The sequence below is a fragment of the Sorghum bicolor genome, chromosome 1, assembly GCF_000003195.3.
Source record: "Sorghum bicolor cultivar BTx623 chromosome 1, Sorghum_bicolor_NCBIv3, whole genome shotgun sequence".
Lineage (NCBI taxonomy): Eukaryota > Viridiplantae > Streptophyta > Magnoliopsida > Poales > Poaceae > Sorghum > Sorghum bicolor.
In genome coordinates this window covers 60,616,513-60,685,651 of record NC_012870.2, presented here as the reverse complement: position 1 = coordinate 60,685,651, position 69,139 = coordinate 60,616,513, and the positions used below count along the sequence as shown (strand labels likewise).

The following is a 69,139-nucleotide window of genomic DNA, read 5'->3' as shown; positions in this document are numbered from 1 at the left end:
AGTGAGATTGAGTGAGATTCAAGTGCATTGCTTTGAGAGTTGCATTTAGTGGCACTTGATTCTTGAGTTTGCTGTGGATTTCTTGTTACTCCTGGGTGTTTCCCTACGCCCTAGACAGCTTAGAGCAGTGGTGGTGTTGAGCTCGTGATTGGAGATTGTTTCGAGCCTCGCCAAGTGATTTGTGAGGGGTTCTTGAGCCTTCCCCGTGTGAGATCGCAATTGGCTACTCTAGTGGATTGCTCGTGGCTTGGAGGATCCCCATCTTGTGAGTGGATGTGCGGCACCCGCTGAGGGTTTGGCTTTGGATTGCCAATTAGCTTGTGATCCATCAAGTGGGTGTATCGCCACAACGAGGAGTAGCTTGCTGGGAAGCAAGTGAACCTCGGTAAAAAATCTTGTGTCATCTCTTGCCGAGGATTCTCTTGTGATTGTGAGTGATTGGTTGGTTATATCTCTACTCTACAACGTTGGTATAACAATCACTCTCCACTCCTTTACTTACTTGTATACCTTGCTAGTTGTTTAGCTTGTTTAGTTTAGTCTTCTTATTTAGGAGTGTAACTAGCCTTCTCTTGTTGTTGTGCTTTAGTGTTTAGCCTTGTACTAGTTTGTATAGGTGGCTTGCATAGCTTAGTTGAGCTAGTGCTAGATTTGCTTTGCCATTTGTTTTACTAACTCACTTGCTTAGTGAAGTTTGTAGAAATTTTAATTAGGCTATTCATCCCCCCTCTAGCCATTTGGACCTTTCAAGGGGGCTAGTAGACAATACTTTTGAGACTGTATCTTGAGGATTCCGCACTATATTATACAAAGATGGATATTTCATTTTGAGAGGCTTATCTCCTACCCATGTATCTTCCCAAAACCTAGTATTGGTTCCATCTTTAATATTAAAAGAACCAATACCTAGTACCTCATCCTTGATATGCATGAGTCCCCTCCAAAAATGAGAGTCATTGGGTTTGGCTGTCACTTGAGTTAGTGTTTTGGAATGTAGGTATTTATTCCTTAAGAGAGATTGCCACATACCATCTGTGTTAAGTAGGTTAACCAACCATTTGGCCAGAAGGTATTTATTTTGCAGTTGTAGATTTAGGATACCTAATCCCCCTTGGTCTTTAGGACGACAAAGTATGTCCCATTTGGCAAGTCGATATCTATGTTTGTCTGAAGAACCTTGCCAGAAGAACCTCGATCTATAGTAATCTAGGTTTCTAATGACCCCTTTAGGAATCTCAAAGAAGGACATCATGAACATGGGTAGGCTGCTTAAGACTGAATTAAGCAAAATTAAATTTCCCCCATATGACATGTATTTTTCTTTCCAACAAGAAAGCTTTTGTTCAAAGCGATATTCCACATTTCTCCACTCAGAATTCAATAATTGTCTATGGTGCATTGGGATCCCTAGGTATCTGAAGGGATATTCCCCTGCATTGCATCCAAAGAGGCTAGTATAAAAGGGTTCCATCTCTTTGGCTGCACCATAACAAAAGATTTCACTCTTGTGGAAGTTGATCTTGAGCCCAGATAATTGTTCAAAAGCGCGAAGTAGTAGTTTCAGATTCTGTGCCTGTTCTGGGTCGTGATCCATAAAGATAATAGTGTCATCTGCATACTGCAATATGGACAGACCATCATCTATAAGGTGGGGTAGTATACCTCTTATTTGACCATCGGCTTTTGCTCTATTGATTAGAAGAGCTAGCATATCTGCCATGATGTTAAATAAGATAGATGACATAGGATCTCCCTGTCTGAGTCCACATTTGGTTTGGAAATAAGGTCCTACGTCATCATTGACTTTGATTCCCACACTTCCTCCAGTGACCATAGTTTCAACCCACCTACACCATTTGGGAGAGAAACCTTTCATTCGTAGCATTTGTTGTAGGAAAGACCACTTAACCTTGTCGTATGCCTTTTCAAAGTTGATTTTGAAGATGACACCGTCTCTCTTCTTGGTGTGGAGTTCATGGATGGTTTCGTGTAAAATAACGACCCCTTCCATTATGTTCCTACCCGGCATAAAGGCAGTCTGTGTTGGTCTCACCACAGTTTTAGCTACCATATTAAGCCTGTTTGTGGCCACTTTAGTGAAAATTTTGAAGCTCACATTAAGGACACAAATTGGCCTATACTGCTGAATTTTTGTGGCATTATTAACTTTTGGAATTAAGGTAATAATACCAAAATTTAGGCTGTGAAGGTCAAGAGTCTCCCTATGAAGCTCAGCGAATACAGGAAGAAGATCATCCTTAATGACTTCCCAAAACACCTGATAGAATTCCGCCGGAAAACCATCAGGGCCCGGAGCTTTGTTATGCTCCATTTAGAAGACTGCCTCCCTCACTTCAGATTCAGTGAACGGGCTAACAAGGATATCGTTCTCCTCTGGCGATATCTGTGGGATATCCTGGTTTTGGTCTTCCCTAAGGGAGATATCGCAATTTTTTGGCTGGCCAAAGAGGTTTTTATAGTAAGTCGTAATGTGACTTTTAAGGTGTTCATCACCAATCACAACGCCTTGATTATCTTCTAGCTTATATATATGTTGCTTCCGATGTTTCCCGTTGGCCACCAAATGAAAGAACCTAGTGTTAGCATCCCCTTGTAATAGGGTCTTAACTTTGGATCTCTCTCATACCATTTCAGCTCCTCTTCCCTAAGAAGGTGAACTAATCGTTCTTTTAAATATTGCTTCAAATTAATCTCTTGATCAGATAAGGGGGAGGATTCAGCTTGTTTATCTAGATCATCTAACAAAGCTAGTAGGGTCTTTTTTTCTTTTCGATATGACCCTGCTGTGTGCTTCGCCCAACCCCTTAAATGTTGTCGGAGTCTGCGAATTTTGGACTGCCAACGTTCTAGAGGGGAGCCCTCAGCGCATGGGGATTGCCAGATGTTCAAAACCATTTCATAGAATCCATCTCGAATCAACCATCCCCTCTCAAATTTGAAAGGACGATCGTGGGCTTGATGGGTCGAAGCACCCGTATTGAGCACAAGGGGAGTGTGATCTGAAATGTTTCCATCCCTAGTGTCCACTGTAGATAATGGGAACATGTTTTCCCATTCCGTGCTAATGAGAACTCTATCCAACTTTTCGAAGGTTGGGTTTTCTCCTGGCCCTGCCCAAGTGTATTGGCGGCCTGTCATTGCGATCTCCTTAAGATCTAGAGATTCAATGACCGCAATAAAAAGATTAGGCCACCTAGGGTCGAAAGCTTCAGAGCTCTTATCATCTGGGCTTCGCATTATGTTGAAATCACCTCCTATTAAATAAGGTAGTGATTCTTTAGCACACGTGTTGGCAAGTTCCACTAAGAAAGCCCTCTTATTTTGTGGTTGTGCTGGTCCATATAGCGTGTATAGCACAAATTTGAAGTCTTTTGATTTGAGCTGTAGGGTGAATTTTACGTAAAAATCCCCTTCATCAATGGCTCCAATATCGAACATATTCAAGTCCACACCTAGGAGGATTCCTCCAGACCTACCGTGGGGTGCCATGGTGTGCCAAAGAAAATCTTGTCCCCCACAAAGATTTTTGAGGACGTGATCTGGGAAAAAATCCCGACCAGTCCCGGAGAGAGCAATGAAATTTATTTGCTCTTCCCTGACTAATTCTGCCAAATATTTGTGTTTAGCCAAGTCTGCTAGACCTCTGCTATTTCAAAAAACTCCCTTCATTTTAGAATAATTTTAGAGGGAGCCTTTGGTTTTTTGGGGAGTTTTCCCTTGCCAATATTTTTGGCGCTACTATATTTTTTCTTTCGATGGAGAGGAGAGAGATCTATGATTTGATCATTCTCCATATCCAGCAAATTCTCACTTTGATCTCCACAAGCGTGGCTGAGAACTGCCTCAAGACGGTCAAACTTTTCATCATTAATGTGCAAGCGAGAAAATTTAGATTTAGAAATATTCTTTCTCTGATTTGCACTTAGAGCTAACCTGTCGACCTCCATATTTTTTAATTTAAGTACATCCGAGGGTCCTAGGTTGATGCCTATCCTACCAAGGTTTGACAAAACTTTCGAATGTGGAAAGCTAATAAAAGAATTACCTGGGAATTCGAGGTTCTTCTTTGCCGCCAACCACTCAGCCTTATGTCGAGTGTGTACATCAGCTAACTCTGCGATCCTAGCACTCCGGCGCAGCTCCTTGATGGGTGCTGCAGGCTTCCCAATGGCTATGGGGATCGGAGAAGTATGTGGTGTAGAAGCTCCAGGCAGTGTTGCAGATGCGTCAACGGTGAGTGGTGTCGATGCAGTGACCTCTGTTGCAGCAGAAGGTAGCATAGCGTCGACCACAACCGGCTGTTGATCATCCAACATGTGGAAGGTGATCTCCGTTGGAGGCGGGCTGTTCACCAACGTGGTCGGTGCCGCTGCCATCATCTTCGTAGTGGTGATCGATGCGCCTTGGCTCTTGATCAGAGCAGGTGATGGGAGCACTGGATGCGCGCTCCCCTTCTCAGCAGGCGAGGGCCGTTGGGCGAGTTCCCCTCCTCCGACACCTTGGCGATTGTGGGCATCAGCACGCCCCCTTCCCCAGGCCCTGGCGCGGGGGCGGTGAGCATCAGTAGCTCAACGCTCTCGTCGGGCACCGGCGAGTGGACGATCCCCCCTCCGTCCTCTGCCACTGCCGGGGATGCGACGGCAGCCGAGGCTGCAACGCCTGGTTGGGGAGCAAGAGGAGAGCCGCCCAAACCAGGCAAGGAGCTCGCCGTCCAGGTACTGGCAGGAGAATAAATATTACAGATATTATGATTATTATTATAAGCTGATGATTCTTCCTCCGTTAAAGTAGAGTATTCCTTCATTATTGTCCCATCATCTGCCTCCAACATAACTTTGATGCTAATCTCGTTAATCAGCTCATCAACAGCCCTATCCAGTGCCTTATCCACTAAAGCTGCTTGTTTCTGAGGTGGCATCTGTTGGGAAGGTGTCTTGTCGGATTTGCCTGCATTAATATTTTCAGCATTAGGGGCAGGCTGTTCGGCATCTTCCATCTCCTTGTCACTCCCATCGACATTCTTGTCATCATCATCTAGCAGATCATCGTCCTCCATGTGAGTGTTCTCTGTCTGTAAAACTTCATCGGGAGTAAAGTACAACCGATAGACACTGCTATTAGCACAAACATCAGCCTTCTTAGGGATCTTCTTAGAGTCAAGCACTGCTACTAGGATGCGCACTTGACCAGTGGACCGGAGATGAGCCATGTCAACTTTCTGTGTAGCCCCAACAATAGAACCCACTGCCCACAAAGGAAGAAAGGAGCGAAGCACCCGAGGCACTCTAGACACTGTCACCCATATTTGCTCAAGGATCTTTATGGGCTGGACATCATCAACAAACTCCTCTATTATAATTGTGCCCTCCTTGTTCTTTGTAGTGATAGTACGGATCACAATCATCCGTTCAAGCTCTACTGTGCTAGGGAAAGGAACAACATAAGAATTCGGCCCCTGTTCTTGTACCTCCCAGTCCCAACGCACTGGAATGATCCTGGCTAGTTCTGAACAAAGTAGCTTAGGAGAAACCTCCCCTACTTCAACAGTAATTAGAGCTGCCACCGCTGACTGAGTGGGCATGACAATTTGACTATTCCTTGCAGCTTGAATCTGAAAGAAACCCAAACCGTCCTCAGCAGCCCCACAATATGCTACTGTAGGTTTCGGGCCACGTAGTACCATTCTTTCCTACATAAGAGAGTTATATCTGGCTAAAGTATCACTGTATCACGTCACGATCGTGTTCTCTCTCTTGTTAGTAAATGATTCCCGTAAAACAACTAAACTATCCCAGTTTATTTACACATATAACTCTTAGAAAACCTGGTGGGGAACAAAATAACTTCCCCAAAAAGTTGAATTTCCATTGAAAAAAAATACTTCTGTTCAGCTGGGGCTCTCTATCCATGTAATTTGTGTTACATAATACCCAGAGAACTACTTATATGGCCTGATTGGGACAGCTCACAGTGCTTCCAAAACAGCTAAGCTTGATAAAGTCATCTAGATGGTCAACGATCATCGATCAATACATATCACGTGGGAGTAGGAGACCGACATCAGAGATGGATTGCATTGCCAGACAAGCTATGACCAACTTTAATTAAATTAAATTGGTACTCGTGAAATATTCTATCATCGTCAAATGGATTGCTAGCATCACGGATGATGCATCCATGCATACTTACCTAACTGATGGCAGCACAATCATATCACATCGCAAGTATATAACTCTCTGGCTGAACCAAGAGCTAGCAGAGTGGAAACAGAAGCTAAAGAAATAGTTCAAACACAGAGCATCCAGACACAGTACAATGGCAGGAGGAGGTGATGAGCTGAAGCTGCTGGGCATGTGGGCGAGCCCGTTCGTCCTCCGTGTGAAGCTCGCGCTCAGTTTCAAGGGCCTGAGCTACGAGTATGTCGAGGAGGACCTCCGCAACAAGAGCGACCTCCTGCTTAGCTCAAACCCAGTGCACAAGAAGGTGCCCGTCCTTATCCACAACGGCAAGCCGGTCTGTGAGTCCCAGATCATCGTGCAGTACCTCGACGAAGTCTACAGCGCTGCAGGCCCTTCCTTCCTCCCCGTCGACCCTTACGAACGCGCCATGGCGCGCTTCTGGGCCTCCTTTATTGACGAAAAGGTCAGTACTCAGTACCGTGTACCCCCAAATCATCCAGCATATATATGCAGAGTTGCAGACTGCAATTGGCCTCGCATCGATGACTCGATGAGGACCTGCAGTATGCTGAATTGCTGATCGATGTGCATGTGTGTGCGCGTTTCAGTTCTTGGCGTCGTGGATAAAGGCAGGCAGGGGCAAGACAGACGAGGAGAAGGCAGAAGGGTTGAAACTGACGTTCGCGGCCATAGAAACCTTGGAAGGGGCGTTCAAGGAGTGCTCCAAGGGAAAGCCCTTCTTCGGAGGCGACAGCGTCGGCTACCTGGACATCGCGCTCGGCGCCCTGGTAGCGTGGATGCACACCGCCGAGGTGCGTCATGGTCTCAGGCTCTTCGATGCCTCCAGAAGCCCGCTGCTGGAGAAGTGGGTGGAGCGCTTCGGCAAGCTGGATGAGGTCGTGGCGGTCCTGCCGGACATTGACCGGCTAGTGGAGCACGCCAAGGTCAGGGAGGCTGAGGTTGCAGCAGCTGCTGCCGGAAACTGAACGGGACGCGTCTCTCGGTAGTGAGGCGGTCCATAGGGTGAAGAAATATTTTGATATCTGTGTGACAAGGGAAAATCAAATACTAGACCGTAGGAGTTTGTACTGCCTCTACGTACGTTTTGTTTACCACTTCCTAAGTAAGGGAAATTTTCACACACACAGCTTGGGCCAGGCCATGAGGGAGTGGTACGCTATCAGCCTGTACGTCAGTGAGGACAGGGACATGCATGAGACGTTTACTTTCCTAGGCTTCATCTCCCAAGAAGAGTTGAACGTCGACATTTCCAAAGTCCAACGTACGTTGTTTACATCTCCTATACTTGCAACGCTCCAAAAATCAACAAATAAACTAAGACACCGTATTGTCCAGCATTGTCACGTACGTTGGTTCAGATGAGCTTCGATGAACAGTTCAATACCCACCCAGGCACCAAAGCACACTGCTATATATCTATATACATATCCACTTTCTCTCTTGCTGCCCTTGAATCAAAACACCGCAGCACAAAAAGAACGAGCGAGCACAATGGCCGGAGGAGATGACGGCGAACATGAACTCAAGCTGCTGGGGGCGTGGGCGAGCCCGTTCGTGCTGCGGGTGAAGCTCGCGCTCAGCTTCAAGGGCCTGAGCTACGAGAACGTCGAGGAGGACCACACCGCCGGCAAGAGCGAGCTGCTCCTCAAGTCCAACCCGGTGCACAAGAAGGTGCCCGTGCTCCTCCGCAACGGTAAGCCTGTATGCGAATCGCAGATCATCGTGCAGTATATTGACGAGGCCTTCGCCGGCACTGGCCCGTCCTTCCTCCCAACCGACCCTTACCAGCGCGCCATGGCTCGCTTCTGGGGTGCCTACGTCGACGACAAGGTACTACTTCTCCCCCTAGTATACCACATGAGCTCATGCATGCTGCTGGCGACTTTTGGTGTGTTTGATCTGTGGAGGTACCCTATGCTTTTTGAGGTTATGTACCGTGGGTTCATCTCATGAATTTTGATAAAATCAACTTATTATCATACATAGAATAATTATTAGCTTACGAGAAATAAGGCAGTAGCGGATCTAGAATTTTAATCATGGGGATACGAACGAAAATGATATAGTTTATCAATATGGACATAACATAATTAGATCACTAAACGATGATAAAGTAGTTGTAAAAGTAGCGTGTTGAGGCTGGTGTATGAACTGAGCAGACTAGCAATTATATATAACAATGTATTATTATACATGTACATGTTATTAAAAGGTTTATATACTAGATGTTTTTCAAGAAATTTTAGGAGGACAACTGTACCTCCATGCTATTACTACTGTAGATCCGCCCCTAGAATGAGGTGATGATGGATCAACTTATTTGTCGATCACTTCATTCTTTAAACCAAACACAACCTTTGTCGATCATCTTGTATTTGCCTTCGAGTGTCGGTGATGCTCGATGCATGCATATTGATGGTTATGGATGTGATGTTGTTTCTTCTTTGCAGCTCCTAGCCTCGTGGTTGCAGTCGACAAGCGGGGCCAAGACACCAGAGGAAAAGGCCGAGGGGCTGAAGCAGACGCTCGTCGCGGTTGAGAACCTGGAGGCGGCGTTCAAGGAGATCTCAGAGGGCCGCAGCAAGCCCTTCTTCGGCGGTGACAGCGTTGGGTACTTGGACGTCACGCTGGGAGCCCTGGTCGCGTGGGTGCACGCCGCCGAGAAACTGGACGGGACGAGGCTCTTTGATGGCGCAAGGACCCCGCTACTGAATGCGTGGGTGGAGCGGTTCGGCGCGCTTGAAGCGGCCAAGGCGGTGCTGCCAGACGTCGACAGACTGGTCGAATTCGCTAAACAGATGTGGGCCCATGCTGCGGCAGCTGCCGCCTCAAACAAGTAAAATTGGATCTGCGATTTGAGGACAGACTTGATGTGCAGCGACTAGCTTTTGTGCTTTGTGAGTTGCTTTTCGTGTCGTGTTATGCTCTCCTATTGTGCTCGGAATAGTTTCTTCGTACTCAAGTCACCTACTGACTTAGGGGGAAAGAGACCGAAACTTGTTTCATCATAATTGAAGTGGAGAGCTCCGTTTTGTGTTTCGGTATTTTCCTTGACTTTTCGTCGTAGTGAGTATCAGTGAGTATCCCGCTGTGTTCGCAATTGGCTCAAGGGTATCACGCTTTGGAGCGTATGGTGTTTTCTGTGATTTTGGGATAACGACCATTTTAGAAAAAACTTAGGATGGGCTCCCTCTCATCCTCCACCTCTGCTAGAATTTCTTTGTCCTTAACTATCCAAAATAAACAGAATTGATAAACATCAACCTGTCAGCAGGGGACACCTGGACGGGGCTAAAGAGGTAGGGGCGCCGCTGCGCTGGGTCAGGAAGGAGTAGAGGCGCTGTTGGCGCTTGGTAGGGTCGTAGGGAAGGTGAGGCAAGAGCGCCGTTGTGTTAGGCCAGGAAGGAGAAAGGGCGCCGCAGCACGACTGCCGAGGCGAGGAAAGAGAGGGACGCCGCTGCGCCATGCTAGGAAGAGCAGGGCACCAGAGCTAGTAAGGCTGCTATGGCATCACTTCTTTTATTTTTCTTTGTGGCTCACAGAAGAAAAGGAAGGGAAGGGAAGGGAAGGGAAGGGATAAGATTGGGAAGATAGGTTCCACCATAATTTGGAATAATTTATATTTTTTTCTGAAATTTATGAATAATTTGTGAATATATATACATATATAATATTTGCGATCCATAGAAATAATTTATAAAATTTTCATAAAAAATGGCATATATTGGTTTTACCCCTCAAATTACACTCATGTCTTCAATAAATTACACCGAAGAAAAAATATATGGTTAGAAGACAGTGAAATATAGTTCGAAGACAGTGTAAGTATATGAGAAGAATTCAGTTGAAAGAAGCCATCAAATTAACAGAATGTTATGTAGAAAGATCAAAAATAAAATATTTTTTCTCTAATATGCAAAAGATTTGCATATCATTGCTATTAAGAAGAAAAAAGTTTATAGTATAGACAACATTCACATAGCACACTAGGTGGTCTAGCAACTAAACCAACCTAGCAGACTAAACCCTAATCCAATACTACAAAATGGGACAACCATCGTACGAGCACAACCGTGTCCTACGGGTCTTCCATGAAGAGCTCCCGCGTACGCCCGTGGAACGCTGGAAACAATGCGTCAAGGGCCTCTACCTGGCCCGAAGACAAGGTTCTGGAATGCAAGGTGTCGAGTAATCCCTTTGGCACAGATGAAATCGGAGCGGCCGGCGGCGCGATCCCCATCCGCTACATGAGGAGTACCTCGCCTCACCGGGAGGCCGGTATGTGTGCCAACGGTTGGACAGCGATCCGTCTGTTCCTGTGTCTGATTGGCAGGGGCCTCTTGGATCTCACCCTCTGTCGTGGTGAGGAGGAAACCAGTGGCGGCTCCCGTACGACCCATACCTCATCAAGAATCCGTGCGAGGCACCGAGCGGCTTCACGTGGCGTGGGCGTGTCGTCGCCGATATCGACGTCGGTCTGACCTACTCGAGGAGGCGTGAGCTGCACCAGCTCCTGCGCCGATGGCTGATGTGAGGAGACAGCCACCACCGGAGTTGGCTCCACAGACCTCGGGGAGGCAGCCGCCACAACCGAGCAACTCGCAACGAATGCGGCGGCTAGGAGCTCCTCCAGCATCGGGTCAAAGAAGACGACCAAAGCAAGAGGACCATCGCCCGCACACATCACCTCTACAATCGGGTCAGGCTTAGGGAGGCAAAGCATGGGTGCCCCCACCGAGGAGCCATGCGGCGCTTGGCCAGCCCTGGTGGCAACACCCGTTGCCATCACGATATCGTCGGCTGGGCGGTGCCCCCAAGCAGAGCTTCGGAAGCAATCGAGGTGGATGCCGGTGTTGTATGTGCAAACTCAGTCGCCCGCCCACGATGCCTACGACGCTTGCGTCGCCTCTGCCTTGGTCGGCACCAACCATCCATGGAGGGTGTCGTGGTGTCATCGTGGCTCCACCATGGCCGCATGAACCACCAAGGTTTGCCGGCCCAACGGAGTGAACCAAGGCATGATCGCTCGAAATACGATTGCCCGCGTGCCTTGGCCACCTGCAGTCACGCGCGACGTGTCGAAAGCCCTTGCACTGTAGGCAACGTTGGGTCAGCTTGCAGGTGGGCACTCGGTGTGAGGATGAGAGGCAATTGAGGCACTCGTCGTCCAGATCTGTCGGGATGTGCCTCGGTGGTCGATGACTTGTTGGCTGACCCCCGCGAGCAGGCTCGAGAGGCACAACCGAGGCGGTCGCTGGTCGCTTCACGTGCTGGTAGAGGATCTCCCGCCACCCATCGGTGTCAGGGGTGAAGACCTGTTGACGGCAGTCGAGGCGCTGGTGTGCCGAGATGCGGCCCTCCACTAGGCGAGGCGGCATGCTGTGGACTAGTTGTGGCTGCGGCCGATGATGATGCTTCCTCCTCCTTTGGCCAGCGCTCTGGAAGCCTGGCGTCGCATTGCCGCAGCCAAAAGGTTGAGGCCGGGCATGCAGCAGGGGTGGCGCCGCCCGCTTCGAAGGCCTCGATGGCTGCGGCCCCCGTCGAACAGCGTCCCGATAGGGCGACGTGGAGATTGGCGCCGAATCCGCATCGGAGGCGTTAGTGAGGTCCTCATCTGCCCAATGTTGGGCCCTGGTTTGTCCTGCTGTGCTATCTCGCGGGAGGAAAGGGGCGGCCTTGGGGGACAAGGTGGACGGCGGGCTTGGAGCAAGGGCAGACGGGTGGGGAAGGCGTCGAGGTCGGCACATGCGCTGGTCGGGAATGGAACGGACGCCCACGCAGCTCCACTGGCATCGTCACCGTCAACCACGTTGACAGTGTCTTCCTCGTCCTCACTGCCCGTAGCATCCTCGATGAGGACCAACGGCCCGAACAACTCGGCCACCTTGCCGTAGGGAGCAGGGTCCCGGACTCACGGCCGGGGAGGGGACGGTGGGTAGCGCGTTCCTAGATAGGGCCGCCGCGTTGGCGCCGCCGCCGAGGCCTGTCCCCGAATGGGGGCAAGAGCTTGGCGATGTAGGCAGCCTTGCCGCACTCGCGCACGCCCCCGAACGCGGAGTGGAGGCGTGGGAGGAGCAGAGGGGCGGCAATGGTGGCATCCCCGACACAGGCGCCGCTGCGCCAGTGCGCGTGAGCATGGGGAAGGGAGAAGGCAGCGGATCTTGGCAGAGCCGTGGTGGATCCAGCCGACATGGGGCAAGGGTGGGGCCACGGCGTCGGACTGGCAAGCAGCGTCGTCGTCGGTAGTGGCGGGTTGGGGGCCGAGGAGAGGGCTAGGGCTGTGGATGAAGAGGAGTAGGCGGGTGCGGGGGAAGTGGAGGGAGGGAGGAAGACGGGGGAGATGGAGGCGGCGGCCGCGGGCGCCACCACCGGTGGCGGCGCGGGGTGAGGCAGGGTCAGGGTCGGGAATGGGGATGGGTCCTGTGCCCCCCAGGTGACTTCAAAATAAAATTTTACAAATAATCACTGACAAACTGACCAACGGCAAGTAGGCAACGTACATCGTGCAGAGCACGTTCCGTTTATTTCTTTTTCGTCACTAGCTGAAAGCCTGAAAGTCTGAACCACGTGGCAAGCAGCTAATCCCAGACTGATAGTAATAATCTAATAAGCCTGCGCTTTCAGTTGCTTGCATCACCGGCGGCCGCAGCCGCTAGACGTGCCATCAACATCTTGCCGAACTCAACCAGCCTGCTCACGTCTGGCATCACCGGCTCCACGGCTTCCAGCGCGCCAAAGCGCTCCGACCACGCCGCCAGCTGCGGAGTCCGTTCAGGGTCGAAGGGCTTGACGCCGTGCATCTCATCTGCCGCGCGCACCCACCCGAGCATGCCGCCGAGCACGACGTCCACGAACCCGACGCTGTCGCCGCCGAAGAAGGGCTTCCCTTTGCCGCAGTCCCTCAGCGCCCCCTCCAAGGTCTCCAGCGCGACGAGCGACTGCTTTTTTCCCTCAGCCTTCTCCTCCTCCGTCTTGCCCATCGTCGACTTGTTCCAAGCGGGCGTCATCTGCACCCACACATACACACGACGTTTGGTTGATAAGTCATCGCAGAAAGTAGTGTTAGCTGAATATGTTGTGAGAGAAAAACATTGCTGAATGATAAGCTGTGGCAATCGATTGGAAGATTTGATGGGCGATAGATGCGTACCTTGTCATCGATGTAGGCGGCCCAGAAGCGAGCGATGGCGCGTTCGTAGGGGTCAGCAGGGAGGAGGGACGGGCCGGTGCCGGCGAAAGCTTCGTCGATGTACTGCAGGATGACCTGCGACTCACAGACGGGTTTTCCGTTGTGGATGAGCACGGGAACCTTGCTGTGGACGGGGTTGGATTTGAGGAGGAGCTCGCTCTTGTCCCTGAGATCCTCCTCGACGTACTCGTAGCTCAGGCCCTTGAGGCTGAGAGCGAGTTTCACCCGCAGCACGTACGGGCTCGCCCACATACCCAGCAGCTTCAGGTCGTCTCCTCCGGCCATTGATGGAGCTGCAGGGTCTCACTAATGTTGTACTTGTAGTAGGCTTTGTTTTTTCGTTGGCTTAATTCTTGGTGATTGGGGAGGGAAGTGCCAGGGAGTCTATATATACACAAAGGCAGAGCATCCTCTGCTATGATGACAATTCTTTAGTTTGTCTTGAATCGATTGACTTCTAGCGTCTCCCACGTTTTTTTTAACAGATTGTTGGAATTAACAATCTACAGAGCCCTTGTTACTTGGACGAGGATCCAAGAAATTGTGGGTGACATCCCATGCCGGCAATAAATTTTATTTTTTGGTCAGCTGGCGAGGCGAGTTCGCTTCTGACGCCTGAGAAATTTCCTATGGGTTCTATCTTAAAGGGTCTATTTGACACGGCTTATCTCCGACTCCGGCTCTGACTTCTCTAGAAGAGTTTTACTAAATATTTTTCTAAAAAAGTTATTTTTAAATAAAAAATAAAGAAGCCGAAACCGTTTTAGTGAAGACACAAATTATAGCTTCTTCAAACGGCTCTGGCTCCTTTAGAGTAGCAAGAAGTCATGCCAAACACCTCAAAGAGACAATAAGGCCTTATTTAGTTTCAAAAAAAATCAAGATTTTTCATCACATTAAATATTTTAGATGTATGTATGAAACATTTAATATAGATAAAAAAGTACTAATTGTACAGTTTATCTATAATTTGCGAGACAAATCTTTTAAACTTAGTTAATACAGTATATAATTGGACAATAATTACTAATAATTACAAATTCAAAAATGCTACAATAGTCAAATCTAAAAAATTTAGTGAACTAAACAAGGCCTAAACATCATGATCGACGTATTCTTGACAGTGTGTAAGGTGCTACTGTATGTTATACTTTTATTAATATATTTCCAGCCTTATCCTCCTCCAAACTCCAACGAACCAACCACGACCGCAAGCCCTGCCTTCGGCCTTTGACTCCATTTTATAGTTCCGAGAGTTTCCTCATCCGAATCGCAGGCGGGCGGCGGCTCAGCGTGTGGCGGTCGACGACTCCGCGCCTGGCAGTCGGCACTTCCTCATCATCTACACCAGTGAGGACACTCTTACTTGTCAAAAATAGTGAGGACACCGTCTTCAACTTCCTCACTCAGTATCCCGATGCCCCTAGCCACATGTGTTGAGTTGAATTAGGGCACTCACAATGCAGACTCTACCATGGAGTCTATCTCTATTAATTATACTGCCACATAGGCACTTTGCTGATGTGGCTGGCTAATAAATGAAGAAAGAGAGTAAAAAAATGAAGAAACGACGTCTATATAAGACGTCGAGTCGTCGTTCGGTTCGAGGCCGGAAGACTCCCGCAAGACTCGCGTTGGGTGAGGGCAGCGTCGAGTCTATGGATCCCGTACGCCGCCGCCATCCTCTTCCGCTCGCGCGCCACCGAGCGGTCTTCTCCCCCGCGCGCGCTCTTCTCCCGCGCACTTCCCTCCTACGCGCGCGTCTTCTCCCGCGCACAGCAATCTCCCGCGCGCGCTCGAGGAGGTGAAGCCGCCGTCGCCGCCAAAATTTCCAGGAAGCACGCCTCTTTCATGCCCCATCCCCTCCAAGCCTCCCCGTTAATCTCCAACAATCTGCTGCCTATCTCCCATCGAGGTTCATATTCAGGTGCATCCATAGCTCCCTTCGATTCTATCTCCTCCCCCATCAACTGTGACTGCAGAGATCTCCCAATCTCACTAATGAATCGATTAAAAAAGACTGATGGACGGCGAGGCAAAAGCGCCCCTAGAACCCGTCCTCCATCCGCTCCATCCGTCCATGCTGCTGGGACATGTGGTCCGGTCGCCGGATCTGCTGGAATCCACGCTCAAGCTGGAGGCATCGGTGTTCCTCAAGATGCTAGTGTTCTTCGAACTAGTGTTTCTTCTGTTGGTGGATGGTGGTCAGCGTCATCTCCTGCCGGGTAAGTTTCAGAGAAGTGGATTTGTTGATTATAGATGTTTTTTTGCTCAGTCTATTGAGATCTGCAAAGAATTTGATATTCTTCCTTTTTCCTTTTTGACATCTGAAACTTAATGTCTTGAAATTAGAATATATACCTTGGTGTTAATTTGACAGAGAAGCTACTACAACTACTTTTGTGGCCAACGTTATTTTCTAGTAGTTCAGATAGTTGGCTGTTTAGTTCAGATAGTTGGCTGTTTTTTTTATCTTACTTAAGATAGTATGTTGTGATAGTTAGATAACTAGAATGAGGTTGCCAATTCATATGGTTGCAGGTTATACCCACCAGGAGGGTTCTCAAATTTTCTGCATTCATACCCATTTGCTAACCATCCTAATGGAAATGAAAATTTTCATTTTGTTGGTGCTGGAATGAGTCAGTCTACAGTGCCACCAATTGAACGGGGAGCTACAAGAACTCCCTCTCCAGCACAACAACCTCATGATACAGTGGATGATATAGTCGATGATTTAGATGCGCAAGAAGATGAAACAATTAATGTTGATGATGATTGTCGAACTGAGAAGCGTTTGAATTGGAAGGTACCTGACGACATACGATTGGTAGGTTGAAACCAAGCTATCTCCATGCTTTGTTTTTTTCTGTAGGCCAATGCTTTTTTTAACTATGTTTTCTTTTGTTGTTTTTGTAGGCCTTTGCTTGGTTGCGATGTTCAAAGGACCCAGTAGATGGAAATGACAAGAAGACAGATGCTTATTTCCTAGTTCAGTCGTATACTGCTGATGGTATATCATATATACGTTTGGTGATATTGTTGAGGTGTAGGGGTGGATCACACGGTAGTATACCACAGCTGATCAGCTTTGTTTGTGTTGCATAATAAATGTCTTTATTTATAGAAACTACAGTTGCAAACTTTGCATTGGGAAGCATGGTTTCTTGTGATAGAGTCTTCGAGATTTAGACTCTACAGTGGAGTCTGCACTGTGAGTGCCCTTAGAGAATATAAATAAATTAGCTTAAGTTCCACCCAATATAGTCCAACATATATAGACTAAGGTAGACATGAAGGTATCCCATACAAAGCCAAAATGTTTATATGAGAATCTTCCATCATCATATTCATTGCAAACGTCATTTATGATGAATTCAGAACTCCATGTGTACATTTTAGAGCAAGTATACTAATCGACTGCTAGCCGGCGGAGAGGGAGTCCACGTAATCAGAAAACAGCCACGTCAGGAGAGAGATTACGGAGCGGGCGCTATTCTTTTCGCCCGGCTGTAGCGCAGCGTACGAGAAAAAAACGCCGTCTTTCAGCCCGATGCGAGCGAGAAGCCGGCGCTTCATCCTCCCGTCTCTGTCCTCTCCGATCCCGTGCTCCGCCTTCCCTCCCAGGGAGAAATCGACCGTGCTCTTCCCGCCAAATCGATTCCTCGCGCGCCAAATCGAAGGATTTAAGCCTCTAATCTTCTCCAGTCGCCACCTCTCCCAAACCCTAGCCGCCATACCAATAGCCTTCACTTGGGCGAGATGAGTCGGAAGTCCAAGAGAACATCTGCACCAACGCCCATGGAGATTCCGCCGCCGGTGGCTCAGTCTGGTCAGCCTGCTCCTCCGCCGTCCATCCCTTCCATGTTTGGACCTGGTGTCTGGTGCCCACCTCGCCCGCCGCAGTCCATGCCTCCCTCCTCCGCGCCATGCTGGCTAACCGGCGTACAGCAACCGGGCATGGCAAGCTCGTCGGCTCAAGGACCTTGGTGGGCACCTCCAGGCGCTGGTGCTTCAGCATATCCTTGGTCTGGGCCTAATAATCTTGAGGAGTCCGATGTGCAAGAATGGTATGTTATCTCTGTGATTAATATTATGTGCAAGTATTCCATCTCTGTATCTACGAAATTAGATGTCTTGTATTTGAGAGACTTCAACAGTTTTTGTGATGCTTCTTATTTAGTTAAACATGAATTTTTGAACCGTAGATCTCTAGTTCTAAGCTGCTATTTATTTTTATCTTTGTAGTAATGATGATTAATATTTATGTGCAAGTATTCCATCTTTGTAGCTATGATTAATATTCTTTTTAACCATAGATCTCTAGTTGTAAGCTGCTATTTATTTATTTCTAGTTCTTGAATGCAATTTTTAATTTTGGGTTTATTTTTTTACTAGGGGATTAGATTCTCACCCTCCTGGTGGTTTCCTAAATATTTTGAAGAGCACACCACAAGCTGCAAGCAATGGGAGTTCGTCACAAGCAATACATATTGATGTTGACAACAATACTAGGACTGAAAAACGCTTGACATGGACAAAAAAGGAGGATCTTAGATTGGTAAGATCTTTTTTTGTTAATTGTCTCCATGTGTTACATTGTTAGTGCATCAGTTAACATCGTTTGACAAATTTTAGGTCGCTGCTTGGGTGAATAATTCAAATGATCCAGTCCAAGCCAATTATAAGAAGAATGATCAGTACTGGAAAGGTGTTGCTGATGTATTTAATAGCACCACTCCAAAAGATCGAGTCAGGACAGCCAAGCAAATAAAGGATCACTTTGGAAGAATTAAGAAAAGGGTTGCTTGTTTTTGCGGTAATTGGAAGGAGGCCAATGCTATGTGGGCTAGTGGTGAATCTGATGAGGACGTAATGAACAGGGCACTGGAAAGTTACGCAGAAGACCACAAAAAGGATGGGCCATTCATGTTTAGGCATTGTTGGGAAGTTCTTAGTAAGGAGCCAAAATGGGACGCCTATCTGGAACGCCTCGAGGATCTTGAACCAGGCAAGAGAAAGTTTGTTGAGGATGATGAGGAGCAACATTTCTCTCTAGATGATGATGAACGGCCAATAGGGGGAAAGAAAGCTAAGGAGCAGAAAAAGAAAAAAAACAGCAGCATTGTATAATAGATCTTGAAGATGAGCTTAACAACTTTTTAGATGCTCAAAAAGCAGCAAATGAAGGGCGTGCAGAGATGCTAGAAACACAAAGGCGTGTGTCCAGTGAGAAGCTTGAATCTCGGAGACTTGCTCACCTTGCAGCAAAAGAGCACAAGGAGGCAGTTATGCTAGAAACATATAGATCATTATTGATGCAAAACTTCCTCAAATAGAGAAGCACCAGTTGTTTGCGGAGCATCAAGAAGGGGCAAGGAAAGGATGGGCAGCCTTCATGAAGTCTATAACACTTCCTCAAATAGAGAAGCACCAGTTGTTTGCGGAGCATCAAGAAGGGGCAAGGAAAGATGTAGAGCGTGCTTTTGGGGTATTGCAATCCCGTTTTGCCATTGTTCGTCGGCCCGCACGTCTATGGAAGAGAAAGAGTATTGGAAGGATTATGCTCGCTTGTGTGATTCTCCACAATATGATAGTGGAAGATGAAAAAGAGGATGTTAATATTCATATTGACTTGAATGAGAATCCAGGGGCATCCTTTGCTCTACCTCCTGAAGTGAACACTAGTCGTAATCCACGCTTTGCCGATGTCATGCGTAGAAAAGCTGCTATTCGAGATCGTCCACAACATACCCAACTTAAAAATGATCTCATTGAGCACATTTGGTGTAAGTTCCGAAATAGGCAACATAACTAGTCATGGTACAATTCTAAAATCTCTATATTTCTGTTGTTTTTTTCTTTTACAATGGGGATTAACATGATGTCTTATATGTATATTTTCAGGACCGGGCATGGCGTGCTAGAAGCTGCAGATGCTACTTGCAGGTATTCATTCAAATTCTGGCCATGTTCTCTTCAACATATCTAATCTACGTTTGTCTGCAAATAGAAATTGCTTTATCTGATTTCCAGGACCCATATATTCTAACTGTATGCAGTATTATAAACTTGCAGTGTCATGACTTTTGATGCAAATGGGCTGGCTGGTCGACTCTACTGAAGTCAAGCCATCAACTATGGCTTCATGTTTCTATCAGCATCGTCTAGATGAATAAATAATGGCTTATGTGCCGATGAACTTTAGTATTGGTTAAAATTATTGCTTTTGTATAAGACCGATCTTTAAGTGTCATGTCTTGGTGCTATTCCACCGTATCATTATTGTATTGTTGTTTGAGATTTGAAATTTATCTGGTATTGTTTCTTTTATTTTACTACCCTCATAAATGTTTCTTGGCAATGGCATGGATGCACTTATCTGTTTTTCTAGATGAATGAGCACATACATATGGCCACAAAGATGTAGGCCACACCAGATTGTATGGTCATGAGAACATTAAATACTCATTATCTGCACTACCGCCAGTTAAATAGCCAACCCATAATACTACCAGGCTGAATGGTTGGCTGTAAATGATATGGCATGTGCTTACAGCCGGCTGCTGGCTAAATTATAGTACTTGCTCTTAGCAGTTTCACGGTGCCCTAATTAATGGGGCTCATAAATGGTTTCTGAATTTCACGGGTCAATATAGGCCTTGTTCAGTTGCCAAATTTTTTTTTGGTTTTAAGCACTTTAGCGTTTTTGTTTGTATTTGATAATTATTATCTAAATATATTGATCATTCGTCTAGCAAATTATAGATGGACTATGCAATTAATTATTTTTTATATTTCTATACATACGTCTAAAGATTTGATGTGACAGGAGAATTTTAATTTTTTTAAAAAAACTAAACAAGGCCATAGTTTGTTCTATTCAACATTGAACGCATCATCTGACACATGCAGCTATACTGATCCTTAAAAGTGGTTACGTGGGAACCTTCCATCATCATATTCGATGCAATCGTCATGGATGACGCATGAATTCAGAACTCCATGTGTACATGATTTTATTATTTCAGCAGTTTTACGATCGAGTATGATCGAAGTTCTCCTGTGGCTGCAATGAAGCACGCGCGCGCCGCTAGGACAGAAGCGATAGAGTTCAAACACAAGCAAGACAATGGCTGGAGGACATGATGATGAGCTGCACAGCTGCTGGGCATGTGGGCGAGCCCGTTCGCGCTGCGAGCGAGGCTGGCGCTAAGCTTCAAGGGCCTCAGGTACCAGTACAAGAAGGGGGACCTCAGCAACAAGAGCGACCTCCTCCTCTGTTTCCAACCCGGTGCACAAGAAGGTGCCCGTTCTTATCCATAACGGCAAGCCTTTTTTTTTTTGACAACTGCAAAATAAATTTATTACCCGCAGCAAGAAGCTGATATAATGGTGATAGAGTTGAGGTCTACATGAAGTAGAGCCTGAAACAAAAAACAAATGGGTCCACAATGAGACCTAGTGCAATTACAATCTTGGGTTGTGAGCAGGGAGTTCTAGGTCTGTTTAGCCAAAGTGTCTGCTGTTGTGTTTTGTCTTCGGTTGATCTTGAATAGTTGGGCCTGAAGGCTGGCTGCGGTGTTGGAGTAAACCTGCGTAAAATGTTTGATTCTCCACTGGGGAGGGTTTTGTTGTTGCTCTTGATGAAGGAAGTACACCAGCTGCTGGGAATCTGAAAGAAAGGTGCAGGATTGGATTTGAAGAGCTTTGACGATAGTTGCTCCAAGGGCGAGAGCTGCTGCTTCACCCATGAGAACAGATCGGCAATTGTGCAGTTGCGCCTTGACATAGATGGCTTGAAGGGGCTGAACCTGAAAATTGAGAATAAAAATACCTAGGCCTGCCTTGTTAGTGTTTATGTTCTGGTTATCTAGAACCACAACAACATCAACATAACATCTTGAGCCTTGGAGGCTTGCAGAGTAGGGGCAGAAGTGTGGGGGTGCTTCTTGGATTTGAGTAGATTCCTGCAAAACCGAAAGTTGATTACCTGGAAGTTGAGCAAACTGGGTCGATGACTGAGGAGCGTTGTGCTCATTGTAAATCATATAGGCTTGTGCTGCATAGTGAACCTGAGGAGGCGTCCATTCCATCATGTTGAAATGGTAATCGTTCCTGGCTTTCCAAATGAACCAGAGAGTATAAAGAATTTTGCAGAGTAAAGGTTCAGGAGTATTATCAGTGATGATGAGAGCCAAGGTTGATTGGACACCATCTAATTCTGGAGCTAAGTTTGATGTATTAATGGAGGGATTAGCTGTGAGCCATACCTGTCTCGGTAGATGAGTCACAGATCATCGTGCAGTACATCGATGAAGTCTATAGCGGCACAGGCACCTCCCTCCTCCCTGCTGACCCTTAAGAACGTGCCATGGCGCGATTCTGGGCTGCCTTCATCATTGACGACAAGGTTAGTAGTAGTTAGTATGTTAGCCGTTCAGTAGTGTTTTTCTCTCATAATAAATCAGCGAACAATACTTTTTGTTGCCACTGCATTTCCAATTTGTATCCATCAATTCAGTTCAAGTATTTATGTTGACTGACGTGTTTATATATTGCAGCTCCTGCCCTCATGGATGCAGGCTAGCAAGGGAAAGACTATGGAGGACAAGATGTAGAGGTTGAAACCTACGTTTGCAGCGATCGAAACCCTAGAGGCTGCCTTCAGGGAGTGCTCCAAGGGGAAGCCCTTCTTCGGCGGGGACAGCGTCGGGTACTTGGACGTCATGCTTGGCGGCCTAGTGGCATGGGTACATGCCTCCAAAGCGCGCCATGGATTGGAACTCTGGTGCCTCCCGGAGCCCACTCCTAAACGCGTGGGTGGAGCGCTTCAGTGCGCTGGATGAGATGAGAGCAGTACTACCGGACATTGACAGGCTAGTCGAGTATGCCAAGATGAGGGAGGCCCTGGCTGCAGCCGCGAATAGATGAATGAAACGGACTGGTGTCGAGATGGCGTTTTTACCGACTCTGTTTCTGTATTGCTGGTGAAAACTGTACTGTGTATGTAGGTACTTAATAAAATAGATACATACACCCATAAATAAATATATAGTTTTTTTTGCAACAATATAAAAAACTCAACCAGGGGGGTGAGACATCCCCTAATTTTGTTATAAGAAGATTGTACCGTGACTCGAACCCGAGCTGGCTCGCAAACCATTGCTTTGGCGTGTTGTGCTGACCAGTTGCACTATATATCATGCACTAAGGCAAAAAGGCACAACACAGACGCTCCTTAGGGATATCACAGACGCTCAAGGAAACGTCTGCAGTAAGGAGTCTGTGATAAGAAACTATCACAGACACGTCCAAGCGCGTCTGTACAAAGTTCCTACTACCGACGCGTATTAATAAAACGCGTCTGTGGTATTGTCATCTTATCACAGACGCGCTTACACGCGTCTGTAGTAAGTATCTTCTACTGACGCCTATTAATTAAAAAGCGGCTGTGGTATTTACTTAATGCAGACGCTTCTGCGCGCGTCTGTAATTGAGTGTCTACTACCGACGCATTTTACGTAACACGCGTCTGCAGTAATTAATCTGGCAAGCAAACAATCAGTACGATCTGGCGTCACATGCGTCAGCACTGATTCAAATTAACACATCACATGCATGCATTACACAGAAACAACAATGATCCTCAAAGTATACGTAGTTCCATAAACGCGGGAAGGCCTCTTCATGTTTTTAACACACGACCATTAATTAAGTTAATTAACTCTTCAAATGTACCTCCAAAGCTCACGGCATCAGATGATCTAGCTATTTAATTATCTTTTGTAGGGTCATAATGAAACTCGCCTCCATCTTTCACGATCTGATCCATAATAAACTTGGACACCACCTCTCGAGTCTCCTCCACGTTGACTTCCATGCTTAGGGCGTCGAAATCCTGTAAAACACAACATAATATCCAAAGATATAAAACTGCATATTCTAGCAAGCATAAGAATATCTACTTTTGTGATGTTCTGCATATCAGTTTATTCCACCAGTCAATGCTGATTAGTTATATTGATTGTTTTGAGATCTTGTGTCAATATTTTAGTGCCACCACAATGCTTCTATAACTTTGTCGGACCCCCTACAGATCAGCAGGTATTTTTTTTATATGCCCTTTACTTACTGGCTGAGTTCACATTCCCTTTGTTGGGTCTTTGTTCCACCTTAGGAAGAGCAGAACCAATGGAATGGTGGCTATATGTTATGGGTATACCCAATGATATGATCAATATGGTTATGCTACACAAAATCGTGGGTATGAAAAATATCCACGATTAACCACCACATCAAATCCCTAAGCTGAAGCCCCAAGGTATGTCATCCCCTGCTATCCTCTGTTTCCTCCCCTGCTCTCCTCTGTTCCCTTCTCCTCTCCTCTATTCCCTGCTGCTCTCTGCTCTCCTCTGTGGTAAATGAAGTATGCAGCAGGAAGCTTGTAGTTTCTATTATTCAGACCTCAATGGGAGATGGACTGACAGAATGCATTGCTCAGCCAGTTGTTTTTTCTAATAAAATAGAAGTAGAGGGCTCACCAACTGCTGTTAGATTTTCCAGTTTGGTCATTCCCTGCTGCTCTCCTCTGTTTCCCTGTTCTGAACTCAGAAGTGGTCTGAATCTAGGATGTCGACAACAGAGGCCGAACCGGCAACAGGAAATGAGGGAGTATATGCAACTGAAGTACCAGCCTTACACAAGATGGCAACAAGGATCCTCTCTTTGACATCAAGTGCATCTGGTTGTGAAAGAAATTGGAGCGGGTTTGAAGCAGTAAGTAGCTATCTGCTGTCAGCATTTCAGAAGTTTTTCAATTAAATTGCAGACCTGAACATGTTCTTATTTAGTTATTTTTAATCTATAGATACACACTAAGAAGAGAAATAGGCTTACTACATTCAGTTCAACTCCAAGCTGCTTAAAAAGCTCAAGGATTTTTGCATGAGAATGGAGATGATTGTGCATTATAGTGGTCTATAGAGATGAGGAGGAAGAAGTTGGTCTGTTCTTGGAGATGCAGTGGGAGCAGAAGAACAACTTCAGCTGCGTAGGAGTGCTAGAGTGAGAGAGCTCTATGAAGGAGAAGAGTTTGAAACTGATAAAGAAGAGTTTGATGAAGATGACTACTTGGAACCCTATTGAAACCCTATTGAAGAAGGAAGCTGACACTGTTTGGATCGCATGAGTAGGCGGCTCCAATGAAAGCAGACCAACAGCCTCTGTTGTTTTCTCTCTTGTCATCACGTTCTTCCCTCTGGCTGGAGAGCTAACAAACATTGCAACAATGAATGGCCAAGGCAACATTGTCCTATCCTTCTTGTCTAATTCTGCATTGGCGGTTTCCTTTGCTTTCCTCAATTAATCACATGTCTGCCACGCGTTTGATTATTAATTTGATTGACTATCTAGTATAAGTCCTTCTTTATCAATGAATCACTGAATCTATAGCATCTCAAGTAAAGTACAGGAACTGAACTCAATAATCAATCAATTATTCTTCAAAGAAGAGACAATTATATTTAATTGGATGCATTTTGCAGTGAGCTATTTAGTCGCAATTATTGGTAAATTGGTAATTGTTCAAACAATGGGAAATACTTATGCTTAATTTGGGGCATATTTTGCAATGATATATGCCATCTTTTATTCTTTAACTACGAAAAGCTGCTACATGAGAAAATGGATCAAAACTCATCCGTGTCACTTCAACTTGAGAAATGTAGGAGAAATATCATGGTCGATCGCAAAACCTTATGGAAGATGAAAATAAGAAAATGTATAGATGATTTAGAGCCTGTTTGGATTAGCTAAGTCTAATTATTAGTCGACAAACTATTAGCCACTGCCAGCTAGTTGTACTTGGCTAAAAATTAGCCACCCATTAACTCTCATGTTAGGATGAACATAACAAGAGCTAGTTAATTTTAGTTGTTAGGCCATGGGATCCAAACAGGTCCATAATATTTAGTAGTACATACACGAATGTACTCCGGCCCTCCATCACATTAAATCAACTTCTAGAGCTAACCTAAATCAAATTATTTTAATTCTGACCAAAAAAATTTATAGAAAACAAAGACCAATACTTGTGATACCAAATTAGTATGAGACTAGATACATCATGAGGATATATTTTCGAAAATTTCTTTTTCAGTGTCACAGTATCGTTATGCTTCTTTGTATAAAATTGGTCAAACTTAAAATGCGCTCTGGTTCGCAGAAACCAAGGAAGGCAGAAGAGGAGCTAGCCGGTTAGCCATGAGCTTAGTAACCAATTTGGTAAAGCTGTGAATAAGACTTATAGGCCGAAAATCTTTGATTTCCACCGCATCCACTTTCTTAGGAAGTAGAGTAATGAAAGCCGAGTTTAGGAGCCGAAATTTAAAGACATGACCTTGCTGGATGGCGTCCAACGCCGTCAGCACATCCAACTTAATAATGCTCCAGCAGGTTTTATAAAACCTCCCCGTAAAGCCATCCGGCCCTGGGGCCTTATCTAATGGCATATCCTTAACAATAGACCAAACCTCGTCCTCAGAGAATGGAACATCCAGCTCAGATAAGTCATGTTGTTGAACTGCCAAAGCATCTAAATCAAGGGTGAACTCTCTTTCTTCAGCCCTGCCTAGAATGTTCTCATAGAAATCATCCACTGCCCTCTGCTTTTCCTCCTGCGATACTACCACCTGATTACCCACTTGCAATTTTGGGATGAAGTTCTTTTTTCTGTATCCGCCTGAAGATGGAAGAAAGCAGTATTAGCATCCCCTTCTCGAATATAAAGGATCCTAGATCGCAGTCGTGCAATGGTTCTTTCTAAGGAAGCCAAACCAAGACAGTGAAGTTTAAGCTTCTTTCTCAGCCATTCCTCATGTTGAGACAGCGCCCTAAAATCTCTTTCTATCTCCAAACGGTGGAGGATTTCCCTGGCCACCTCTAGCTGACTTTTGATATTCCCAACTTTATGTTGCCCCCACTTATGCAACCCCTTTCTGAGACGTTGCAGTTTAATAAAAAGGCGCTCCACAGCACAATTAGATTGCACAGGAGCCTCCCAATTCTGCTTCACAGCATAAAAAAACCAGGAATTTTGGTCCTGAAGCTCTCAAAATGGAATCGACGCTTGCCGGAAGTGCTAACCTTGAAACCAAGAATGAGTGGACAATGATCTGAGACTCCAGCTGTTGTGCTTTGCAGCACAGCATCAGGAAAAATATTGTCCCAATCTCCACAGCAAAAAGCCCTATCAAGTCTGACCAAAGTAGGCGATCGCCTTTCATTGGACCAAGTAAATTTACGGCCCAGGAGCGGGACTTCCTCGAGATCATTGTCATCTATAAAACGCCTAAATCTTCCCATCATTGCTCATTGTGCAATGGACCTTGGCTGCTCAGTGGAGATTTTAATCTGATTTATCAGCATCCTTCTCAAATATCAACTAACAGCTCCACCACATATAACTTCATTCCCATCTCATAAAGCCTCTCTCTTGGAATCTTCTTCCACTCTTTGCATGGTACCTTAACTCTGAGTACCTCATAGAAGGTTTTGAAGTTTGTGGACCAATCCACATCTGTTAGCAAACCAAACCCAGATGCAATTTGAGCAAACACTTTCCAGTGACAGTACTTTGGTGGAATGCCTCTCATCTCCACCCACACCTCCTCCAACTCACTATGTGGTTCCAGATCTCCAATCCATTCAAGAACTTCAACTTGAACCCCTTCCTTTCTAAGATTAAAAGATGGGTAATTCTTGATGTCACTAACCCTCTTGTTAGGTGGGTACCTGACTAAGAATCTCCCAGATTCTAATTCCCTTATCTGCCAGGCCAGTCCTTACTATAAATTTCAGACAATTCCACCTCCAATTCAGCAAGAGAGATTTGACCTGTCTTCACTGTAACTACACCACAATTTGTAAGATTAAGCCATTGAGTTGATTCAACATTGGGCACCTCAAGGTGATAAAATTCAATTTTGTGTCCTTTATTACGCAAGTATAAAGTTTCTAATAGCATAGTTTCAAATTCTTTTTTATTAATTCTCAAATGTAAAGTTTTTGAACCCAGCATTATAAATATATAATGCAATAGGCCAGAGTTTTTATAACCTCAGTACAAAGTTGTCATAATTCAAAGTTTCTAAAATTTTGTAATTGTGAAGTTTTTTGAAGCTAACAGTATAAAGTTTAGATTGTGATAGCTCAAAGTTTATTTCAAGCCATAAGTATAAAGTTTGTAATGTGCTTGTTCAAACTTTATAAATTCTGAGCTTAAAGTTTTGTACATAGCATTACAAAGGTTTTATATGATAGTTTATAAATTTGTAGTTTAAAGTTTTCCTTTTTATTTTTTTTTCATTGTATGTGCAACATAGCTAACAATTGCATATATGACTTTTTTCCCCACAAAATATAATGGTATTCATTGTTTAATTTTGAAGGATATGTTGGCATACCGCAAGGAGATTGCAAATTACATTCTGAGGCATCCAAAAAATTCAAGAACAATGGATGATGTCAAAAAGTACATAGAGCTTGGTGCCAGCAATCGTAAAAAAATTAAAAAGCAAAACCAAAAATAAATTAGTGTGGCTTGTCCTTTTTTTTTAAAAGAAGTCTTTTTTTTCCTTACTTTTCTCTTTCTGACTTAAACTGAAGTATTTCGCTCTGGACATTTATCTTTGTAATGAGTCTCAGACCTACTTATATGTGTTCTAAAATAGCATTCCCACTCTCACTTGTCGTGCCTAAACATGCAAATGGTGCGGCTGCGGACAGCCCGTTCCCGCTTCCGCACGCGCCGCGCTTCCTCGAACGTGGGCGTGCGCGGCGGTCCGTTTTCACTGTGTTAAGCTTGCGGTGGCCCGTGCACCTGCCATATCATGCTCGTGCAGCTCCTGTCCCTGGCTGCCCAGTGCTCGTCGTTGCCTTCATTAGCTTCTGGTGGCATCCACGGCGAGACACGTACGAGCAGGTAGCTAGACCTATCAAAGAACAGGTACGGAAGGTGCTCATGCACTGCCTGTGCCTCTCATGGAGTCTAAGTTGCGCCGTGGAGAGAGGAGAGTTCTTGGAAGCCGTGTAGCCGGTTTGTCGTAGGCACATTTGCAGAGTGTATGCCCATTATATAGCTGCATAATTAATGCATATTAATTAGCTGCATTAAACCCGCTTCGGATATATGGGTTGCAGCACAGGCTAACATAGGCTTGCGGCACATGCAGCCCGGTGGGCTTGTGGTGTGCCCGTTGTCATTTGCAAATTAATTATTCCCAATTCTGAAAGTTCGGTGGTCAATTGTCTAAATTTTATTATTACAGACGTGTGCTATAAAAGCACGTCTGTAATACTGCTTATTTCAGACATGTGTTCCAGAGAAACGTCTGTACAAAATCTACAGACGCTCGTAACGTACAGGAGTCTGTGTTTAGATTTATTACAGACGCGTCTTTACTGCAGCAGTATTCTCAGTCGTCCGAGTGACTTACTACAGACACGTGTGTGTCAAAGCGCGTCTCTAGTAAGGTACTACAGACGTGTTTTGATAACGTGTCTGTGGGATGACGTCCATATTTGCTCAGTTTTTATATAGTGATGTCTTCGGCTGTGATTTTGGAAACATATTTTTTTACTAGGCACTACTAGTAATTTTAAAAGTTATCCTGAGGTACTAGTAGACCTTTAGAAAAAAAAAGAAGAGAAGGCACCATTTTTCTGCTTAGTACTACCTATCTAAACTTCTTCTCCAAGGATTTGAACAAATCTTGAATGGTTCCAAATTCCAACATTGATTGGTCCTCCAGTGGACACTACATAAAAGAATGAAATAATGTACTACTACATTTCAAAGCAAGCTGGTGAGTTTTATCTACAAATTATTTAAGTGGACTTTCTGCTCATTTAACCAGTTGACCGTTGAATGATTCCATTGGATACGTTAATTTAATCTAGTATCATTTCTAAGGATCACTGGACCAGTGAAGTTCCATTACAATGCATGATCACTATTGAATTAATTACCAAATTGTAGTGTGGCGTATATATGTACACCTCTCGCTCGACCCTGATTAAGAACACAGCATACTACAGAGGCACAAGCAAAAAGGAGTGAAAACCTTTGGTGAACAAAAGCAGATAATGGCTGGAGGAGGAGATGAACTGAAGCTGCTCGGCTCGTGGGCGAGCCCGTTTGTGATCAGAGTGAAGCTTGCGCTCAGCTTCAAGGGCCTGAGCTGCTACGAGAACATCGAGGAGGAGGACCTCTACTACAACAAGAGCGAGCTCCTCCTCAAGTCCAACCCGGTGCACAAGCAGGTTCCCGTGCTCATCCACAACGGCAAGTCCATCTGCGAATCCCAGCTCGTCGTGCAGTACATCGACGAGACCTTCACCACAAGTGACCCCTCTCTCCTCGCCGTCGAGCCCTACGAACGTGCCATGGCTCGCTTCTGGGGCGCGTACATTGACGACAAGGTACTGAGAGATTACTGAATATCAATTGTGCAAGTGTTTCACCAATTAATAGTGTTGGTGATTTGCTCAAACATACTGATGGATCGCGCGCGTACGCCTTGCAGCTGTTTGCCTCGGCATTTCAGGTGAGGAGGGCGAAGACAGAGGAGGAGAAGGCCGAGGCACTGAAGCAGACGATCGCGGCGGTTGAGACCCTGGAGGCAGCCTTCAAGGAGATCTCCAAGGGGAAGCCTTTCTTCGGCGGTGACAGCGTGGGGTACCTGGACATCGTGCTTGGGGGCTTCATACCGATGGTTTACTACGGCGAGGCGCGCTATGGCATCAAGCTCTTCGACGACACGAGAAGCCCGCTCTTGGTGGCGTGGGTGGAGCGCTTTGGGGCATTGGATGCCGCCAAAGCAATACTGCCGGACGTCGACAAGCTGGTCGAGTACAGCGAGATGAAGCAGGCACGAGCTGCAGCCATGGCCGCGGGACACTAGTTGCAACTAATTAAAATCGGCTCAATGATGTAATGTAACGGGCATTTGATCGTGTGAAAAATAAAAATTCTACTACTCCCTGTGTCCGCAGCCCCCCACCCCCCCCCTGTATACATGGTGCATAATAAGTATCATTAAAGTAACCGTAGAATGTAGTCTTATAATAATATATTTCAACATATATTTTTCTTTAAATTTAGTCAAAGTTGAGATTATTTGATTTCTTGGAAAATAAGTTTTTTTTTTACAGAGGCGCTTCGTCTCAACACATACAAAAGTAATGTTAATATTTATAATATATAATTAGTATTATTAATTTATTAGTAGGTCATTAAATCTATTTTTAATAAATATATTTAGATTTAAACTTAAGAAAGTTTGACTAACATTAATATCATAACAAAACTTGTTTAAGAAAGTTTGACTAACATTAACATTAATTTCAACATAATAATAACAATAGTCTTTGTAGAACGCAGATCAACGAAAATGTGTCCTAATGTGAAGCATTGAGTAGTAGTACTACTCTCTTCATCAAACAAAAGAATGCAATTCTCAATTTTCGAAAAGTCAAATAGCTTGAGCTTTAACTAAATTTATAAAAAATACTAACATTTATAATACAAAATAAGTATTATTAGATTAGTTAATATACTTTCATAATAGCTTTTTAGAAATATAAATATTAATATTATTATTATAAATTTAGTTAAACTCGAGTTAATTTGACAGTCACACCCCCCAAAATAGTACTGGTATAACATGGTACTCTGACGGGAGCAGTGACATCACTGCGGAGCCACGATTGACGATTCTTGCAAGTCACGTGAGTCCGTGGGGGCGTCGACTCCAAGGCTTGTCAGGGGTCATCGATCTCGACAGCTCCGGTTTGCAATGCTCTGGCCATATTCCACAAGTAGTCAACCGTGCGACTTGTGCACCGCCGTAGTCGTCACGCACTCACGGCGCTCAGCCGGCGATAGGATTCGAGCTCTCATATTCCATCATCTGTCATATATTCCCTAGACCTGAACATGGAGGAAATCATCCACAAACGGTAGAAGATTATTCGCCCAATATCAGGCTATCAGCTCCTTCCCGGCCATGATAAATAGCCCACCAAAGCACTCTAGAGCTCCAATTCCAGCTTTCAAAAATCACAAAGAATCAAGCACAAAACACCCTTCTAGTTTTGTAGTAGGAGTTAGGACGGGAGACTGTATAGTAAGGGATGGCGAGAGACGGTGGTGAGCTTAAGCTGCTGGGGCTGTGGTCGAGCCCGTTCGTCACCAGAGCGAAGCTGGCGCTCCAGATCAAGGGCCTAAGCTACGAGTACGTCGAAGAGGATCTCGGCAACAAGAGCGAGCTCCTGCTCAGCTCCAACCCGGTCCACAAGGTGGTGCCGGTGCTGATCCACAACGGGAAGCCGGTCTGCGAGTCGTCCGTCATCGTGCAGTATATCGACGATGCTTTCGCCGGCACTGGCCCTTCCATCCTCGCCGCCGATCCCTACCAGCGCGCCGTCGCTCGCTTCTGGGCCGCCTACCTCGAAGACAAGGTAAATAACCTGTCCACCACCCTTCAGGGCCGCCGCCGTTCATGGCTAGAACATTTAGGTGCTGAATTACGCCTACTACACATGTGCAGATTGTGACGCCGTGGAGGCGGGTGTTCATGGTCAAGACCGACGAGGAGAAGGCCGAGGTGATGAGGCAGACGATCGCAGCGGTGGCCGTGCTGGAGGATGGCCTCAAGGAGTGCTCTGGGGGCCAGGGCCCCTTCTTCGCCGGCGACAGCGTCGGGTACGTGGACGTCCTTCTTGGTGGCATGGTGTCGTGGCTCAAGGCAGCCGAGCCGCTCTCCGGCGACAAGATCATCGACGCGGCGAAGACGCCGCTCCTGGCGGCGTGGATGGAGCGCTTTTGTGAGCTCGACGCGGCCAAGGCGGTCCTGCAGGACGTCGATGCGGTGGTCGAGTATGCCAGGGCGCTGCAGGCACGGATTGCCGCCGCAACTGCGAACAATCAGTAGCCGAAACACTGTGTGGGTGGAACCCGGCATGGCGACGTGATTCCCATTGCTAGGTTGGTGAAAGATATACGGCGATGTGTCTTTTATGTGGATCTGTGCTTATTCAAATTCAATGTTCCTGGTTGTTGTGTGCATCAGCTGATCGATGTAATAGGCGTGTAGCGATTAGCGAATATATATAGGGATGAAAGTGTGTGGTTAGCAACGAGCGAGGTAGCAGTTCATTGTCACTTTCTGTTAATTTCTATCTCATTCCTTTGCTTTCAAATACATATAGAATTAAAATAGGTTTGTGTCAATAACGAGGTTTCTGAGATAAAATAGAATGTGCATCCCTACTCAGTATGTATGTTTGGTTCAGGCTTATGGAGATGAAACTTTTTCTTGACAAAGTTACCAACTCGCAATGAGTCACGAAACTAAATGTTTACTAAACTATATAATGAACACTACAGGAAAACTGAGCTTTGCTGACTGCTAAAATCCTTTGTCACCTGCCAAAGCAGGGCAGTCGGCAAAGATTTTCTTTGCCGACTGCCCAAATATCCTGGTGGCAAAGAAAAGCAGTCGGCAAAGACGTCCTTTGCCGACTGCCTGGCAGGTGGCAAAGAAAAGCTGGTGGCAAAGATGGCTGCCTGGCAGGTGGCAAAGGAAAGCTGGTGGCAAAGGTGGGGGATACTAACGGCGTCCCCTTTGCCACCTGCCAGGCCGTTAGTCGGCAAAGATAAAATTTTTTATTTTTGAAGTTTGAATTTAGGTTTTGGACATTTAACGTCATCACTTGCTCCAAACTTCCTCAAACTTTTTTCATAGCCTCCACATGCAATAAGAGTGAACCTTAAAAACTTTTGTGATTTTGTGACCCTTTTTGCTATATTTTTTTAATTAATTTCTTTAATTGTATTTTCCATCGCAGAATTCTACTTTGAACTGCAGGTGCATCAAATAATGAAACTTAGTCATTCAAAAAATGATATTCATGTTGGAGAGTCTATTTTAAGGTCGTTTTCAGAAACTCACCCAAAATTTTGACGTCTTTATCCATGGAATATGACCTTCCAGGTGTGGTATAGGTGGTTTTTAATTATATAAAATTCAAACAAAGTCGGAAAATTACGAAACTTGACGAGGTGTCATGTTATCACATGTGAAGCCTACGATAAAAGTTTGAGAAAGTTCTAAGGAAGTTGCAACGTCGAATGTCCAAAACTCAAACTCCTCTACATATGATCACATACGGAAGTGTTTGGGTTTTGTACATCTGACGTCACAACTTGCTCTAAATTTTTTCAAATTTTTATCATATGTTCCTCATGTGATAACATGACACCTCAACAAGTTTCGTAATTTTCTGATTTCGTTTGAGTTTTATATAATTAAAAATCACTTCTACCACACTTGGATGATCATGTTCTGTGGACAAGGACTTCAAAATTTTGGGTCAGTTTTTAGATATGGTCTAAAAATATATTATTCAACATGAATATCATTTTTCGAATGGCTAAGTTTTACTGTTTCATGCACCTATAGTTCAAAGTAGAATTATGCAGCGGAAAAATCAATTTAAAGAAATTAATTAATGAAATATAGCAAAAATAGTCAAAAAATCACAAAACTTTTTGAGGTTTAATGTTATCACATGTGGAAGCTATAAAAAAATTTGAGAAAGTTTATAGTAAGTTGCAGTATCAGATGAACAAAAGCCACACATTTCCAATATGATCACATATGATCATATGTTGAAGTGTTTGGGTTTTGTACAATTAACGAAACTTTTTTAGGTGTCATACGGTGGACAATTCAATTAAAAAAAATAAATTAACGAAATATAGCCAAAAAGGTAAGAAAATCACGAAACTTTTTTAGGTGTCATTTTATCACATCTGGGGCCTATAATAAAAATTTCAAAAAATTTTGAGCAAGTTGAGGCTGCAAATAAATTGGACAAAAAAAATATCTGCCGACTCCTCTAAAATAAAGTAAAATGCACCAAAATAAAGTAAACTTCTTAATCTTAAATATTTTCAGCAACATATTCCTAGAACATGCTTAAGGTAACTTAAATAATACTTAAAAAATACATAAATTTATATGTAGTGGGAATATACATCATCATGATGGCATTAAACTTATATATATACTTAATACTTAAAGTAATATAATTAAGTTGCTGAAAATAAACTTAAGCCAAAACTAAATATAAGGAGAGCATTTTAAAACTCAAAACTCAATTGTAACACTTAAAAATAAAACTTATATTAAATAGCAACGGAAAGATCTCATCATTTAAACAACTCATGGTATAAATACCCTTCTCAACTTTAACTTTCAATTTACTCTCTTATTTATTTATTTTCAGTGAACAAATATATATATAATATAAACTTATAACTGAAATAAATTAGCTTAAAAAATTACTTAACACATAGTGCTGATGGAAATAACAAATAATAATAATAAAAAATCTAGAAAAATAAAACTCAAATTCGCCACTGTTGGCCCAGCACTGCTGGAAGCCCAGCTGGTGGCTTATTCTGCCAGCCCAGTAAAGGGGCCAGGAAGCAAACCCTAAAGCCAAACTGATCTGAGCTGTTGAGATGAATCCGACGGTCATGATTTGTTCAGACAGGATATGAATCATATAAAAACAAACCAAACCCTAAAATTCTACTCACTCTCTCCCTTTCCTCTCCCCTTCATCAGCCGTCAAAAAACATACAGGGAGAGAGAGAATGGAGGAGCACCACGCAGCTGCCGGCCAGGAGACCTGCGCGGCACATCAGCGGCCTCGGGTGGGGCGCGCATGTGTAACAGCGTAAGCCGGCCGGCCGGCAACTGCGGCAAGCGGTGGCGGCCCGCAGCCTGCGCGCGGCTCGCGCGTCCGGTCGGCGTGCGGGGACGGGGAGCGCTCGCCCAGGCGGCGGTCCGTAGGCCTGTGCGCGGCTCGGCGAGCCTCTGCGGCGGGGCGGCCTTGCGGGCGCACGCGAGGCTCGGCCTCGCGGGTCCTCTGTGGTGGCGCGGCCCCACCCCGACTCCTGATCCGGCGCTCGCGGCTTCAGGGCGCTCGAACGGTCCGACCTCGGGCCTCCGTTAGCATGTTCGCTTGAGATGTGTTTTTCTCTCAGCGAACAAAGCTTTCGGATGATATGCTACTTCTCTGTGCTGGGTTCGGATATTGGGAATTGAATTAATCCCTTAAACCATATTGAACATGTCTTGAACTGCTTGTTGACTTATAGATCTCTAGTTGAGGAGCGTCTTGTTAAGATTTGCTCCGGTCCTTAAGCGCGGATGTTGACTTGTAGTGTTCTGTAGTAAGCATTGGCCCAAGTATATGCTGGGGTTTTCACCTTAGGTCCTCTATCTATGCGCTTCTGTGATTTCCGTTAAGCGTACTGGTATTTTTCTGGTGGTGCGCTGTGTCTAGAAGTTTGGCACCTTCAACATCATATATTAGTGCTTAAGTTTAAAATTTTAACAGATAATATAATTCGAGGTACTCTGTTAATTTGATTTTAGGTTGATTTGCTTTAGATTCTTGGGTCGGTTGCTTACATTTTATCTCAACTCACTGTCCTGTAGCTAAAAATTGGAACTAACTGATATATGATGGTTTGAAAGTAGCAATAGGTATATACATACTTACATTTTATCTCAACTCGGCCAGCTGCAGAGTGGCTCACTGTCCTGAAACATCACTTGTTTAATTAATTATTTTGAAAGTAGCAATAGGTATATACATACTTACAATACATATCATCGCACAATGTTTTTGCCTGCTTAATTATATGTTTTTGCCTACTTTATTGTGTCACGAACATTCTTTTGACTCTTTACTATGCTTGGTCAGGAAATTGCGATGGAGGGTTTGCTCAATTGTGGTTCCAACTCTTTGACTGTTGTGTGAACATATTAATTGAACTTTGTATCATTTTTTATTTTGCTTGATTTGTACTGCCAAATATCACTGTAGCATTAGCATGGGAAATATTAAGATGTGTCACTTAGCTTAAAGAATTTTGAGATAATTGCCAAGAAGCATTCATGATTTGTATTTTTTGTTTTATAGTAAATTTCTCTTTGAAATATCTTTAAATATGGTCACATTAACTTTAAGATGCTATTTTAATATTTCCCCGCAAGTCTTAGGCTAATTCTTTGCAGCAAATTGGGGAACTTGAAAGTAAAAATCAAGGATAACAATGTTGTAGGCAATTAGTATAGTTGCATGATGATTCAATTAGAAACATATAGTGTCTTATTAGTCTTGGCCTTACACTACCAGAAAACTGAGTATCCTTGAGGGCCAGCAATTTCCTTGAGGGGCGAAATTAAACCCCCAAGGATATACAATTACCTTGAGGGTTGTATAAAACACCCAAGAAAATGCATATTCTTGAGTGCTAAACCAAACCGCCAAGTTAAATCTGTATTTCCTTGAGTGCTAGTTGAAACCGCCAAGGTAATTCTATATTTCCTTGAGTGTTATTATAAACCACTAAAGGTAATTACATTTCCTTGGGTATAACTAGAAACCGCCAAGGAAATTCTAGTTTCTTTAGGTGCAAACCCTCAAGTAAATTATTGTAGCTGCCAAGGAAAAAAACAGTTTATAGTCATATTTCTCTTAACCACCGATATAGTGAACTCATTGCATTCTTGTTAGTTAGATATTGCATTTTATAGACATAAATGCTCCTTTGACATGTTTGGAAAATGATATATATTTGTTGTTAGTAAATTAATCCAATAAAAGTTATAATTTTGTGTTGTTATGCATTAGAGAATGCATATACTAACACTTAGCTTGAGATGCCTGCTTATTTTAAAGCTAAAATGTAACATACTAATATCGTATGGAGGCAAAGTTTATATCAAAGTTATAGAGCCTGAAGAGATATACAACTTCTTAGTTGATGAAAAAATTTTCATTTGAAATTATTTGAGGTCCATAAAATATGTTTTAAATTATTAGAATTTTGAACTTTAATTTTTTTGAATCTTTTAAATGACCTCAGATAGAGATACAACCTAAACCAAAGTTATAGTACTCGATGAGATACAAAACTTTATAATTCAAACTTTTTTCATTTGAAATCATTTAGGTTCTCAAATATTTATTACAAGATCCGCTAAAGTGAAAACAAAAAGAAAGAAACATTCACTTGGTCACAAAAGACTAAGTGGTGTAGTGGTAAGTTAGTTTCACTTGGAATCTCACGTCATGAGTTTGAATCTCAGCTATAACAAATATGAGATTGTTTTTCTTTTTTTTCCATGCATATCCTTGAGGGTTATCGGCACTCAAGAAAATATCTATCTTTGGGTGTTTTTACATTTTATTGGGTACCATCGGCACTCAAGGAAACCTATATCCTTGGGTGTTCTTACATTTTCTTGAGTGTCATTGGCACTCAAGGAAACCTATATCCTTGGGTGTCGTTATATTTTCTTGACGATGCTAAAAATCTGACCACTGATTTATTTTCTTGACGGTTTAACTCTCAAGAAAATGATTTGTGGCGGCCGACACTTTCCTTGTCTCTCTACTCTTGGCGGCCATTCCTTGAGTGCTAGCCGCCAAAATTGATTTTCTTGGCGGTTTTAGGGGTTTCCTTGAGGGTTTTTGACCCTCAAGGGTATTCAGTTTTGTGGTAGTGTTAGAATTTAAGAAATTCACCCATTTGTGCTCGATCGATCTTATCTTGTCAAAAATCAAATAAATGGGCTAAAGTCCTATTGTTGTTAACTACTAACATGTGGTCTGGTATTCATCTGCTGTGGTGATTGAAGGTTTGGCAGCCGGGACGGGTCTGACAATGGTGGTGCGAATTAAGGAAGATCAAGTCGTCTGCGGGCAGCCGTCAGGGTAGAGGATTAATGAGTGTATCTTGAATTGCTGCGTGAAAGCATGCCAGGAGAGGATGATATGATCTTTCTGATGATACGATGGATCACTTGATGTTTCTTTATCTGTTTGTTAGATAGACGATGAGCACAGTTTTGTGCAAAGGAACGCACGCACGTTTGGGTTTAGTTTTCTTGAGATGAGACAACGTACGTCGTGCTGATAGATGATGCATGATGCATGGTGCAGTTCCTGATTGATGATGCATGTTGGTTTTGTACACCATATTGGATGTTTCATGTTGGATGCTTGATTAGTACGATTTGTTGTATGATGGACTTGTTGGACTCCTTTGTTATGGTTTATGTGTGTTATATATGTGGATTTGTGTGATATATATGGATCTATGTGATATATGTGAATTTTAGTTATATAACCATATTTGTGATTTGATTGTTGTGATGCAAAACAAAAAAACGGACCAAAATTTTACTTATTCCAGCTTTGCCACCTGCCAATAAAGGCAGTCGGCAAAGAGCCCTTTGCCACCTGCCGAGAAAGGCAGTCGATAAAGAGCCCTTTGCCACCTGCCAACAAAGGCAGTCGGCAAAGAATTTCTGTTTTGAAAAAAAATTAAAAGAGCCTTTGCCACCTGCCAACCAAGGCAGTCGGCAAAGAAATTCTATTATAAAAAAAATAAAAAAAGCCTTTGCCGACTGCCGCGTGGCAGTCGGCAAACGGGATGCGCTCCGTCATCTCACAACGGCGTTCGTTTCCTTTGCCGACTGCCATACTGGATTTTTTCGATAGCCAAAGGAAACGAACTTCTCTATAAATCTATCCTAGAAATTTTCGATCTTCTCTATAAATCAATTTCTAGGATAGATTTTTAGAGACAAACACGTAGAGACGGTTACTATAGCGGCCTCTAACGGGCATGTTGACTGCCTCTAATAAAGAGCACTTGTGTATTAGAGCAATTCCAAAAGCCTCTCCCATATCATTTTTTACTGATAGGAATGAAGAATTAGTGAAGAAATGTCATCCAACGGCTTCTCTAAATAGACTCCACAATTATTGTCATTCTCTATTCTGGATTTTTTCGATGGCCAAAGATAGAGAGTGGGATTTTTCCTCTAGTGTGCGCACAAGAGATACAAAACTATTGGAAGATGGAAAGTTAACAAAAATGATTTTTAGTCAAATGGCTCTCTAAATAATGACTTAAAGAGTGAGTTTAAGAAATATGGGGTATTCACTTCATCTAAAAGAGAATGCAATTCTTGGTCTGTCCTGAGTTAAGTTAACTTAAATTTGACCAGAATTATACGAATAATAATAATATTTATGATACCAAATAATTATTATAAAATTGAATTATGCAATTTATGTTCATAGTATATCTAATTTAATTTATAAATATTTCTATTTTTTTACAAACATAGTTAAATTTAAGATAGTTGACTTACCTAAAAATTTACTCTCTCTTTTTCTCTTTTTGAGGAGGAAGCAGTACATGTACAATATTGTGTATTGTCATGATAAGTCATTGTTACATGGATCAACATTCTGATGTCAATTATTGATTCTTATTGACATGATTTTGACAAGATTTCAATGGTCTCACATATCCATATATTTAATTTGGGATTTAATATGCCATCTTTTTTTATTCCTTGCTTAGAGTTCAAGCAATCGGGCGGGTCAATGGGCTAGTACACTAAAATGCAGAGCTGGCACCAATAATTTTACTTTACTAAACTTCGAATAATTTGCTTCTTCTCCAAGGAGTTGAAGAGTCTCCGGTAGTTCCAAATTAATTACAACATTGCTTGGTCCACTACAACAGAGGTGACATCTAGAGACGAAGCCAGAAAAAAATTTAAAAAGAACTGAATAAAAGTACTATTTCAACTTAGCTCTACTTTAACTCATCATAATAAAAAAAATAATAGCTTGAAGTATCCTTATATTAAAACTATAGATCATGATAAAATTTACAAAATACATCATAAAAAATATCCTACCTTATATATTTGTATGTAAAATTAGAAAGTGCAAGAGCTCCAGTAGCCTAGCTAACAGTAGGGGGGCTGGAGCCCCCTAGCCCCACCGCTACCTCTGTGCATGGTGGCACCTATCAATACGATTCTGATTTTATTTCATAGTCAAACTATCTAAAAATTTGAGAACTCAAAAACATATTTATAGCACCAAGCTGCGAAGCTAAAATCCTTCTCAGGAGCAGTCGTAGAAACAGGACAACCACACACAGATCCACAGTAAGAGATGGCCGGAGAAGACGACGGCGAGCTGAAGCTGATCGGGCAGTACGGGAGCGCTTTCGTCACCAGAGTGAAACTTGCTCTTCATCTCAAGGGCCTGAGCTACGAGTACGTCGAGGAAGATCTCCGCAACAAGAGCGCGCTCCTCCTCAGCTGTAACCCAGTGCACAAGGCGGTTCCCGTGCTGATCCACAACGGCAAGCCTATCTGCGAGTCGCAGGTCATCCTGCAATACATAGATGAGGCCTTCGCCGGCACCGGCCCGTCCCTCCTCCCGGCTGACCCCTTCGAACGCTCCGTAGCCCGTTTCTGGACTGCCTACATCGAAGACAAGGTTTGTTTTTTGTTTTTTAACCTTAATTAATCTCCTGTTATCTGCCTACATCCAGAATTTGCATCTGACAATAACATGCTTGTGAGCGCGCAGCTGGTGACCCCATGGGATCGAGTGTTCCGGGCGAAGACGGACGAGGAGAGGGAGGAGCCGCTCAAGCAGATGTTGGCAGCAGTGGAGACTCTGGAGGGAGGCCTCAAGGAGTGCTCCAAGGGGAAACCCTTCTTCGGCGGCGACAGCGTCGGGTACGTGGATGTCGTTCTGGGTGGTGCCGTCTCGTATGCCAAGGGACACGATGCGCTCTTTGGTGCCAAGCTCTTCGACGCTGAGAAGACGCCGCTCCTAGCCGCGTGGATGGAGCGGTTCGGCGAGCTCGACGCGGCCAAGGCGGTCCTGCAGGACGTTGATAGAGTGGTCGAGTACGCCAAGATGCTGATCGCCAAGAACGCTGCCATGGCTTCAAAGAATAACTGATTGAACCAGCAATCCGGCCGGCATTGTTTTCTGATGCCGATTGCAAATAGTACAGTGTTGCTGGTGGCTGTTTTTGGCAGTTGATCCATCCGATTATTAATTACCGTGTGCTTGTAGCCAGGCTTATCCTTGCACGATTTTATATACCAACACGTCATCAAGATTGAAATGAAACCATCTATAAAATAACCTCAGCAATGAGGCATTTCAATTTGTTGTTTCAAAGGCTAAGCAAAATATTTAATTGCTGCAAAATGATTGGATCACATGCAAGATGTTGAAACGATTTAGCCCTCAGTGAGGATTTCATCCCGTTTCACCGCGTGGGAAACAACGCCCGCGGAGTTTCACCATGGTGAAACTACTTCCTTCTCTTTCCTCTTCGTTTCATGCAAAAAGTACAGTTTTGCTGACATGGCGCTCTAATAAATGTGCATAACATCCTGGTGAAACCTCCACTGAGACTGACCTAAGTAATAAGTAAGCTATGGAAATTAAGAATGTGTGTTCTTGTACGCTCGCAGAATTAATACTACGTTTTGTGCATTCATTGTGTTAATGTCGAGAGTCTTACTATGAGCTTTTTTATTTTTGTAAACCCAAATACTAACTAAAGATCATGCAAGCTGTAGCTATTAGGTCCGCATGCACACCTACCCACACAAGCGCCAACATGGCCTTCCCTCTCCCCCCACCCACATGGCCTTTCCCACTTCCTCAACTCTCTCTCTCTCTCTCTCTCTCTCTCTCTCTCTCTCTCACACACACACACACACACACACACACCAACCACCTCCTCCTCGACACTCGGTGGCCTCCTCGCGCCCCACCTTCTCTCCTATGCGCGGCCATGGCAGATCTGCTCGCGGCGGCAGAGAGATCCGCTGGCCTCTTGTTCTTCTTCTAGTATTTCGGCAAGCTCTCTCCTTTCTTTTCCAACTCTAGCAGGATATAGAATGGCGGGCTAGGGGAGGTGGGTAGGCCAGGCGGTGGGAATGGTTGATGGGCGGCTGAGAGGAGCTGGTGGCGGTTGGGACGGTCGGGCCAAGTCGGGGCGGGGGAAGCTCGCCAAAGCTAGAGAAAATGGCGGCGGTCGAACTTGTTGGAGCCAGAGAAAATGGCGGCAGTGGGGGGAGAGGAAGACGGTAGCCACCGCGGGCATGACAAACCCTAGTGCCCATGGTGAGGTCGTGGCCGGCAGGGGAGGCGAGGGCACCAGAGTCGGTGAAGATATTTGTTGAGTTTTTTTTCTGACTCAAATCTCTTGGGCTAGAGAGGTGCGCGTGCCAGGAGTCAAAATTCTGCTCATGATGTAGTAATCTCCTTTTTTAATCCATTTGTTTTTGTCATGATTTCTTTTACATTATACGAAAGCGGACAAGTGATAGTACTTCTCTGTGACTAAGAGAATTAGCACTATGACAAAACATGCAATAGCTGCCGAAGCCGAACCATCATTATCGTTTTATATGTGGGGCCAATGGTGAAATTTATCACCACGGGTTCATGGATTCAACCGGCAATGACTATCGCTATCGCTAACCGGCTAGATTCACGAACCCACAACTAAAGTCTATTTTGGAAAAAATATATTTTTATATGATATCGAGATAAACTTTATATCAAAATTATAGAGTTTAAAGAGGTCTAAAACTTTGTAGTTGATAATATTTTGATTTGAGATTATTTACATGTCCAAATATGAAATATAAGACCTTAGATTAGATTTGAGATGATTAAAAATGTCAAATAGAGATGAAGTGGTATCAAAGTTGTAGTACTCGATGAGATCCATAATTTTATAGTTAACAACCTTTTCATTTGAGATCAAATATACACTATAAGATTTATAATTGTGTAGTTAAAAGAATCGTCTTACTATTTTACAAAATTAGATAACCAGTGTTAGTTGGCTATATATGGTTATTGAAAATCAAAGGATAGCCAACCTTCTATTTTACAAAACCAGATAACATATCTGTTGAAGTCTATTTTTTACCATACAAATTCTAAAATAATCTACATAATAAAAATAACCAATCTCTTGGAGTTGCTCTTGGATCTTGACTTCGGGATGGGGAGGGGGTGCAATCGCCGCGATGAGTCGCGTGCATATGCTTTTCGCGCAAGATAGGCGACAAGCACCTACTGTGATGTAAAAGTCTTGTCTTCTGCTCTTTTATTTTTTCTTTATTTACAGCAGCTCACCTAATGCAAGACGTATTTTTCCTTCGAAAGTTCGAATGTAAGGGATGGACCACTTCATAGAAAACGTGAACAACTGGACGTCCATGATTGTGCCTTTAGGGTGAGAAATAATTGGGTTATTTAACTAAAATAACTTCATCCAGTCTCCTCGCTTGGTTATTCAACTACACTCGATCATTTAGGTCAGGACTTGCATCACAAGTCAGGAGCTCCATTCAGTCTCCTCCTTCCACAATCACTAATTCATGATGCCTTCCAATCACTTAGTAACTTGCCCATGTTTATGATGTCTTCATTTGAGATATCAAAAGGTGCTTTAAAACAACTAGATTAAATCTTTAGTGTTAAGTTGGTTTGTCATTTTATTTGTGCTTTGTTTTGGATCTTTGTACGATTGCAATGCTTTTGTAGATTTTTCCTACAATGTTTTTTAATACAGGCTTAAGACATAAGGATTAGGGAATAGGTAGTTGGGTTGGTTTCTTTTATTTTTGTGGTGTGCTGTTTTTCAGAATAGTCGGTGTTCATCAAATTATATCTCCAATTATGGACATTCACAGGTCTTAAAAATTTCTTCGATAAAAGTAAACTTCGCTATGTTTCATCTGCCACTGGAACCTTCATAGCTGTTATGGTTTGGGAGTTATTAAAATTAGAAGATGATGTATCTGTGCTGTCAGAAATCTGGGACAGTTTTTGTTGTGCACTGTTTCCAACTACCTTAACTGCATAATCTGAACAAGTGTTCTATAAGAAAGTTGTAGAGGATTTCATAAGCTTTCAAACAGTATAAACTGAAACTTTATCGGATTAACAAAATGTGAGTTATGGCTGTTTTAGTGCACTGTTGTTTTCTGCTCGCGAGGAATTGCAGGTTGCTTGTTCTTACCTATACACAAGAGGCCTCTGGGATTTCAGAAACTCTTTATGGTAGTAAACTCACTCATAAGAAGGTCCAATCTACCCATTTGAGTTCCCTAGTTTACTCTTCTTAAGGGAGTAGTAGCCAAGTTATAGAAGTTGCAAGATGAAGGTTTTGTGCATTCTATTGCATTACTTGGAAGTATTAGTTATGCCTCTGGATGAGAAGTCACTATCAAGCCCATGTATCTTTGCTCAAGATTGGTTACTCGTTGGATCAAGGGGTTCATGCATTTGTCAAGATTGGTCTTCACTTCGAGCTATTATCGATCGAGAGTTCAATCTTCACCATACCTAGGACGAGTTGACATTAATAACATAGGAAGGAGATATGGTATATCTACGGTTGGTTCTACAAAGGTTCAGAAAATCTACTACTATACCAAGCATGGCAAGTAAGTTTTGAGTGATGAAAGCTCTCTATTTGGTTAGGTTATCTATACTGATGGAATTATGGTAAAGAACTTAGAAAGTTTGATGCATTGAGTTGAAATCCACCAAAGGAAGTAAGTGAGGTTCAGAGTTTCATGGGAATGGCAAGATAATGTTAGAGGTTCATTGGAGGCTTTATAATCATGGACATAAGAGTTTCCTTTATGATGCATCTCATCAAAACTAGGTTATGTTCTTGTGCAAGAAGGAAAAATAATGGCTCATCAAGGTAGAAAAGGAAGCGTGGGTTGGACTACCCGACACATGTGGAGTTATCCACTGTGGAGCATGGAAGTACTATCTCCTTGGACATAAAAAAGTGACTAGGTGGAACATATGAAAAAAGAGATTTGATAATACGAACTAAAAAAAGTGGCCTAGTGATTAGATTTACCTAAGAGTTGTTTAGATTTACCTAAGAGTTGTTTGGTGTGCGTGTGCCCGTCAAAATTTTGGAATCTGTTGAGCAAGTGAATTGGAGTAAGTTGAGGTGGAATCCTTATCAAGAAGATAGAACTACCCAAGGAAATGAAGATCTAAAGGCGGGGTATTTACATCTCTTTGATCACTATCTTCCGAATCTCGATGACAGGATTCATCTTAAGGGGGTAGAATTGTAACACCTTAAAATTTGCTCTACATGTAAATTGATTTAATTTTATATTTTTGTGCTTATAAAATATAGAAAATAATTTATTTTTATTAAATTAAATTTATTATAAGGCTTAGCAACATTTGTTATGCAAACATCCTGGTGTATATGATTTTTGATTGTTCCTCCTTTGAGGCGGAACCCACAATGGTGCCTGTGGTGGAAGGTCCGAAGGTTGGGCCGACCGTGGGTGCTGCCGCGACTCTAGCGGCAATCGCGGGCTTGCGCCTGGCTGCCCCCGGGTCCCAGGGGCGCCGGGCTCTTAGAAGGGGGCCATGCCCCGAGCGAGGTGAGTTCCTGTCTAAGGACTCTTCCCTTTTTTGTTTTTCTCTTTCTTCTTATTTACTTTTCCTTTGTCGCCTCTTTGCTAGCCGGAAGCAAAAGGCGGCGACAGCAGGGCTAGCACCCCTAAAGGTCGTCAAGAGGGGGGCGCTATCGACCCCTGGGCCAACGAGGCCCAGGTCGCCGCCTCCCTCTGTCCGTGAGGAGGAAGGACGCCCCCAGGAGGGGCAAATCAAGGGGCCTAGAAAGAGACACTGGAGCCCCAAGCAGCGAGGGATGAGGTCTCGAGGACCCAGGAACCCGAGGCTCACTTTGTTGAGGAGACGGTCCTGGCCCTTAGGGCCATTAATCTGGCCGGGGACGTCGACCTGGGGGCGCAGAAGCCGGGCCCGATCGTAGTGGACCTCGTCAAGGAGTCCCCCGAGCGCGTGGCCTCAGGGAAACCCCACGGGAAAGGGCCGGTCGAGCCAGGGGCCCACGGTGCGGAGAGGGAGGCTACCGGATCCTGGGTGGAAGCCCTGTTGGTTTGGCCTAACCCTGAAGACCCAGAAGGGAGGGCCAGGTTCGTCCTTGACGACTCCACTGAAGCGTACTTCTAGAAGGGTCTTGAGGTGACCGGTCGTGCCAGCATGAAGGCCATCAACCAGGCGGCCGAGATCGTGGGCCGAAACCTTTATAACTTCGCTCAGGTATGGGCGCCTAATCCCCTTGGGGTATTTTGCTTTTTCCATCTGCTCTTCCTAACTTCCCGTGCAATGTTACCTCACAGGTGCTTATGACCATGTCCCGCGAAAAGTCGAAGTTTCTCCGTTGGGAGTGGGGCGTGTGGGCGGCTGTGTAAGAGGAGAAAGCTGCTCGAGAAGCGGCTGAGGGGGAGCTCATGAAAGAGTGCGAGGTAACCGCTAACCTCCGGCGGAGGTGTTCCGAGCTCGAGACTGAGGCTCGGGACACTCGGGCGAAGGTCGCCACCCTAGAGAAGAGGGTTAGCGACCTAGTCCAAGAGGCTCAAGAGCAGAACACCGCCATCGAGAGATACCAGGGCGAAGTGATCCGGGTCGAGACCCTGCTAACCCAGAGGGACCTGGCCCTATACCAAGCCAAGGACGACCTTGCCGAGGCTCGGGGCCAGGTCTCTCAATGGCAGAGCCAAGCGGAGGCGAGCGCAAAGGAAGTGAAAGGTAATAGTCGTAACCTTGCCTTTGTTACTCGTATGTAAATCTAGTCCTTGTTCCTTATTCTTCCTTTTTATCGTAGAGCTGTAGGGGAAGGTAGCTGAGGCGGCTTCTACGACCGACGCTCTACAAAAGGCCCTCGATGTTGAGGCCATGGAGCACTCAGCTCTACAAGCCATCGTTGCCTCGGCATGCGAGGGGCTCGGAGTTGAGGCGGGCCTGTCAGGGTCCTCCTTGCACGGGCGCGTTGAGGCCATGTACTCCCGGGTCGGCGAGAGGCTGAGGGACGCCCTCCACACCAGGGTGAAGAAGGCCCTAGCCATGGTGAGGTCTCACTACCTCAGCATCGATCTGCCGGCCGTGAGTAAAGGCTACGTCATGGGCGACGATGAGGACGAGGCCCGAGAGGAGGTCGAGAAGCTTGCCGATGCCGCGGAGGGCCCTGGAGACGCCCTGGCTACCTTCTTCGATGCCAAAGTCGCACTCCCCCTTAATGTGTTAGAGCCTGAAAAGGCGGGGCCGTAGAGCCCTTGTAATAGATTAGTTTACTTTGTAAACATTGACGGCCATTGAGGCCTTGTCTCGTAAACTTGATATTTATGTTAGTATTTTACGAGTGTTTTTCCTAAGTCCTGCGCTTATTTTTCCCTTTTGGAACCGTCCTTACCTCAGCAACGCGAGGTAAGGATAGTTGCAAAGGGTGTGATCTTTTAGTTGGAGCGTTTTGAACCTAAGTCCCTTCCCTATTTCTTAATGTTCTAGACCCTCCACGGGGCCTTTCTAAAATTCGAACAAACTTGTCTCCCGGTCTTAAAGGGTGAGTAGAAAAGGTCTTAGCCCATGGGCATGGACAGCTTCAGGCTCGTCCGACTTTAAGTCTAGGGAGACGGTTTGTGGTTTTCAGTTTCTTAAGAACGGGAACGATAGCTCGGGTCGAAAAAACTCTAACTTTAAGAAAAAACTTGCGACAGTAGGGGGGTTCCCCCCGCGTAGCCCCCAAGGGAGGCTCGGGCTCTGTGTAGGCTGAGCCGAGGCTCTCTCTTAAGGTAGAAGAAAAACTGATATCGTGCATGGTTCACATCTCTATTACTTTTTCAAGATAAGTACAAAAGTTCTCTTTACAAAGCTAAGGGTAGAAGCGACGTAGCTGCTCTATATTCTATGCGTTGGAGTAGACCTATCCTTCCTCGTTGGTGAGCTTGTAAGTGCCGGGTCGGAGCACTTTGGCGATGACGAAGGGTCCTTCCCAGAGAGGAGTGAGCTTGTGGCGGCCCTTGTTGCTCTGTCTGAGCCTCAGCACCAAGTCACTGACCCTGAAGGAGCGGCCTCGGACTCGTCGAGCGTGGTAGCATCGGAGAGCCTGCTGGTACTTAGCCGAGTGTAGGAGGGCTATGTCTCTGGCCTCGTCCAGCTGGTCTAGAGCGTCTTCTTGGAAAGTTTTGTAGCTATTCTCATTGTACGCTTGTACCCTTGGAGACCCATACTCAAGGTCTGTGGGGAGGACGGGCTCAGAACCATAGACCACAAAGAACGGGGTGAAGCCTGTAGCTCGTCTTCGAGAAGTTCTTAGACTCTAGACGATGGCTGGTAGCTCCTTGAGCCACCTTTTCCCGAACTTGTTCAACCGATTGAAGATCCTGGGCTTCAGACCCTGGAGGATCATGTTGTTGGCACGTTCTACCTACCCATTGGTCTTAGGATGAGCCACTACCGCCCAGTCCACACTTATGTGGTGCCTATCACAGAAGTCTAGAATTTCCTACCGGTGAACTGCGTGCTATTATCCGTGATAATAGAGTTGGGGACCCCAAATCGATGGATGATGTCTGTAAAAACAGCACGGCTTGTTCGGACTTAATTCTGGTGATGGGGCGGACTTCAATCCACATGGAAAACTTGTCGATTGCGACCAGTAAGTGGGTGAAGCCCCCAGGCACCTTCTACAGAGGCCCGACAAGGTTAAGGCCCCACACAGTGAAGGGCCAAGTGATGGGGATCGTTTGTAGAGCCTGGGTCGGGAGGTGGGTCTGCCGTGCTGTCGCACCCGGTTTTCCAAGGAAGACCAAGCGCTAACTATATGTGTGCCCAGGATGTCCACACGACACATATAGTGACAAATATGGAGAATATCAAGAACAACGCTTTATTATATATCGGAACATAGTTACAACATGGCTTACATCTATTACAAAGCATAGCGGAAACTATTCTATATCTTCTCTTTGGGTCTCCATACTCCACAGGGACGGTTGACTGGGGGTACACTCGCCTAGTACTCTTGGAACATCTCAGGCAACTCCGCCTTTATATCACCATCTGGTACCCATCCGGGATTTTTGATTGTTGAATGTAAAGCAAGTGTGAGCGCACCATACTCAACAAGTATAACATGAGGGGATGCAAGGCTCAAAAGGCTTGACTTGGTTTGACTGCGATAAGCATTTTTAGTTGGTCATATTTTATTATTAGACCTATGTTGCTAGGTTATGCTTAAGCTCCCAAGGTGACAAGTATAATTATCATCAAAATTAATCATCAACCCAAACCATCCATTGAACCATCTATCTCGAAAAGGATCCAGGCCGCTCGTGACCGAGAGCACGGCTGATATATCAGTTTTTATAACTCTGCAGAGTATGTACATCTTTACCCATGAGTCGTGATTGCCCTTTGCCCGAGGGGGCCAACCTCTTGACTCACTTCCACGGTAAGTCGGCAGGGATCACTACGTAACCTTTCACTAGACACCCTAACTAGTTAGTGGCCGCGAGGTTTCAGTGGCAAGTGTGCATAGAGACCTCCTCCAAGAGGCACATGTGGTCGCGGCACTGTACACACCAAGGTAGGAGCAAAACTATACACCACGAGGCACCCCCCTCTTGCGCCTTTCGGTAACCACTAACAAGCTAGAGACATACTAGATACTTGATTAAGATCAGAGCCATGTGATTCTCATGGTTGTACTGTAAGTCCTGGGTTGCCGCTTTAAGATTTAGTCCTTACGGAGGGCAGACTAGAGCACCCAAAAAGGCCCAATGCTCTAGCCCCCTGATATCCATGTTGCTAGAAAGCATCATTGTAATAATGATTCCATAATCATTAATCAGTATTAATATTATATAGTTTGGTGATTGCAGACTAAGCAAACTACCCATATGCATAACCCCAGGGTAAACAAGGATACAAGATACAATAGTTCTAGGTAAAGTCCTTAGGGGTTTATCATATTAGACACATGCACATGAGAGGTGATTAAATAGTTATTAGGTAACAAGGGAACTCATGTTACACTTGCCTTCCAAAACACTTGCCGATGGTTCCACTTCTCAAAGATATACTCCTCATGTAGCTCCACTTCTAACGTCAGCAAACAATCGATACAAGCATCACAAGAGAACCTAAAAACAATACACCAAGCATTACAAAATAAGACTTAAAGGTTTTAAACATGTAGGGCTTGTAACTACGATCGTTGAGCGCAAAAACAACTAAACGGAGCTATGGTTTAGAAGACATGAAAGTTCAAAGGTATAAGTTGGAAGGTTCAATAAATGATAGGAATGGAATAAACATGATGTATGTGGGCTAACTTGAAAGATTTAGAGAGCATAAGGATTTATAGATGAATAGTAAATGATCAGAGGATTGTATACAAGATAGACTAGAGATTATGAAGAATGAAGTAAGCATATGAAGATTTAAGGGCTTGATCACTTGTGCTGGCTATGCAAGCTGGATGAGAGAAAACATATACATGGCAATGGCTACACAGTAGTGAGATGATATGGTGAGATACTATCAAGATTATTTATATGTGGTTCTAGAACACAATGAGGCAGGACAACTATGATGGTTGGAATGGCTAGAACTTTGCGAGTGCAATGCGACCATAGATTTAAGATGGAAGCAAGGCTGCACATAAGGTTTGTGTATCCTGATTACTCTATATATATATATGATGGAGTGCTGCTGCATATGAGAGGTCATATGGGATCATATTATGGTCACTAGTGCACCAAAGCAAGTAGCTAAATCCACAGGGGATATGATTACAATGAGCTGCACACCGACTGAGCATGAATGTGCGATGGGAAGTAGTGGTTCTTGCCAACAAAACGCAGGCCTATGCTAAGCTTCTGGGATAGATATTTGGTGGATTTGTGTGCAGCAACCATAGACATAGTCATGCAAGAGAGATCAGTGATTTGAACAATGGTTTGGTGGGGAACGTGGTGAGACACCGGTGCACCTAGGATGTGCATGGCAGCGGACAACAGGGGTTATGATCCTTGATGACATGCTCTGGTCAGCACAAATGAGCAATCCATATTTTGGAGTCATCGTGGACTGTATGAGGTATGTTCTTGTAAAAGGGAATGGTGGTTTGACCATCTGTTAAGCGGAGAACACAAACTCAAAATGGGTGGCATGACTGATTTCTAGACAGCAGGAGTAGCAGGTACTATGGCCTCAACATCTCAGCCATTGAGACACCTATGGCCAAGCCAACCTGTAGAGATGTGTACAACGATAAGACACACATTCTTCATGAAGGGTTTGATGATTTAACTAATGTATGATGGGGAACAACACTATCAAACAGAGGCGCAATGCTGCTGAAACAGCAGGGACAGCAAACACCGAAAAGATGATGATATCTCTTTCATTTTGAATTCTATTGCCATGGAATTTCTCAGGGGTGTGTGCAAAGGTAGAAAACACGCTGTGGTTGAAGGACATGGTCACTGGAGTGATGGATCATTGGGAATACACATGCCAACCGGCAGAAACTCTGCTGCGGGACAGCAGCGACATCATGCACAAGAACATTTATAACTCTTTCATATTAAGCTCTATGGCCATGAAAATTTACAGAGACATGGGCAAATATATGATACACACATGGATTAAAGGAATTGCAAAACAGAGGTGCAGATTGCCGGGAACATGCGTGATAACCAGCAGCAACACTGCTGTCCATGATAGACGACAATACGTTCTTAGCCAAAACTGCACTACAAATCTATCCACTTGAATCAAGATGACAAAACTTTGATATAGTTGAACATATAAGATAGAGGAAAATGTTTGGTTCTCACATTGGGGTTAGGAACAGTTGGAGATGAACGTGATGGCAGCGGTCAGTGTCGATGACAGGTGAAGACAATGTTGGTGATCAATGGAGCAGTGGCATATTCGCTTTGGGGGATCATCCATGCCTCTTAATAGATCAAAGAGATGCATGAGTGGGGGAATAGGAAACAAAACCAGAGAGTGGACAGAGAGGGACGTCCTCACCATGTTGTATATAGCAGCAACAACAAAAGCGACCATGGCGTGGCGCTGCTGCAGTGCACGAGACAACAGGGACGGTGCTGCTGTGATGATTGCCAGTGCCACACCTCATGTTCTCCGTCCATGAAAGGAGAGGCAGCAAGGGATTGTTTTGGGGACATCCTGTGGTACATGAGGAGATCGAGAGAGAGGTATGAGGAGCAGGAGATGGAAGACCCATTGAAAGAAGGAAGTGAGGGCCGGCTTACTGCAGCAAAGGAGATCATCTGCCTTTATCCAAAATGGGGCGAGCTCCACATGACTTGTGCAGAGAAGAAGCATCATCTGCTGCCATATCCAACTTATGGCTTCTCTACTCGAGATGAGGATTTGCAGCGACAAAATAGATTTGCTGCCCTGAGAGGGTTCTGGTGACCAGGAAGGAGAGGGAGGGAGAGGAAGATGGAGAGGGGATGGAGTGCTTCTGCTGCTCTGGTGCTTGAGTGAGGAGGCGAGTGGGAGGGGAGAGAAATTGTCCATCTGCTGTGTGCGTGTGGGAGGGGGAGGAAAACATATTGCTTCTATTTGTTGCATGGGAGCATGCAATTGAAGATGAAGTAACGCAATAGAAATAAGAGAGCTGAGTCAATAGAAGAATTAATATGTGACTATAATTCTGCATGAGGAGAAGGGAGAGGCGTCCTTGGCAGAATGGTAGGAGAAAGAGAAGCAACATGGCTGTCCTTTAGTCATGCATTTGGGAGGTGATTGAGTAAAAGGGGAAGTTAAGGGAAAAACTAATTGCTGCTGTTATTTGAGGGAGAGAGAGCAGGCGCCATCTGATGGGTGAGTGCGAAGGAGAGAAAGAGATATTATGGCTGCCAATTTCTGCATGTGTCCATGTCATTGAAGTGAAATAAAAGGGAATAAAATAGATGCTATCAAGAGGAATTGAAGGGAGGTGTGTGACCAAGGGAATCAAGAGAAGAGTAATTATATATTGTTGCTGTTTCTGCATGAGGGAAGGAAAATTGCACGGGGTAAAAAGATGGTGTCCAAATGAAGTGAAGAAGAGGGAGGAGCATGGCTATTTTCTGCAAGTCATGTAAAGGAAAAGGGGAAATTGATGGAGTAAATGAGAATTAAGTGGCCACAATTTAGGGAGAGCATGATGTGTTGTAGACGTTTTGCATGGGCAGATAAATGGGGCAACCCTATGCCTGTCGTGAAAAACAGAAAGAAGGGGGATGGGGTGATGTATAACTGTTTCATGAGCATTTCACTTGTGCAGTTAGAGAGGGGGAAAGGAGAATAAAGAGGGGCATGTAAAGGAAGTTGATGGAGGAATATTTGCTGCAATGTCTGCATGGGAGAAAAGGGATATGCGCCTTAGGAAAAGAGATGAGCTGCTGATATATGTGCATGCAATTGATTAGAATGGAATGAAGGAGTAGCCATTAGAGAGAATAAAAATAGGTGTGACCAATGAATTAAGATAGTAAGCATTGGATGCTGTCTTTTTTTATACGAGGTAGAGGGGAGATGCCATCTGATTTTGCATGAGGAAAAGAAGGAAGAAATATAACTATTGTCTTGTGCATGCATATATTTAAAGATGATAAAGGACCACACATAAAAGAGTATAGAATAGAGGCATTTTCAAGGAAAATTAATAGAGTAGGAAAAAGGTTGGGAAGATATTTCTAGCTGCTGCATGTATGCGAATAAAGTGGAAGAGAGAAATTGTTGAAGTAAAATAGCACATATAAGAGAGGTGTGTCTAGTAATTAAGAGAGAAAGGAATATGCGCATATGCTTTTGCATGAGAATAAATAGAGGAGAGTGCAGCCTAGGGAAAGAATATATGGTGGCTGCCACTCATCTTTAACTTGCACAAATCAATAGCCAAATTGGAAAGGAGTTATGGTGCATGATCAGAGATGAGGTGGCACATGTTTTCACAGGAAGAAGAGGGAGGGCTCAGCCAAAGAGTGGGAGAAGGAGCGAATGTTGTGTGGCTGCTATTCATGATAAAAGGAGATAGTGGGTCAGCTAGGGCTTAACCCAATTTTTATATAAGTTTGGTTGACATAAAAAGGAAAGGCAGGATAGTGTGAAGATTGACTTGTCCAAATTTTTTTGATAGGACCATGAGGGAGCAAAGAAATGATATGATTAATCATAGAGATTGGACAAGATATTTGGAAAGAAGAGGTTGAGATCAAACCCTAAGTGCATTTGGAAAATTGAAATTCATTTTCCACACATAAACACAATGGAATGGCATGAATGCAACAAATCACTAAGTTGAATTGCAAAAATTTTAGAAACCCACATTTTTCCACTATCTAAAATTTTGGCAACATAATAAAGTTGGAACATTTTATAAAATATTAAAATCTTTGTCTTTGTTTTTAGTGTTTTCTAAGTCACATTCCAAAGTAGGAATTTTGGGGTGCGACACGTGCATAGAACTGGCAACCCTCGCAGGTCTGGACAATCTCTGTGGCGTCTGCCACAGCGATGGGTCATTTGAAGCCTTGCCGAAAGGCATTTCCTACCAGCGTCCGAGGCGCCACATGCTGGCCACAAGCCCCCAAGTGGATTTCTTGAAGAAGTTCTGTTCCCTCTTGGCGGGTGATGCACCACATGAGGATACCCGAGGGGCTTGTACATCTCGCCGTCAATGAGGACAAAGGTCTTGGCACGACGTGCCAGTCGTCGTTCCTCGACTTGGTCTAAGGGGAGAGTCCCGTTGACAAGACGCTACAGGAACGGAAAGCGCCAGTCCGGCAGGTCGTCAGGCGCAGGTCCCTTAGTCTCGATGTCCATGGCCTCGGGCTTGGGAGCCGTGGAGGCCTCGAAGCCTGAGGCAGGGTCGCGTGGGGAATGACCCGAGCCCCTGTCTTCTTTATAATCGACGGAGGGCTTGTGGAGGTCACTGACAAAGACATCCAAGGGAACCATGGCCCGCTCGGATGCCATCTGTGCGAGTGCATCGGCGGCTTCGTCGTATTTCCTCAGCACATGGTTGAGTTCGAGGCCGTCGAATTTTTCTTCCAGATGTCGGACTGCCTTGCAGTACACCTCCATCTTGGGATTGTGGAAACTCGACTCCTTCATGACTTGGTCGATGATGAGCCCCGAGTCACCTCGAACGTCGAGTTGTTTGATCCCTAGCTCGATCACGATGTGGAGGCTGTTAACAAGGGCTTCATGTTCCGCCACATTGTTCGAGGCCAAGAAGTGGAGCCGGATGGCATATCACATCCTTACTCCGAGGGGTGAGATGAAGACGAGGCCTGTGCCGGCCTCGGTCTTCATCAGAGACCCATCGAAGTATAAGGTCCAGCACTCTGACTTGATCTAGGGTGGGGGGAGCTAGGTTCCGGTCCACTCAGCCACGAAATTGGCTAAGATTTGGGACTTTATGGCCTTCCGAGGCTCATAGGTGATCCCATCACCCATGAGTACCATAGCCCATTTGGTGATTCTGCCATTGGCTACCAGGTTGTGGATCACTTCACCCAAAGAAAAAGATGATACCACCGAGACCAGATGAGACTCAAAGTAATGGCGGAGTTTGCGCCGGGCTAGGACTACTGCATACAGTAACTTCTAGATTTGGGATATCGGGTATTAGTGTCGGAATTACCTCGCTAACGAAGTATACCAGTCTTTGGACCGGCAGGGCGTGCCTTCCTTCCTTTCAACCACGATAGCTGCGCTGGCCACTTGGTCAATGCCACGACGTAAAGAAGTAGCGGCTCCCCCTCAGTGGGAGGTACTAAGATACGGGGGTTGGTGAGCAAACCTTGAGCTTGTCAAGCGCTTCCTGGGCCTCGGGGGTCTAGGAAAAGAGCTCAGATTTTCTAAGCAACCTATACAGAGGCAACCCTTTTTCCCCGAGGTGAGAGATGAATCGGCTGTGAGACACGAGGCATCCCATGACTCTCTGTACCCCTTTTAGGTTGCGAATCAGGCCCATATTCATGATGGTCGAGAACTTTTCTGGGTTGGCCTCGATCCCTCGCTCAGAGACTATGAACCCAAGGAGCATGCCTCGGGGAACCCCAAAAATACACTTTTCAGGGTTTAGCCTGATTCCCTTGGCCCTGAGGCATCAGAAGGTTTCGTCTAGGTCAGCTACAAGGCCGCTTGCCTTCCTAGACTTGACTATGATGTCATCTACATACGCCTCTATCGTTCTTCCTATAAGGTCCCCGAAGACCTAGAGCATGTATCGCTGGTATGTAGCCCCTACGTTCTTGAGGCCAAACAGCATGGTAACATAGCAAAACATTCCGGAAAGGGTTATGAAAGAGGTCGTGAGCTGGTCGGATTCTTTCATTTTAATTTGGTGGTAGCCGGAGTACGCATCAAGAAATGATAAGGTTTCACATCCTGCAGTAGATTCAACTATTTGATCGATACGAGGTAATGGAAAAGGGTTCTTAGGATATGCTTTATTTAAACTAATATAGTCTACACACATCCTCCATTTCCCATTTTTCTTCTTGACTAGTACAGGGTTAGCTAACTACTCGGGATGAAATAACTGCTTGATGAACTCGGCTGCCAGCAGCTTCTGGATCTCCTCCTCAATGGCCTGATGCTTCTCTTCATTGAATCAACGCAGGCGCTGCTACACGGGTTTGGAGCCAGCTCGGATGTCCAAGGAGTGCTCGGCGACTTCCCTCGGTATGCCCGACATGTCCGAGGGACTCCATGCAAACACGTCTGCGTTCGCGCGGAGAAAGTCGACGAGCACTGCTTCCTATTTAGGGTCGAGGCTGGAACTAATCCTCAATGCCTTGCCCTCGGAGGCCTCATGGTTGAGGAAGATGAGCTTGGTCTCTTCAGCTGGCTCGAAGCTCCCGGCGTGACGCTTGGGGTTGGGGATGTCCTGATCGAGAGCGTCGAGGCTGGTGATGACGGACACCGTCTCGACTATCGACTAATGCACTCGATGTCGCACTGGTAGGTGTGTTGGCTCGTCGCTGACGGTGATGACACCGTTTGGTCCTGGCATCTTGAGCTTGAGATAGGTGTAGTTGGGGACGGCCATGAACTTGGCATAGCATGGCCTTCCCAGGATCGCGTGGTCGGTTCCTAGGAACCCGACCACATCAAAGGTGAGGACCTCCTGTCTGAAATTGTTGGGGGTCCCAAAGCAGACAGGCAGGTCGATCTGCCCGAGGGGGTGGGCTCGGTGCCCAGGCACCACTCCATGGAATGGCGCTATGTCGTTCCTTAGCCAAGACTTATTGATCCCCATGAGGGCTAGGGTCTCGGCGTAGAGGATGTTGAGGCCGCTGCCTCCGTCCATCAGCACCATAGTGAGGCATGTCTCGGCGATGATGGGGTTGATGATGAGCGGATAGCTCCTAGGGTTTGGGATCCGGTGCGGGTGGTCTCGTCGATCGAAGGTGATGGCGTCCACCGACCACTTGAGGTAAGATGGTGCGGCTGTGTTGACCGTGCAGACCTCTCAAAGCTTGCGCTTCCTCTGACTCGCAGTGAGGCGAGCCGCGCGTCCCCCAAAGATCAGGAGGCAGTTCCTGACGTTGGGGAAGCCTGCCCCCTCAGGATCGTTGCCCTTATCCTTAGGGGGCTCTTCCGTGTTCTCCTTGGTCGTGGCGCCGGAGTAGAAACGACGTAGGACGGTGCACTCCTCTAGGGTGTGCTTGGTGGGACCCCTATGATAGGGGCATGGCTTCTTCAACATCTCGTCAAAGAGATCGGGGCCAGTGGGAGTCCGCTTGGCGTTCTTGCGATACGCCGCGGCAATGAGGTTGTCGTCCGGCCGACCCTGCTTCCCCTTGTGACCCTTCTTTTTTCTTTTTGGGGTCTTGGGAGCTCGAGGCCTCGGTGGCCATGGCTTTCTGTTTTCCCTTGGCGCTGCCATCGGAGATCACCCCAACAATGTCTTTGCTAGAGGCAAAGTTGGTGGCAATGTCGAGCAGCTCGCTGGTGCTTGTGGGGGTCTTACGTCTAAGCCCGTGCACCAACTCCTTGCAAGTGGTGTCAGCGATGAATGCCCCAATGACGTCGGAGTCTGTGATGTTGGGGAGCTCGGTGCATTGCTTGGAGAAACGCCTGATGAAGTCTCGGAGAGACTTGTCAGGCTTCTGCCGGCAGCTCGTGAGGTCCCACGAGTTTCTAGGGCGCACGTATGTGCCTAGAAAGTTCCCGACAAAGATCCTGACCAGGTCGGCCTAGCCATGGATCAGGCGCTCAGGGAGGTGCTCAAGCCACGCCCTGGCCAAATCAGCCAGGTGTAGTGGCAAGTTGCGGATGATGAGTTGGTCATCCTCCGCCCCGCCCAGCTGGCATGCCAAGCGGTAATCTGCGAGCCAAAGCTCAGGGTTCGTTTCCCCCGAGTATTTGGCGAGGTTTGTCGGTTGCTGAAACTAGGCTGGCAACTTGGCCCTGCGGATTGCCTCGCTAAAGACGTAGGGGCCTGGAGGCTCGGGTGATGTGCTGCAATCGTGCTCGGGGTCGTACCCCCCGCCTCGGCGCGGGTGGTACCGCCGAGATTCAACCTCGTCTTTGTCGCGGCGTCGAGCCTCAAGGGTGGCTCTGACGTCCACGTTTGTTCCAACTCGCTCATGGACTGATGGGGTATTGGCGTCCCCCGTGGGTCAGGGGGCATAGGGCCTTGCACGGATGGTGCTCGGTCAGGCGAGGGTCGCTCCCCTTGGCGTCTTGCCTGTGAGTTGTCATGCTACGACGTGGAGCTTTCCGCGTTTTGCACCACTACTTGCTCCAGGACTCGCCGGAGTACCTGGTGTACTCTCCTTCCCTCAGGGGTCGATGGCTCGAGCATCGCCTTGAGGAGCAGCGCTGCGGCCATCACGTTTTGGCTGGCCGTGCTAAAGAATGGGAGGTCATCTCCCTCGGCATCTTCGACGATGCCTCGATTGACGTCGCGGGAGCGACGTCTAGCTGCTCCCCCGTCTCCTCGGGTGGACTGGTCCTGCTCCAGGGTCTCATGCAGCTACCATAATCGTACGTGTTCTTCTTCGAGCCTGGCCTCTAGCTCGTTGAGCTGCTCGAGGTCAGGCCATCGAACTTCCGCTAGGGCAGACGTGGCTCTCCACACCCTAGGATGACCTGCGGGGTCATGTTGGGAGGAGGAGTCGTGTTCCATCGCTCCGAGGGTCCTGCACCGCCTTGATTAGCTGGGGCTGCTCTGTTAACCTTGAGGTTGAAGCACTCTCGGGATGGATCGTAGTCGTAGTCATCTCCATCAGAGTCTAAGTAACCAAGGCAATAGTTACTCGCCTCGAGGAAGCACATGAAAGTCTCTGGGTCACCGAGACCAAAGAAATCAGCACCGACCCATGTGTCCTCGCCTGAGGTAACTTCCTCAGGATAGGATGACACGGGTGGGGTGGCAATGAGATCAAGGGTAGACCTCAGGTGGTGCCCCGGGAGATCCGCATACACGCTCATCGAAGTACTTACGAAGGAAGCGTAGGAGGTAGCTGCGTTCTTAAGCCCGTAGGGGAGCACAAGAGGCGCAACCGCGAGCCCTCCTGCCGTCACCTCTGGCTCTAAGGGAAATGTGGGAGGGAGCTGTGAAGTTGAAGCTCCTGGGTCCCTCTTTCGAAGAGGAGGTGGGACGGTGCTTTGCCCTTCGGTCGAGGCAGAACAGGGGGGTCGTGTTGCCCCCCTTCCAGTCCTTGGAGCAGAGCTTGAGGCTCCACGGGACCTTCCCCTAGAGCGTCGTGGGACAGAGGAACGTGCGGGGGGAGAGCCGGGAGCGTCCTGGCTTCAGCAGCGGGGTCAGAGATCCTAGACCTCTGGCGCCCACGTCGGGCTCCCCCTGCATGATGTCCCGAGCGTCTCCCACGCACCGGCTAGGGTAGGAGTGGCTCAGGACACGGCTTAGCATCCTCACGAGGCGGGAGGAGGACCATGTCATAGCCGGAGCCGAGAGACATGAACTCCAAACTCCCAAACCTCATGAGGGTGCCGAGGCGAAGTGGGCGAAAACCGTCCGCCATCCGGGCTTTTCCTGATGAAAAAGGCAAACACGTAGAAGGCCCCTACCTGGCACGCCAACTGTCGGCTTCTGGACTTAGGGTCCAGGTGCTAACAAGTGATGAATCTGCATGTCCCTTAACCCGAATGGTGATGCAAGAAAACATAGGGAGTTTATACTAGTTCTGGCTGATGATGCCCTACGTCTAGTGAGAGGGTCAGAGCCTGTATTGCCTTGCACCAGAGAGTGCTTGTAGTAGGGGAGTACAAGCTTGTTGCGAGAGAGGGATGAGTCTCAGGTCTTGGCTTAGGAAGTGTGTGAGGAGGTGTGCTTAGAGTCCTGAGGTGTCTAACTCTGTGTGTCTGTCTGTCTATCTGTCTGTTCGAGTGTTCCTGTCCCCTATGGGGTGCCCTGCCTCCCCTTTATAGCCACAAGGGGAGGTACATTTTTTACATATGTAAGTTTGGTGATTCATCCTCAATGCACAGGGGAATTATGGTGTCGACACTGTGGAGATCGGCCGCCACATCCTTGTGATATGGGTAGTGGCATGGTCGTTCCTATTGGTGGTGTCACCGAGCCCTGTTTGGGTCGTGGCCATCGGATCCGAGGCCCTGTACTCTATCCTGCAATAGTAGAACAGTAATTGCTAGAGTATGGCAACAGTGGCGCGGGTTAACTCCTCCCATCCCTCTTACTGTCGTGCCGTACCCATAGTGACAGAGGTGAGGTGTTACAGGGATGGGAGTTGGTGAGATAGTGGGCGACGTGCCCTGCCGCGGCATGGGAAGCATGGCTCGCGTCACATTAAGGGTACGACCGTCGTGTGTGAGAAGCCTAGTGCCGAGGCCGGGGCTCGGGCGAGGCGTTGATTGCGCTTGAGGCGAGGCGTTGATTGCGCTTGAGGCCAGGGCTCGGGCGAGGCATTGATTGCGCTCGAGACCAGGGCTCCGGTGAGGCGTTGATTGCGCTCGAGACTAGGGCTCGGGCGAGGCATTGATTGCGCTCGAGGTCAGGGCTTGGGCGAGGCGTTGATTGCACTATGGCTCGAGCGAGGCGTTGATTGCGCTTGAGACCAGGGCTCGGGCGAGGCATTGATTGCGCTCGAGGCCAGGGCTTGGGCGAGGCGTTGATTGCGCTATGGCTCAGGCTTGTCCCTGTAGATCCAAGTTCCTTTTTGCCGCTTTTTTCTCTCTTGGTTAGCGTATCACAATTTATGGTACCTGACAGGTGTAATATTCTAATTTAGTCATATTTGTATGTTATGCATGTCTACGTTGGGATGCTTGTGTGGTGCTTTATGATATCGTCCAGTCGGCGAGTTACACGTGGTGGATCAAGAAGTAATTCTTTGAAGGTTTGAGGATGAAGAAGATCTAAACTTAAAGCATGGGATCATCCTTGTTACTTATTCACCTTTAATCACTTAATTCATGTGCATGGGTCTACGTGTTTACCACTAAGGATTTCCTAGTATTTGTACTTTATTTGTACCTTGACACCTATGGGTTTATGCATTGGGTAGTATGATGCTAGCGCTCAATTAAAGACGATGATCTTGTAACTTGACTAATGGAATATGCAATAAACACTAAAAGATGCTTTTTAGCAACAAGGAACAAGGGGGCTAGAGCATTGGACTATTTTTATGATGCTCTAGTTTCTCTCTCTAAGGACTTATCTATAAGTGGTCAACCGGGACTTACGGTACAACCATGAGTGCTACATGCTCTAGCTTTAGTCAAGTATGAGGACCTTTTCTACTAGCTTGGTAGCGGTTACCTTTATGGCGCAAGAGGGGTGTGTTTCGGGTTGGGTATATTGCGGCCTCTGTCCTTATATGTATAGGTTGCGCGTCATTATGACATTCGGAAGGGAAGCCACATATTTGCAGGGCACAGAAACCTAGCAGTCGTAACTTGTTAGACGAACCTATGAAAGACTTCATAGTGAACCCTGCCAATCTTTCTTGGTAGTGGGTCTACAACTGTTCACCTCGAGCGAAAGGGTAAATCATGGCTCATGGTAAAGATGTACAACTTTTAGAATAGCCGTGTTCATGGTCACGAGCGGCCTTAGAACTCTTATGGAATAGATGATGATCACTGATGATAATTATGTTTATGCTATTTATTATTTATGTTTTGCAGACATCAACCACATTGTGTTAGTTATATATAAGAATGGACACAGTGTTAGTCAAGAAGTGCCTTGCAAAGGATTTAACTTTTTTTCCTTCTAATTGATAATACTTCTATTAAAGTATTTATCAATGAGATGAATAATATCAAGATTTTCCTTGACATAAGATTTACGTTTTTTTTCCAAATACAGATTTCTACTACCCAATTTCTGCCCATAGAGCCAGCCCACACGGAAGGAAAATAGAACCTTCTTCTTTGATCTGTGTAACTCCTGGGTCTTGAACCACTCATGATTTTTTCTTACTTCCTCTCGTTTTTCGTTGACTGAACCACAAATGCGTCCTATGGTTCTTCGCAAAATTCTCATTAGTCAATCAACATTGGCTCATAAATTAAACGTCCATGGAATGACGGAGTAACCAACGCCTAAGCTGTGTATATATAGCGCTACTCTCTGTCTGTCCAAGAATCACAGAGCAAGGCAGTAAACACGCGTCCGGCCGATCGAAGAAGGCGACGAAATCTTAACTTCAAGCACGACGCTAACTTACTGCAGGTGCAGGAAAAAATGTCAAGTGCAGGCAACGAGCTGAAGCTTCTGAGCACATGGTTCAGCCCGTTCGGGTCCAGGGTGAAGCTCGCGCTCCACCTCAAGGGCTTGAGCTACGAGTACGTCGAGGAGGATCTCATGAACAAGAGCCAGCTCCTCCTCCAGAGCAATCCCGTGCACAAGAAGGTTCCCGTCCTCTTCCACAGGGGCAAGGCTCTCTGTGAGTCCATGGTCATCGTGGATTATATCGAGGAGGCCTTCCCTGACGCCGGACCGCGGCTTCTCCCCTCCGACCCCTACGAACGCGCCGTCGCTCGGTTCTGGGTTGCTTTTATCGAGAACAAGGTACGTACTCCTATATATGCATGCATTCTGAATTCATTTACTAGCATTTTAATCCATGCACATATGTTGTTGAATTGGCGACTCGATCGATACTGGAGAGACTTGAGGATTTCTTTATGTTTGTGCGCGCGCGTGCGTGCATGCAGTTTGTGGCGCCGTGGTGTCAGATGTTCGATGTCACCAAGACGCGCGAAGAGAAGGCCGAGGGGTTGAAGCAGATTCTTGCGGCGAGGGCGACCATGGAGGGCGCTCTGGAGGAGTACTCCAAGCAGGGGAAGCCCTTCTTCGGCGGCGACAGCGTCGGGTGCGTTGACATTGCGCTGGGCGGACTGCTCGTGTGGGTGCGCGCGTCCGAGGTGCTGTCCGGCGTCAAGTTACTCGACGCCGCCACGGCCCCGCTGCTGTCAGCATGGGCGGAGCGCTTCGCCGCGCTTGACGCGGCGAAGGCCGCCCTGCCAGACTTCGGCAGGGTGCTCGAGTACGCCACGAAGATGCGAGGCCCCGCGGCCGCCAAAGCTGTGGCGGTGCTGAACAAATGAACCTATGAATCTTGAGCTCGATGAAGGTTTACAGCAGCGTGCAACACCGAATAATGTTAACGAATACAGGGTTATATATATACTCATGTCGTGTTCTTGTGTTGCATCGTGCATGTTGCAGTTAGCCAGTTAGTGTGGTCGTATGTACGCGCATGCATGGTTTACACCGTGTATATACGTGCTTTTCCCCTTTTCTAGGCTTCCATGCACGGTTTATTAATCAATAATCTTATAATCATAGACGTTTAATTTGGATGTTATGGGCAACGGGTTTCTTTGTACTGTTTTTTACTTTCTTCATTCCTCTTAATGAAAAACGGGTGAAGTCTCGTTCTCGAAAAAAAAATAACTGCGGCAGAATACAAGAGACTCGCAGCTTTTTCTAGAAAAAAGGGGGAAAATCCGGTCTCTGTAATCTCTATAACTCATAGACTTAACCATTCATCATTACACGTCTAGCATCCAGTTGAGAATACCACTATTAGGTTACACGAGTCGCTACACGCTAGCACAAATTAGTTACCACGTAAAAATAGGATCATTTCCACGTATATGATCATAGATTATACTTTTCCAACGAAAGATGTAGTAGAAAACTTGGCGAAATAGCATTGTCGATGTAGTCAACATTGAGGAATGAGTCATATTGTAAGACATAGTGCGCAATGCAGCAACACCTGGTCCATACGTACGGAGAAGATTAGAGGTGGTGCAATGGAGTGTGCTACCACTCAACACCGTGCTTAAGGGACATCAGCAGTACCAACAGCGTCCTTGGATATATGACAGGAGGAAGCTCAACACCTAGCTAGGATGAGCTCTCACTTGGGTTACGGTAGATGCACGTTGATTGTTATGAACGGAACCACCCTGTCCATAGTTTACATATGGAAGATGACGTCAATCGGTGGGATATGGTTGTTACACATGCATCCACTCATGCTCGATAATATTTCTGTAGAATTAGAGTAAATTGCACGGCCGGTCCTTAAAGTATTACGTAGTTTTTATCTAGGTCCCCAAACTATGAAATTGCACGTCTGACTCTCTAATGTATTTAAGTGATCTTATCTAGGTCTCCAAACTACAAAATCACACATCTGACTCCCTAATGTATTTAAGTGATCTCATCTAGGTCTAAAATACACATAAGGAGGGTTAGAAGCTGACATGATCATCCATATGGATATGATTTAAGCACATGACCTCTGATTTAAGCCCACATGTGCAGCCGCTGGCTCGCCCCTGCTCACCATCACAGCGCCCGTGGCATACGACCTGGTCATGTAGGCGGCAATGGCGGCCGGTTACATGAGAGCGTAACACCGGATGACCACAGACCAAACCCCTCCCCTCCATGTCTACCTCACCCCGCTCAACAGCGTAACTGGCCGCCATTGCCGCCTACATGGCCAGGTCATATGCCGCGAGCTCTGTGATGGTGAGCAGGGCAAGTCGGCGGCAGCACATGTAGGCTTAAATCAGAGGTCATGTGCTTAAATCATATCTATGTGGATGACCATGTCAGTTTCTAATCCTCCTTATGTGTATTTTGGACCTAGATAAGATTACTTAAATACATTAGGGAGTTAGACGTGCGATTTCATAGTTTGGGGACCTAGATGAGATCACTTAAATACATTAGGGAGTCACACGTGCGATTTCGTAGTTTGGGGACCTAGATGAAAACCACGTAATACTTTAAGGACCGGTTGTGCAATTTACTCTTAGAATTATATAGTATAACATAGAGGCACAACATATGTATGTACACTCACTCCTATGAACATAGGTATGTAAAATCTATTCATAAGGAATGAGATGACAGATCTTGAGATTTATGGAGTCACCACAAGCGCCTCATTGTCGACGGAACGCCACATACCACTAAAAGCATAGCGCCGGCTGAATCATAAAATAAATCTAGAAAAATATGAGCACTTGTGTCAAGTCTAGGACTTGAACCTAGGTGGGCTCATTCCACCACAAGGAACCCAACCAATTAATATCCTAATTACACAAACTCCTAATATTATCACTTTGTTGGGGGCGAAGACTTAGGCTCGATATCCCCCTTAAGACACCATGGTTGTCAAAGATAATAGGATAGTAAGTGTATCACCCGAAGAGAAACCTTTGCCGAAGCTCTAAGACAGAAGGACACATCAAGATGCCGAAGACTCAAGGGGGAAAGACGGGGGCTTATGGCAGAGAGGATCTCGGTACTATCGCAAAGACTTCGAAAGGATGGTGCCGCTGAAGACCTATAGAGAAAAGTAGTTAAAGTGCACAAAGGGTGGTACGAGTGTAGTTAGATGGTGCAATAGTCTGCAACCACCCCCAATGGGCCTCGGCTCAACTCGACAAGGGCCCATGGGGGAAGGTGGTTGCCCGAAGAGAAGGTCTATCGGCCCCACAGAGAATAAAGACATGTATAAAATATTCAAGAATATTCCTTAAGTGGCAAGGGGCAGAGATGTAAAAGAACTTGCCTATGACATCGCGTTGTTTTGGCTCAAAAACCTAAAAACACCGAGTACCTCACTTTGTTTTGGCTCAAAAACCTAAAAACACCGAGTACCTCAATAATCGCTCATTCATACTCGTGTACCACTCTTTCGATTGTAGCCGAAGGCCTTGCTGTGAAGAAGAACCAGACGGCCTTGCGTCTAGCCTTGGCCTTCGCCTCGGACATTTTCCCAACACTTTTGACCATATCTTGTCCATATCTCTCTATTGATGATATCTTATATTCTACTATTGTGCAACTTTCTTGCTTTACATACACATCATTTAACATGTAATACATATATATACTTTATCTATTATTTTTTTGTAAATATGGAGAGATGACACTACTACAGAATGAGGCATTGGTTGATGTCCAAAATCGTCAAAAACCTTGACATTTTTGCGGCCAGGGGCTAAAGAGCCCTTTAGTACCGGTTTGTAACACGGGCCGGTGCTAAAGGGTCCTGCCCAACGGCTACTGATAGGTGCTGTCGGGGCAGGGACCCTTTAGCACCGGTTCTTGTTACCAACCGGTGCTAAAGGGTTCCCTTTACCACCTGCCGGTGCCATGGGCCGAGGCAAACCCTTTAGCACTGGTTCGTGGCACAAACCGGTGCTAAAGGTGACACTTTAGCACCGGTTTGTGCCATGAACCGGTGCTAAAGGTCTGGTTTATAGGCCGGCTACCTCCTCTCCTCTGCTCATTCGAAACCGAGAGCACCATTGTTGTTCTTAGAGCTTCCATTTTATTGTTCTTGCTTGTTCTTCCTTTGTTCTTTATCTCCGACGCCCATCGTTGATCTTCTTCGACTCCGTCATCATCTCTTCGTGCTTGGAGTTCGTGCTTGGAGGTGACTAACTTCATCCTTTCTTGTCTTTTTCATGTTATTTTTGGCTTCTGATTTTCCCATTATTTTTAGCTCAAATCCACTTTGTTATTTTGAATCATTCACTTGAATTAGTATCCATATATATATATATACATATATATATAGGGAATTCCTTTCTACACGTACGTGTAGTTACTCTCATCTTCAATAAACCACATTGTGTATGTGTTCATACATGTTTATCGGTTTGAGTATGTTTATAGACTCATATTAAGATACTCTAGATCTTACCATGTGAAAATTTTTCAAAGGAATTCATGTTTTTAATATATTACTAAAATCCCACTCCTATATTATATACAATAAGTATAACCACATACTTTATGTATGTATACATACTTAACATACATATCACTCTAGATGGTCTAGTATGATCATATACTTTGTCTATATACATTTCGTCTAGTCATATACACCTTAAATCTAGATACATAGATATGAGAGTATATATATATATATATATATATATATATATATATATATATATATATATATATATATATATATGGCAGCGCTATTCTACACCCTAGGTGTAGAATATTATTCTACACCGCAAGTCAAAACTGAGCGGAAAAAATAATTGGTTTGCAAGAATCATGGTTGACCTAGTATTAATGTAGTTTGCAAGAATGAATTATAGTATCTTTTTATGATCTTAGAAAGTAGGATAGTTCAAATTAATTGGTTTGTAAATATCACTTGATAAATTTTTATTACTACATAATGTCCATTGTATAATTTAGAAGATTTATTGAAGTAACTAGACAAATAAAGGATATTATTAGGTTCTTTTTTAATCTTTTTTGAGGAAACGGCAGAGAAGCTCCCTACCTATTCTTTTTTCTTTTTCATTAATATGAACAAAAAGAAATACAAAGGGTAACTGTAAAAAGGGTAACTGTACAACAAAACAAAGTACAAGGCTTGTAAAGCCCAAAAAGCAAAAAACAAGTAATCAGGAGAAATTCTCTCGCCAGATCTTCAGTGGGTCGGAGATCTTCCTCTTAGCCTTGATACACACCACACTAAGGTCAGCTTTGAAAGTTGCTTTCCATGTCATTAAGGAGGCAGGCAAATTGTCGAAGATAATACCATTTCTTGATTTCCAGATGTTCCAGCAAGCAGTGATGAAGATTTCTCTGAAAATGTGACTGCCGAAACTGAGTCTGGCCTGAATAATCATGTCCAGGGGTGGAAGGGAGAAATCCCACTGAATTCCAATCAAATTCCAGCAAGCGGTGCTGAATGGGCATGCAAAGAAAAGATGTTGATTGGTTTCTTCTGGACCGTTGACACAGAGGACACAACTGTAATCATCGAGGGACATGTTTTTCCTCCTCAAAATATTTCTTGTACTAAGTCTATCTTTGAATAGGAGACAGGCAAAGAATTTGTGCTTACCCAAAGCACCTGATTTCCACAACCAGCTGAAGAGAGGAGAGGCTTCGAGCGTCCCTTGAAGGGCAATGTAGGCTTTCTTGGAGATAAACTTTGGGCCCAGGTATAACTCCAGGAATCATGCTGAGCTGGGTCACAATGGAGTCTCTCCACAATCTGCTCTAACTCATCTAGTTGAGTCGAGGCTTGGGCTGAAAGAGGTAGGTAGAAAGATCTACCAAGATCATTCTCTATGAAGAAATTGAGGGAGCAGTTTTTTTTCTTAGCGAAGGAGCGAAGATGTGGCATCTTTCGCTCTAACAGATCATCCGACCAAGAATCATTCCAAAGGGACACTGTGCTGCCAGAGTTGGGATGACAGAAGGAGAAGGCTCTGAATTTGCTGAAAAGTTTAATAATGTCTTTCCACCAAAAGGAGCCAGTGGGGTTTTTTGCATGGGAGATGTTACTGTTATGATACAGTTTGTTCTAGGTAAGGCTGACCC

General features: G+C 45.4%; 8 protein-coding genes across 10 annotated transcripts; 6 read left to right on the top strand and 2 right to left on the bottom strand.

Moving 5' to 3' along the window:
• Positions 6,242-7,347, top strand: LOC8063168 (probable glutathione S-transferase GSTU6). Its single transcript, XM_002467570.2, has 2 exons — positions 6,242-6,663; positions 6,809-7,347. Exons 1-2 carry the CDS (start codon positions 6,337-6,339, stop codon positions 7,184-7,186), a joined length of 705 nt encoding a protein of 234 aa, XP_002467615.1. The 5' UTR covers positions 6,242-6,336; the 3' UTR covers positions 7,187-7,347.
• LOC8062884 (probable glutathione S-transferase GSTU6) lies at positions 7,342-9,454 on the top strand. Its single transcript, XM_002467569.2, has 3 exons — positions 7,342-7,482; positions 7,557-8,051; positions 8,672-9,454. The coding sequence occupies exons 2-3, from the start codon at positions 7,590-7,592 to the stop codon at positions 9,059-9,061; spliced, it is 852 nt and encodes a 283-aa protein (XP_002467614.2). The 5' UTR covers positions 7,342-7,482; positions 7,557-7,589; the 3' UTR covers positions 9,062-9,454.
• Positions 12,656-13,852, bottom strand: LOC8063167 (probable glutathione S-transferase GSTU6). The gene is made up of 2 exons (XM_002464989.2): positions 13,372-13,852; positions 12,656-13,228 (listed from the first exon to the last, which is right to left on the bottom strand). The coding sequence occupies exons 1-2, from the start codon at positions 13,693-13,695 to the stop codon at positions 12,842-12,844; spliced, it is 711 nt and encodes a 236-aa protein (XP_002465034.1). The 5' UTR covers positions 13,696-13,852; the 3' UTR covers positions 12,656-12,841.
• On the top strand, positions 15,002-19,751 carry LOC8063166 (glutathione S-transferase T3). Of its 3 annotated transcripts, XM_021451709.1 has the most exons (8): positions 15,002-15,337; positions 15,430-15,635; positions 15,952-16,240; positions 16,330-17,480; positions 17,809-17,971; positions 18,049-19,233; positions 19,318-19,359; positions 19,489-19,751. In XM_021451709.1, exons 4-6 carry the CDS (start codon positions 17,173-17,175, stop codon positions 18,541-18,543), a joined length of 966 nt encoding a protein of 321 aa, XP_021307384.1. In that variant the 5' UTR covers positions 15,002-15,337; positions 15,430-15,635; positions 15,952-16,240; positions 16,330-17,172; the 3' UTR covers positions 18,544-19,233; positions 19,318-19,359; positions 19,489-19,751. The 3 variants fall into 3 exon arrangements, with proteins under 3 accessions (XP_021307384.1, XP_021307385.1, XP_002467612.1); XM_021451710.1 differs by having other exon boundaries at positions 15,002-15,635; positions 16,058-16,240; XM_002467567.2 differs by having other exon boundaries at positions 15,002-15,635.
• Positions 29,481-32,782, top strand: LOC8063162. The gene is made up of 5 exons (XM_002467564.2): positions 29,481-29,892; positions 29,997-30,373; positions 31,158-31,261; positions 31,604-31,932; positions 32,022-32,782. Exons 1-5 carry the CDS (start codon positions 29,557-29,559, stop codon positions 32,403-32,405), a joined length of 1,530 nt encoding a protein of 509 aa, XP_002467609.2. The 5' UTR covers positions 29,481-29,556; the 3' UTR covers positions 32,406-32,782.
• On the top strand, positions 40,363-41,562 carry LOC8063160 (probable glutathione S-transferase GSTU6). Its single transcript, XM_002467562.2, has 2 exons — positions 40,363-40,872; positions 40,966-41,562. Exons 1-2 carry the CDS (start codon positions 40,543-40,545, stop codon positions 41,344-41,346), a joined length of 711 nt encoding a protein of 236 aa, XP_002467607.1. The 5' UTR covers positions 40,363-40,542; the 3' UTR covers positions 41,347-41,562.
• LOC110432314 lies at positions 55,054-55,380 on the bottom strand. Its single transcript, XM_021452447.1, has one exon. The coding sequence runs from the start codon at positions 55,378-55,380 to the stop codon at positions 55,054-55,056; it is 327 nt and encodes a 108-aa protein (XP_021308122.1).
• Positions 62,990-63,855, top strand: LOC8062883 (probable glutathione S-transferase GSTU6). The gene is made up of 2 exons (XM_002467561.1): positions 62,990-63,316; positions 63,463-63,855. Exons 1-2 carry the CDS (start codon positions 62,990-62,992, stop codon positions 63,853-63,855), a joined length of 720 nt encoding a protein of 239 aa, XP_002467606.1.

What these genes read in the sequence shown, in the direction of transcription:
- LOC8063168 (XM_002467570.2), top strand. Translation starts at nt 6,337, where the DNA reads ATGGCAGGAGGAGGTGATGAGCTGAAGCTGCTGGGCATGTGGGCGAGC. An exon ending in CCTCCTTTATTGACGAAAAG is followed by an intron (nt 6,664 to 6,808) that starts GTCAGTACTCAG and finishes TGCGCGTTTCAG; the next exon opens with TTCTTGGCGTCGTGGATAAA.
- LOC8062884 (XM_002467569.2), top strand. Translation starts at nt 7,590, where the DNA reads ATGAACAGTTCAATACCCACCCAGGCACCAAAGCACACTGCTATATAT. An exon ending in GTGCCTACGTCGACGACAAG is followed by an intron (nt 8,052 to 8,671) that starts GTACTACTTCTC and finishes TCTTCTTTGCAG; the next exon opens with CTCCTAGCCTCGTGGTTGCA.
- LOC8063167 (XM_002464989.2), bottom strand. Translation starts at nt 13,695, where the DNA reads ATGGCCGGAGGAGACGACCTGAAGCTGCTGGGTATGTGGGCGAGCCCG. An exon ending in CCGCCTACATCGATGACAAG is followed by an intron (nt 13,229 to 13,371) that starts GTACGCATCTAT and finishes GTGTGGGTGCAG; the next exon opens with ATGACGCCCGCTTGGAACAA.
- LOC8063166 (XM_021451709.1), top strand. Translation starts at nt 17,173, where the DNA reads ATGAGTCGGAAGTCCAAGAGAACATCTGCACCAACGCCCATGGAGATT. An exon ending in GAGTCCGATGTGCAAGAATG is followed by an intron (nt 17,481 to 17,808) that starts GTATGTTATCTC and finishes TTTTTTTACTAG; the next exon opens with GGGATTAGATTCTCACCCTC. An exon ending in AAAAGGAGGATCTTAGATTG is followed by an intron (nt 17,972 to 18,048) that starts GTAAGATCTTTT and finishes GACAAATTTTAG; the next exon opens with GTCGCTGCTTGGGTGAATAA.
- LOC8063162 (XM_002467564.2), top strand. Translation starts at nt 29,557, where the DNA reads ATGGCTGGAGGAGGAGATGAACTGAAGCTGCTCGGCTCGTGGGCGAGC. An exon ending in GCGCGTACATTGACGACAAG is followed by an intron (nt 29,893 to 29,996) that starts GTACTGAGAGAT and finishes TACGCCTTGCAG; the next exon opens with CTGTTTGCCTCGGCATTTCA. An exon ending in GCCATGGCCGCGGGACACTA is followed by an intron (nt 30,374 to 31,157) that starts GTTGCAACTAAT and finishes TGACGGGAGCAG; the next exon opens with TGACATCACTGCGGAGCCAC.
- LOC8063160 (XM_002467562.2), top strand. Translation starts at nt 40,543, where the DNA reads ATGGCCGGAGAAGACGACGGCGAGCTGAAGCTGATCGGGCAGTACGGG. An exon ending in CTGCCTACATCGAAGACAAG is followed by an intron (nt 40,873 to 40,965) that starts GTTTGTTTTTTG and finishes GTGAGCGCGCAG; the next exon opens with CTGGTGACCCCATGGGATCG.
- LOC110432314 (XM_021452447.1), bottom strand. Translation starts at nt 55,380, where the DNA reads ATGGAGGTGTACTGCAAGGCAGTCCGACATCTGGAAGAAAAATTCGAC.
- LOC8062883 (XM_002467561.1), top strand. Translation starts at nt 62,990, where the DNA reads ATGTCAAGTGCAGGCAACGAGCTGAAGCTTCTGAGCACATGGTTCAGC. An exon ending in TTGCTTTTATCGAGAACAAG is followed by an intron (nt 63,317 to 63,462) that starts GTACGTACTCCT and finishes GCGTGCATGCAG; the next exon opens with TTTGTGGCGCCGTGGTGTCA.